Genomic DNA, 70,695 nt, shown 5'->3' with positions numbered 1-70,695 from the left:
ATCTGAAAAGCAACTGCTTCCAGCTGCTGCATTTGCACACGCCTCTAATCCCAGCACCCTGAGAGGCTGAGGCAAGAGGATCCCAAGTTGGAGCCCAGCCTGGACAACTTAGCAACTTAGTAAGAGTGGGAGAGGGCTGGGCTGTGGCTCAGTGCAGAGGCCCCAAGTTCAACCCCCAGGACCTAAGAAGAAAAAAGATCCTAATGCCTGTGGCAGAATCAGTAACAGCATTTCTATTTCCACACAGCTTCTGAGAGCAATCATCATGCAAACTCATTACTCATTGCTGAGAAACATTAATCTAGTCTGCCTTTGACCCAATAATTCCACTTCCAAAAGATCTAAGCATAAAGAAATCTGAAATGTGACGCCCAGGCAGCATACATGGACTCAATGCCATCCTAACCAAAATACCAACAGTGCTCTTCACAGAAGCAGAGAAAATGATCCTGCAGTTTACATAGAACCAGAAAGACCAAGAATAGCAAAAGCAACCCAGGGTAACAAGAGCAGAGCAGGAAGTGTTGCTATCCTGGGCTTGAAACTGTAACACAAAGCTACAGTGATAAAAACTGCATGGTGCTGACCCAGAAACAGAGGTGTGGCTCATAGAACAGAAGAAGTAGAAAGGCCCCCAGGCACGATGAACTATTTGATCTTTGGCAAAGGGGCCAAAAGCATCCACCGAAGGAGAGATACTCTCTCCAATAAACAATGCCAGGAAGACTAGCTACGCACATGCAGAGGACTGAATCATACCCAGACCTCTCACAGATCCTGTGCTGAAACCAAAGCATATCAAAGAACTAAGTGTTAAGACAGAAACAACCCACTGGCAGATAAACTAGAGGAGACTCTTACAGTAATAGGTAAAGCAAGGACTGCTTTTCCCCATGGGACCCAATTGTATTGGAAATAGTACAGAAAATCAATAAATGCGATCTTATCAAATTTAAAAGATTTAATTTCTGCATGTTAAAAGAAACAAGGAACACAGTGAAAAGGAAACCCATAGAAATGGTAAAAAAAATTTTTTTTGCCAGCTATTTCTTAGACTGAGCATTTATATCTAGAATATATTTAAAAATTCCAAAAAAGCTAGTCCCCTCCAAAATAAAAGACCCTGTCAAACAGTGGGAAGAGAAATGAACAGACGCTTCACAGAAGAAGTACAGAATGCCAACAAACACAGGAAGAAATGCTCAGCACCACTGCCCAGGAGAGAGGTGCAAATTCAAACAACACTGAGCTTCTTTCTACCTTAACTAAAAAAGAATGACCTGACCTAGCCAGGGATTTAGCTCAGTGGCATAAGCACCTGCCTGACAAGCATGAGGCTGTGAGTTCAATCCTTGGTGCCAAAAAAAAATAAAATAAAGTAAAAGACTGACTGTCAAAAAATCAAATAATAAATGCTGGTGGGGTTGGGGGAAGAAGAAAGCCTTCCACAGTGTGGTGGGAATGAGTACACTGCTGTGGAAATCAGAATAGAGGTTCCTCAAAAAAAAATTAAAACTAGAAACTCTATTTGACCGCCTCAAGTACCTCCGTAAAGAACTGGACACCGTATACAGTGATCCAGGCGCACTCATGTTTATAACAGCTCAACTCATGATAGCTCAATCCTGGAAGTGACCTATGGAAGTGACCAACAGATGAATGGAGTTTAACACTGTGGCTGTTGACACTATCCCTGGAGCTCAGCCTACTTGGGATTCTTGCACCGTCTGGGTGCAGAGTGAGGGCTGGTCTGGTCTGGGGCACCTGCATCCACTGCCCCTTGTGTCTAGAGGACTGTGGATCTCTCAGCAAGCAGGCGAGCATCACGAGTTCCAGAGGCCCGCGGCCTGCGGTAAGTGCCCAGTGCACTCTGCCCCAAGCCCAGACTCTTCGGATCCCTTGAGCCTTCCCGGTGCAGTGAAGTGGCTAAGTGGACCCCAGGCACCTACATCCACCTCCCCATTCTGGCTGCTCTCGGAGAACTGTGGAGTTTCGAGCAAGCAGGCCGGCACACAGTGTCCTTGGAGCCCAGCTTATCTGGAACTACGGAGTTCTAAACAGGCAGAAGAGGGCCACTGGTTTCAGAGGCCCAGCGGCCTGGGGGAACTGGGTGCCAGAGTCCCAGGAGCTGTGAACATAGAAGTGGACTTCCAACAGACACTGAGGAAGCTTTCAAACAACACTTGAAATGCAGAAATACAGGAAAATGACAAAACAAAAGACCAAATTACAACCTCAAACCTCCAGCCCATCTCAAGAAACCCTAGGAGCGATGTATATAGAAGAAAATGTATGCCATCCACCTCATATATCGGACACAACAGCCACTGAAATTGACAAGCAACTCCAGGAAGCTTTACAGGAATTCAAACTCGAAATAATCTCCCAGGTAAAAGAAGAAATGATAAAAGAAATGAAAGAGATTCTCAATATATCTAAAGAAAACACAGTTTAAAAATTGGAGGAAATAAATATAAAGATAGAATGCCTGGATGAGCAATATAAAAAACAAACAGAATACATAATGCAGATGCACAGAGATATACAGGAAATAAAAAAACTCCACTGAAAGCTGTAAAAACCACCTCAATGAAAGTGAAGATAGAATTTCAGACCTTGAAGACAGGATTGCAGCTAGTGAACAGGAAAGGAAAGATCTTTTAAAAATAACAAGGAATCAGGAAACAACAATTCAACAACTGCAAGACAATGCAAAGAAGAATAACATAAGAATGATAGGGATTAATGAAAAGGAAGGAGACAACATAAAGCATGTCAACAGGATATTTAGAGAAGTAATAGCTGAAAATTTCCCAAACATGAGATCAGGAACCGACATCAGGTTCAGTGAAGCCTATAGAACTCCAAATAGTCATAACCAAAATAAAACTACACCCAGACATATAATAATCACCATCCCAGAAATCCAACACAAGAATAGATTATTAAAAGCTGTCAGAGAGAAAAGACAGATCACTTATAAAGGAAAACCTATCAGAATCACAGCAGACTTCTCAGCACAAACAATAAAGTCAAGAAGAGCATGGAGTGAAGTATTCCAGATCCTAAAGCAAAATGATTTCCAACCTAGACTGATGTACCCTGCAAAAGTATCATTCAAAATTGATGGTGAAATACGATACTTCCATGACAAAGAACAGCTGAAGAACTTCATGAATACCAAACCAACCCTGCAAAAAATATTGAGAGACAGTTTAGATACACAAAGGAAAAAACCACTAAGCAAAGCAAATAATTAAACAGAACAGAAAGATAAAGATGCAACAGCAGAGAGATAACATGTCAACAATAAACCAGCATTTAACAGTAATAACCATTAATGTAAATGGTCTCAATGCACCAATCAAAAGAAACAGACTAGCAGAATGGATCAAGAAACAAAATCCAACCATATGCTGTTTACAGGAAACCCATCTAACCCAGAAGAATACTCACAGACTGAAAGTCAAAGGATGGAAAACAATACTTCACGCAACAGGAATCCAAAAAAAAGCAGCAGTAGCCATTCTGTTTGCAGACAACATGAGCTTTAAACCAACAATGACCATAAAGGACAAAGAAAGTCACTACATACTCATTAGGGGAAAACTCCAAGAGGAAGAGGTAACAATCTTAAATATATATGCCCAAATTCCAGAGCACCCAGTTATATAAAACAACTATTAACAGAAATGAAAACTCAAATTATCAGTAAAACAATTGTAACAGGAGACCTTAAGACGCCTTTGACACCAAGGGACAGATCAACCAGATAGAAAATGAGCCAAGAAATAACAGAACTGAATCACACCTGTGAACAAATGGACTTGATAGACACATACAGAGTGTTCCATGCAACAACATCAGAATACACATTCTTCTCAGCAGTACATGGATCATCCTCTAAAATAGACCATATATTAGCTCACAGAACATATTTAAACAAATGCAAAGGAGTTGAAATCATCCCTTGCATGATATCAGATCATAGTGCTTTGAAATTAGAAATTAATGATAAAAGATACTGCAAAAATCCCACAAACACATGGAAACTGAATAACACACTCTTGAGTAATCAGTGGGTCACAGAGGAAATTAAAGAGGAAATTAAACAATACCTACAAGAAAATGAAAATACAGACACCGGAATCTCTGGGATGCAATGAAAGCCATCCTCAGAGGAAAATTTATTGCACTGAGTTCCCACATCAGGAAAACAGAACGAATACAAATAAATAAGCTGATGCTACACCTCAAACAGCTAGAAAAAGAAGAGCAAGTCAAGCCCAAAGCCAAAAGAAGAGAGGAAATTATAAAAATTAGAGCAGAAATCAATGCAATAGAGACTAAGGAAACAATCCAAAGAATCAACAAATCAAAGAGTTGGTTCTTTGAAAGAATAAATAAAATCGATAAGCCCCTAGCCAACCTTATTTTAAAAAGGGAAGAAAAGGCTCAAATTCATGCAATAAGAAATGAAAAAGGTGAAATCACTACAGAACTCTACAGAAATACAGAAGATCATCAACACCTATTTTGAAAACCTCTACTCTCAAAGGTTTGATAACACAAAAGAAATAGACAGATTCCTAGAAACATATGAAGTACCAAAGCTAGATTAAGAGGATGTAAAACTGCTGAATAACCCTATCTCTATTAATGAAATTGAAAATGTAATTAAGTCCTTACCCACCAAGAAGAGCCTAGGCCCAGATGGATTCACTGCAGAATTCTACAAGAAATACAAAGAAGACCTAATGCCGACACTCCTCAAACTATTCAATGAAATTGAAAGGGAAGCAATCCTTCCTAAGTCCTTCCTGGAAGCAAATATTACTCTAGTACCTACACCTGGGAAAGACCCAACTAAAAAAGAGAACTGATCTCCCTAATGAACTCCCTAATGACTGATCTCCCTATAGACTGATCTTCCTAATGAACACAGACACAAAAATCTCAATAAAATATTGGCAAACAGGATGCAGCAAATCATCAAGATTATACACCATGACCAAGTGGGATTCATCCCAGGAATGCAGGGATGGTTCAACATATGTAAATCAATAAATGTAATCCACCATATCAATAAAGCCAAAAGTAAGAATCACATGATCATTTCTATAGATGCAGAAAAAGCCTTTGATAAGGTCCAACATTCATTCATGATAAGAACTTTACAGAAAATTGGAATAGGTGGTCTTTACCTCAATATAATAAAGGCCATTTATGACAAACCAACAGTCAGCATCATACTAAATGGCCAAAAATTGAAAGCCTTTACTTTAAAATCAGGCACAAGACAAGGATGTCCTTTATCACCATTCCTATTTAATATAGTACTGGAAGTACTAGCCAGAGCAATTAGACAAGAGAGAGAAATAAAAGGGGTAAAGATAGGAAAAGAAGAAGTTAAATTATCGTTGTTTGCAGATGACATGATACTCTACATAGAAGACCCCCTAAACTCCATTGAAAGACTCTTAGATATAATAAATAAATTCAGTAATGTAGCTGGATACAAAATCAATACTCAGAAATCAATAGCATTCCTATACACTAACAACAAAATCGCAGATAGGGAAATAAGAGAAACCACACTCTTCACACTAGCAAGCAAAAAAATGAAATATTTAGGAATTACTCTTATGAAAGAAGTGAAAGACCTATACAAGGAAAATTATAATACATTGAAAAATGAAATTGAAGATGCTCTCAGAAAATGGAAAGCCATCCCTTGCTCATGGATAGGAAGAACAAACATTGTGAAAATGGCCATTCTCCCAAAACTGTTATACAGATTCAATGCAATCCCAATAAAAATACCATCAACATACCTTATAAATCTAGAGAAATCACTCCTAAAATTCATCTGGAACCAGAAGAGACCTAGAATAGCAAAGGCAGTTCTAAGCAGCAAAGACAAAGCAGGAGGCATCACAATCCCTGACTTGAAGTTATACTACAAAGCAACAGTAGTAAAATCAACATGGTATTGGAATCAAAACAGAGCTGAAGATCAATGGAATAGATTAGAAGATACAACCACAACTACAAACACACTCAACCACCTTATCTTTGATAAAGGAGCCAAGCAAGTTCACTGGAAGAATGATAGTCTCTTTAATAAATGGTGTTGGAAAAACTGGCTCTCCATTTGCCGAAAACTAAAGCTAGACCCATGCCTATCACCATGTGCTAAATTAAAATCTAAATGGGTCAAAGATCTGAATATTAAAACAGAAACACTAAATCTATTGGAAGACAAATTGGGTAGAAACCTTGAAGACATAGGGGTAGGTAGAGAATTCATGAACAGGAATCAAACCGCACGGGAAATACTTCCCAGAATCGATACCTGGGACCTCCTCTTATTAAAATGTCTCTGCATGTCAAAACAAATCTCCAGCATAGTGAAAAAAACCCACAAACTGGGAAAAGATCTTAGTGAACGCCGCCTCAGACAAGGGACTTTTGTCTAAAACATATAAAGAATTAAAAAAACTCAGACCCCCAAAATTCAAAAATCCAATCCAAAAATGGGCATCTGAAATGAATACGTACTTCTCAGATAAAGAAATACAAATGGCAAATAAATACATGAAAAAATGTTCATCATCATTGGTCATTAGAGAAATGCAAATTAAGACCACACTGAGATTCCATCTCACTCCTGAAAGAATGGCCAGGATCAAGAAAACCAACAACGAATGTTGGAGAGGCTGTGGGGAAAAAGGAACTCTCCTACACTGGTGGTGGGAGTGTAGACTGGTGCAACCTTTGTGGAGGTCAGTCTGGAGATTTCTCAAAAAGCTGAGATTGGGAGTCCCATTTGTTCCAGCTATTCCACTTCTAGGCATATTCCCAGAAGAACTGAAAGCATCATACCACAGTGATATATGTGCACCTATGTTTATAGCAGCACAATTTGTAATCGCCAGATCTTGGAAACAACCCAAGTGTCCATCAACTGAGGAATGGATAAAAAAGTTGTGGTATTTCTATACAATGGTGTATTACTCAGCTATAAAGAAGGATCACATTGAGATATCTATCAATAAATGGGTGCAGCTTGATACCATACTCATAAGTGAAATAAATCAATCTTGCATGTGTGAATACCGAATAGTTTCCCTAATGTAAGTAATGATTCAAATATATAAAAGTAGGTAGTAATCATGATTCCCCATTATGTGGCCTGGAAGCCTTATTAATAAGTTTTCACTTATTAATTGGAAAGGCTTTATTCTGGGCTGCTTGATATTATTGCCTGTGATGAAATGAACAGCTATTTTGAAGAAAATAAGTCATCATAATAGCTAGTGCTGATTTACTATCATCTTGTTTTGAAGCCCCACCAAACGATGGCTCTTCTGTCTCCATTGGTTTTATCATGATGTATCTTGCTAGATTTTATTATATGTGATAGTATAAACAAAAATTTTTATAGGCAAAGAGATAATATAGAAACCATTGTTCATTTTCTGTTAGTTGGTTCTAAAAACCCTAAAATGCTTTCATCCACTTGAATGGTTTTACACTGACTTGATATGTTTGAAGCTATAGTATATGAAGTTATATTCAAATATTTCAAGGGAAAAGACACTATGGTAACTACTATTAAACTGGGTTATTTGGTGGTGAAGCACTAGATTGCTGAAACTGACATGCTTTGACCTGTACTGTTATGATGTTATATCCTCTTTTATCTCAATCTCTTCCTTATTCATTAAAAAAATTATATAGTTATTTTTAATGATTTTTTAATTAAGGGGAAAAATCAAAAAAATTAGCAGGATATATTATAGTAACTTATTTGATTTCCTATTAACTTGAAGTCCTGTAATACTCCCACTATCTTGTTTTGACTGATTAGACTCTGTTCCGTTCTGTATGATAGTATCAATTTTGAAGGTATAGGCAACTACTTTGAAGGCAATAAGATTCACTAAGATGCCCATTCTGGTTTGACTGTTATCTTCTTTGGAAGTCCTGTAGTGTTTACAATGTTTCAGTTTTATTGGTCTTGTTCTCTACTGTTTTGTTCAACTTTATAATACCTAATGAGATAGACAATTCTTTTTAAGGAAGCAAGAGGCATTATGGTAACCATTGTTGATAACCTGGTACTCTGTTTTTACATCATGTACTATGTCTATCCTTGGTTTTGACTCACAGCTTTGTTTTGCCATATTTGACTTTATTCTCTTCCAAAAACAAAAGTAATAAGAACTAAGGAGTAATAAAACCCAAAATGTGTAAATTTTGTTGTAAAAAAGAGAGGAAGGGGCTGGGGATTTAGCTCAGCAGCATAAGCACCTGCCTTGCAAGCAGGCAGTCATGAGTTCGATCCCCGGTACCGATAAAAAGGAAAAAGACAAAAAAAAAAAAAAAAGAAAAGAAAAAAAAGTGCTCTAAAGTATACAACAGCAAGTGTGTTTAGGGGTGTTAAATAGCTGACCATATTAATGTTTTTGGTTGGATCATTGAACAAAACTGTTTACAGTCTCACTGTTTGAATGTCCACTTTGTATGCTTTGATACTGTGACTTGAGCAACTATCTCTAGGATGATAATCTATTAACTGGTGATTTCTTACTTTTTTTTTTGTAGTTCTGTATTAATTGTACCCTTACACTGCTTTGTTTTGTTTCGTTTTTTTCTCCTTTTCCTTTTAAATAAAATTTAAAAAAAAAAAGACTGTGGCTGTCGGTGCTGACACACACCTTTAATCCCAGCACTCAGGAGGCTGAGGCAGGAGGGTCATCCTGAGTTCAAGGCCGGCCTGAACTGCAAGGTGAGATCTTTTTTTTTTTTTTTAAGTGACATTTACGTAAGATGACGTAGTACTCGGACAGGGTCTCCTTTGTAGTTCAGGCTGGTCTTGAGTTCCCTAAGTAGCCCAGGCTGGCCTCGAACTCGTGGTGATCCACCTGCCTCAGCCTCCTCAATGCTGAAATTACAGGCGTGAGCCACCACACCCTGCAAGACCACAGTGTTAACTGGAATAAATCGGACACACACGCTTAAGTGTTGCATGGCTTCTCTCACCTGAGAAACCCAACCTATAAACCAAGAGCAAACTAAAAGAGGGAACCGGAAGCGCGAGGTGGATTCTTCCCAAGTGGGGCGGAGATGGAGGCGGAGGGGGGATGGGAACGCAGCGCAGATGCGCAGATGCAGCGCCGACCCCACGCAAGCACCCGCACAGCTGGGCTGCTGCACGTGCACCACTGAAAACACGCTAATTAATAAATCAAAACAGACGCTGGGCACAATAATGGTGTCAAAACATGTTTTTCCTTCGCCGAGGGAAAGATGTTACAATCTTCAAAAATTACAGCCACAAAGAATGTAGGCAACTGGGGAAAAGATGCCTCCTACACCGTGACGTAAACCAGAGCAGGGTGCGACTCGGATCACGAAGCGCAGTCTCAGGACACGAAATACCCTTTGCTGCGTGACAAGGGTCGTGCAGCATCGCCTCGGGCAGGCGTGGAACTGGGAGGCTGAGGCAGGGGCATCGCGGGAGTCGAGGCCTGGCTGGGTTGCACAGCGAGTTCAAGGCCAGCCTAAACCGCAAGGCGAGAGTCAGTCTCAAAACAAGCAAAAACCAAAAAAAAAAAACCTCTGGAAAACACCGCGCGCTTCCAATTTACAGCCTCGCGAGCAGAGCAGCTTACGCCGCCAGGGGGCGCTGCGGGACAGGAGCGGGAGGGGGGCGCGGGGGAGCCCGGGAGCCCCGAGCCCGGGCCGATGCTGCCCCCGCGCGGCCAGGCGCAGCGTTGCGGCCGAGAGCGCGGAGTCCTCGATTTTTTTTTTTTTTTTTAAGTAACGGGCCCGGGCAACGTGAAGGCCCTGGGTTCAAGCCCCGAGCCCCAAAATTCCACCGCAGTGAGCTGCGGAGCTCTTTCCAGGGCTCTCAATCCACATCTTCCTTTTTATGCTTATGCAAATATTAGCGGTGGGTTTTATTGTTGTTTTGGGTTTGGGGTTTTTTTGTTTTTTCTCTTTTGCTCATCAGCAGCCGATTGGTCTTGTTTTTATTTTCCTAAAAGTGGGAGGTCACTTTTCGGCGATACCAGGGGTTCAACCCAGCCCTTTACGCTGAGCTGGAAATTGACTGAGGGCGTGACCCCAACGTGATCCCACCAGAAAACCAAGAGCGCCCGGGTTAGCCACGGGAGAAGTGGCCACAGCCCAGGAAAACACCAGGCCCGGACAATCCAGGCCCGGGGGTTGCTAGGCAGAGGGGCTGAAACTGACCTCACCTTCCCGGGGTGTAAATAAACACGCCGCATGGCTGGCAGCTCCTTTCCTCCCCCCAGGAGGGTAAGGGCTCACCGGATCCAGCTTTGTCCCTTATTTTCTCATCCTCTTGGGGGGTCCTTCACCCCAAGAACCTCAGGAGCCCATGAGTCGCGGCACCCCAGCCCTTTTGCACTTTTCCTTCTTTGAGGCAGTCTTGCTAAATTACCCAGTCTGGGCTTGAATTTAAAGCCCTCCTGCCTCGGCCTCCCCAAGTGCTGGGATTGCAGGCGCCCCGGCGCTCAGCTAGAATGGACGTTTGCAATAAAGTCGAATTTACTGGGCTGCACGTTTTCCTGTTTCCTGCAGCGCCTGCAGTTCTCTGGGCCGGGCTCGCACCTGCGGCCTGGGCTGAGCAGAGACCCAGGGCCCGGGCGCCCGGTGGGAGGGGGTGTGGGCAGCGCCCCGAACCCCGGCCAGGCCATCCCAGACTCACAGAACCTCACACCCGAGGCAGGGACCACGACAGTGCGTCCTCGTTGTTCCACTGTGTTCCAGTCAGAAGCGAGATGAGTAAGAAAATAACAAATCCAGGCCAGGCCGGAAGCCGCACGCCTGCAACCCCCGCGACGCAGGAGGCTGAGGCAGGAGGAAGGCGTGTTTGAGCCCAGCCTGGGCAACCGAGTGATTTAGTAAGTGATTGTTAAAATAAAACATAAAAGGAACTGCATGCTCAGTGGGAAAGCCCTGAATTCAATCCCCAGGACCTCAAAAATGTGTACTTTTCTCCTTTGGAGGGAGGGGCTACAAGGGATTGAATGGAGCGCCCCAAGCATGCTTGGCAAGTAAGTGCTCTACCACTGAGCAACACCCGACCTCTTGTTTATTCTAAACACGATCCCACTGTTTCCCAGACTAGCAATGTTCCTGCCTCGGCCTCCTGATTATCTGGAATTACATTGCGGGTCGCCGTGCTGGGCCGTGTGAATCTTTATACAGGCAGCTGGTAAAAAGCATCTTCCTGACTCCCAGCGCCCCACGCAGATGTTAAAGACGGAAACCCGCAGCGCAGGGGAGGAGCGGGGACCCCGCTGTGATCCGATTCCCTGGGCCTCTGGGGGCGGGGCTCCGGTCGTCATGGCTACGGAGTCCTCGGCAGTAACTGCTCACCTGGTGACGGACGCCCCCGTGCGGCCACGACGGGAACACACCCGTCGCCACCTTGCCTTAGAACAAGGATGCTGGGAGAATTCCCAAGGTCAGTCCCTGCACTAGGGAGGCTGAGGCAGGAGGGTCGCTGCGCGTTCGAGGCCGGACTGGAGTACACAGTGAGTTCAAGGCCAGCCTGGACTATATAGCGAGAGCCTGGCTAAAAAAACAACCAAAAATTTTTCTTTCTAAGTTATGGGATTCGCTCACACCAGTGCAAATTTAGCACCCACAGAAGGAAACTTAGCTGTGCCTGAGCCCAGGCTTGGGCCTGTGTCCGGCACAGTGCTCCTGGGGCTTGAGTCATCCGCTGCAGTAGCTCCTGGACCATCGCAGGGGCGCTGCGCCCCCTTCCCCAGCGCAGGGAACAGCATCTGGACCAGCGGGAAACTATCCTGGGGGTCAGATCCACCTGGGACACTAAGCCACGCAATCCTCCTGCCTCAGCCTCCCAAGGATCTGGAGTTCTGCCTAAATTCCTCCAGCAAGGCGTGGCACTGCGGGGTCCCCACTCGCGTCCACCAAAACCGCTGCCACCCCTGGGGTCAAGGCCAGCACTGCCCAGGCCTCAGGTCCCGGGTCATGGGTGACATCAGCCACACAGGCCTCTCCGGGCGCTGGAGTCTGGGCTGCAGCAAACGCCGCCCGCTTTCCCTCCCGGGGGCGCAGCCTGAGGTCGGCGCTGCGCCACGCCTTGAGCAAAGGCCTCGATTGGACCTCTGCCCTGCACTGCTCTAAAGCAGCCCGCTAAGCCAGGTAATGTCAGTCACTCAGGAGGCTGAGGCAGAAAGAATCCAAGCTCAATGCCAGCCTGAGCAACCTAGCGGGACCGCAAAGAACAGTCTAATTCACAAGCGCACTTGTCAGGCAGGCGGTGTGCCCCTGAGCTATACCTCCACCCAGCCCAAAAACCTGTTCTTAAGGGGCGGTGGCCGGGATGGAGCTCAGGGTGAAGCCCTTGGTATTATTACTGTGTGTCTACCACTGCTTTTAAAAATCTGGCACTAGAGCCATTTACACACAGGGGCTACTTGTGACATTTAAGTTGTAGCAGACAAGGTTCAAGAAGTCTTGAGATCGCTGCCATCTTTTTTACTTTATTTTATTATTTTTTTAGGGGAAATCTGACTCTTGTCCAAGTTAGGCCTAAAATTTCAACCCTCCTGCCTCAGCCTCCCCCGTGGCTGCACCGTGTACCGGTGCCTCCCGCCCGTTCCCCTTTTTACCCATCAGCCATGTTCCTGAGCCAGGAGAGCCAGTGCACCCCCAGGAGCTGGTCCTGGGGTCACCTTCAGACGGGGGAAGGGAAAAGGGGAGACTCAGAAGCCAGAGGAGGAAGAGAAGGCCAAATCCACAGGGAGCCTGGACCTGGGCGGCCCCCTTCTGTGCGGCCCTGGGCTCTGCAGCCGCTGAGCTCTGCCCCCAAACCCAGCACCCTGCAGCATGAGAAGCCAAAGGCCACCAGAGTTCCATTTTCTTAATGAAAATGAGTTTCTTCAAAACAAAAATTTTAAAAAGCCAGGTGTGGTGATGCATGCCTGTAATCCCAGCACTTGGGAAGCTGAAGCAGGAGGATTGTTGCGAGTTCGAGACCAGCTTGGGCTACAAAGTGAGCTCAAGGCCAGTCTGAACTGCATAGAGAGACCCTGTTTCAAAAAGACAAAAAAAAAAAAAAAAAGTCTTGGACTCAAAAAATAAATAAAATAATAAAAATAATAATAAAGTTCCCGGTCCAACCAGAACTAAACACCCACACAGTGCCAGGGTCATTGTTCCCAGCGTCAGCAATCAGCAGAGTTTGGACAGGAAGTTTCCAGAAAGGCCGGAGCCATCCTGTGTTTCCTGCAGCTCTGAAAACTCGCCTGCCTCGCCAGATTGGCCTCACTACCGCCACCTAGTGGCGACTCTTCAGGGTCCTGGGGAGCCGGCCGCGGCCCGCGGGGTCGGTGAGCAGGACAAGCTGTCACCCGGGGCCAGGCGTCTGGACCTCTGGGGGCCTTCAACCCTCACTGCTGCTTCCGCCCACTTCACCAAAATGCCGGGCTTTGACCACAGCAAAAACTGCAGCGGGCAGTAAAGGTTAAGAGCGCAAGACCTAGCCAGGCTGGTCGGTGCACCCTGCAATCCCAGCACTCTGGGAGGCCGAGGCAGGAGGGTTGGAAGTTCAAACCCAGCCTGGGTAACTGAGCGACTTACACCTCATCTCCAAATTCAGTAAATAAGGGGTGGGGGTGCAACTCAGTGCAAAGGCCCTGGGCCCTGGGTTCGATCTCCAGTACCCCTCAAAAGTGGGGAAAAAAATCAACACAGAAGGCTGAGAATGTAACTCACTGGTGAGGCACCAAGGAACCCGAATTCTGCACCTCTGTGACCCTGGAAAAGTGCTGGACGCCGCGGGGAAGCATCACTCCCTCTCACAGTGCCCCGCACACGACCTTTGGGGGTCCCGGTTCCCAGCCAACCTTCCCTCCCCTCTGCACCTCAGGCTTTGGCTAGTGCTGGGGGGAGGGGGGCAGGCAGTGTGCTTCCCCCAGCGAAACGCCCAACCCCACCCACCACTGGATCCCTGCACCAGAAAAGGGCATAAACACGCCTGCCCGTACCCCACAGGCCCGGGAAGAATGGAGGGCAAATCACCAAGTAACTTCACAGGCTAGCTACTTCACAGCGGTCAGCAGGGCTCTCTGAGGACTCTTGCTAGCTTGCTGCTAGGTAAACACTTTAAGTAAAATTGTATCTAAAAGAGAAAAAGGGCCAGGGACATACCTCAGTGGCACAGTGCACCTGCCTGGCAAGTGTGAGGTCCTAAGTTCGATTCCCAGTACAAAGAAAAAAAAGAAATGAATTTGGGAGGCTGAGGCAGGAGGATCACTATGAGTCGCAGGCCAGCCTGAACTGCATAGCAAGACCCTGTCTCAAAGACAAAAAGAACAAAAAAGTGTTGTCAAAGATGAACAAATTTAACAGGAAGCCAAGCTGCTGGCACACTCCGTGAACTCCAGGGGCGTGTAGACCCGAGTTCTGGGGCCCCCCGGCCTCTGGGGCTCCTGATTCTGCAGTCTGGGACAGACGGGTAACTGTGTTTTTATAACTGTGCAGTGACCTGCCGGTTTGGAGCCGCAGTCTGGGACCCACTGCACCCGGGTCACCCTTGCGCCATCGGAAAGCTGTGCACAGGGGGTAAAGACCCGGATACGCATTTTAACGCTCAATCCCGGGGACATCTAGAGATTCGGACCCGTTCTTCGGCCTCTACCATTGCCGGGGCGATCGAAGCGGTGGCCTCGGCTTCCCAGGCGGGTACACAGTGGCCAGGTTACCAGTTCCTAGGGCACAATGGTTAGTGGGCAGCGTCGCTTCAAGAGGAGCTCGAGCGCTAGGGCCCGGCCAGAGAAGTCACCGACTCCGCACACCCAGCCCAGCGTGGGGCAGCCCTGCGGTCAGAACCAGAACCCGAAGGTGCTGCAGGACACTAGGCCTCAGCTCCCTTCGCTGCAGTGCGGACTTCCCAGGGCCACTGCGTGGTTGCCAGCATAGCCTTCTGCAGAGGACTTTTGCATGAATCCACTTTTGGGCTGGGGGTTGAGCCTGGCTGCACTGGGGGCTGCCTGGCAAAGGCGAGGTCATGGGTTCGATTCTGGTACCAGCTACACAAAGCAAACTTTTCCTCTACCTCAGTTCACTGTGATTCTGGCTTTGCTGGCCTGCTGGTGTGGCTGTTAATCTGTGTAAGTGACTGACACTTTAAAATGAAAACCTGGGCAAAGGGAAAGGGACCTTGCTGTGTGTTACCAATACGGCTAACTTCCTGCCCCAAGGCCAACCTGGTCATTAGGGACGGCCAACGGGCAGTAATAAAAAGTACTTTAAAAAATGCCAACGTGTGTGGTGAGAAGGGGCGAAAAACGGGAAAATCAATTTTCCGGGCATCCCTGACAAGGCACCGCTGGGCATGGGGGGGGAAGAGGGGACAGAGCCAGGACGGGGCCACACTCCCCTCCCGGCTGAATGCGGCTCAGACCAGGGCAACTCCGGGTCCAGAGCCGCTTAGCACAAGGCGCACACAGGCACGCCCCACAAGCGAGCCCAAGAACCCTGCGGGAGGACCGGGCCCAGCTCTGGTCAGTAAACAAAAGGTCCTGACGGTGGTGGGGCAGCAGCCAGGTGGAGAGGCCAGAACACCCACCTTCCCCGTGTGCGGAGCGTCCAAAGCCACAGGTCAAGCAAGTTCATGGAAGAATGTTTGTCTTTCTGACTGGCACAGGGTGTTGTTCTGCAGTCCAGGTGCAGAGTGCTGGGATTACAGGTGTGCACCACCACCTTTGGCCAAGAAGTCTTTATTTTTCCCCGACAGGTTCTCACTATGTAGTCTAGGTTGGCCTTGAACTCTGGAGATTCTCCTGCCTCAGCCTCCCAAGTATTGGGATTACGGGTGTGAGCCACCGCCCTTGGCTAAGAAATCATTCTTGACCTGGGCAATCAGGAAACACACAGCCTGGCAGGGGGCAGAGGGCTTGTCTCGTGAAGATGCTCAGGGAGCATCACTCTGTGTGAAACTGGTCCTGAGATGTGCTCTGAAACACTCAGGGGAAGGGGGCCCGAGGGTGGAGACCAGAACGGAGGTTTCGTATAACCCACCGCCGTGTACGTCTGCAGCCGCATTACGATGTGCGGTGAAATCAGGAACCAGAACCCAATGAAAACAAAAACGAAGATTGTAAAACACCAAATCTATATTTACATCCACATATAATAACATAACTTTAAGCTGAAATATATCATAAATAAAATAAGTAATGTCTACTGTTTTGACAAGTAACAATTAAAATAAATCAAACTGGAATGAAATAAATACATAAACAAAAATTCAATGAATTGTACCTCTATTAAATGTCCTGTTGTCTCAAAAGAAAAAAACATACAAAAGCAGTAGTATTCCAATAGTTAATACTGATGGACAAAAACATTTTGAAGGGCTGTTACAAAAATTGCTATTTTTATGCACTCAGAAATGTAGCTGGAAAAAAGATGCGAAAGCCCACAACATTTCAGCACAACACAAATTGATTTGTTTCCACATAGATTTGGTGATTTTTTTTTAAATACAGGTTTAAATTTCAGCCTGCTATTATCACATACCACTTTTAAGATTTACATTTGTATCACAGCAAGCTTTCTGTAACACTCACTGGATTAGGCAAAGACTGAATCAATCATTTTTGCAAATGTGTTAATCTTCAAAAATAGGCTATAAAAAGTGCAAAACTATGAAAACAAAAATCTAGATTATATACACATGGCTCAGCTTGTGAACAGGAAACAGGGAATCGTGTACACTTTCGTGATACAGAGCACTTCCCGCAGTGCCGGGCTGATCCGGGGTGAGGCCCCTGAACCCTGGAGTTAAGACTGCGCTCTAACCGAGGACACCTCATGCCGCATAGTAAGAAGGAAAAACAGGACTCTGCGCACTTCCCTCCTCAGGGGACATCAGGGCAAGAAACATGAGCAGTGCAAATTTAATTTTGAAACAGTTTTCTTCATAAAAATATATTCTGTGGTTGCTAAACTCATGAACTGCTGGATAAACTCAGCCATGGACAACATTAAAAAACACAAGTGTGCTGCGACACGGGGCCCTGGCATAAACCCGGACTGCACCACAGCCCAGAAGGGGAGGACGCAGCCTCCTCTCCCTGGGCCCGGGAGCCACCGTGTCCTCCGCGCTCAGCCACGGGGGCAGGCGCGCCGAGAGCCGCAGTCAGGGACCCCACACCCCGGCCTCCCGATTCCTTTACAGCGGCTTCCCAGGCTCATCTTCGCACGTGCAGGTCAGCACTTACAGGCTAACGCAGCCAAGCACAAGCACCCCCAGGAAGCTGAATTTCTCAACACAAGTGACGAGAGACGGACGCGGTGGCTCCTGGTGCTCTGCCGGGGACACACACCGGTGACAGCCCTGCAGCCGCAGACCCGGCACAGGGTGAGGAGGTGGTCCTCGGAGGTCAGCAAGGTGGGTGGCAGAGTTTCCCACGTAATACAGAGAATTTTTTTAAAAAACATACACTTTTAAATGAATGAGCACAAAGAGCAGGAACGGCGACAAGTGTTGAGCTCCAGAGAGAAGAGGAGGACACAGTATTTAAACAAGCAGGTTTACACTTAGATATGTACAGATTTTTACCTGAGGTGCAAGCAGTATACACTTTCCCCACCCACCCCCCGCCCGCCCCAGTGACGTCTGTTCAGCAGCGCTCAAGTATGCAAAACTCCGCTTTATTTGGTCAATCCTAAAAAAAAATAGCACTCAGGGACAACACGAAGCCATTGCCGGTCCCCATGTGTTCCTACACGTGTAGCCCAACGGTTCCAACTGGTTTTTTTTATTGCTATTTGGTACAAAAGTTAACAGAACAACTTTACCCAACTGTAGTGTTGCTCACACATCCCGTGTGTACAGTACAATCACAGCTTATTTCAGTAGCTTCCCCTCGCTTCTCAAAGGATGAGCTCAACTTTAATTCTGCGGGGAGTACGCGCTCACATCCGGCAGCGCCTGGGGGGAGAGAGGATGCAGAGTTCTCAAGCAGGAGAAAGGAATCCAGTGTACTCTCGCCGGGACCCGATGGGACCTCGGCCGCCCAGGCCTCGCCCTGCCGAGGCGTTCCGCGCACCGGAAGGATCAGCGGCTGGCCCACTGAGCTCTCAGCGCTGCTCCAGGAACCGTGTGAGGAAGGGCAGCCGCGCAGCTCAGCATCCCCGAGAGCGCACGGGGGAAGCCCTCCAGCTGCCAGCCCAGATTTCCCAGGAGTGACTCAGGCGGACACTGCTCTGACCCCTCGGTCACCGTGTGCGTGGCAAGTGAGCTGACACCGAGGGGTCTTCCGGGTTCTGTCTACGGAGCTGGGGAGGCGAGCGCTGCGCCACCTCCTCCGTCCTGTCTCTTCCTTCTGTTTGTTTTTTGCTTTGGGACAGGGTCTCTCACTCTGCAGCCCAGGCTGGCCTCACACAGGGGTCCCCCCGCCTCAGCCTCCCAACTATAGGCATGCGCCACCATGCCCGGCTTTTTATAAATGGGGTATGGTGTGTAGCCCAGGCTGCTCTCAACTTGCTGAGATCCTGCCTCCGACTGCTGAGTGCTGCGATTACAGGGATGCGTCACCACGCACAAGACTGGTTTAGTTTGGCTTTACTGTGACAGCTGGCCTGAAACTGCAAACTGTCCTGCTTCAGCCTCCCAAGGGCTGGGGTTCCGGGGCCGGCCGCACACCTGGCTGGCCTCCAAGCCTCACTCCTGCGATGCCCCTCTCACCCCATTACCTTCATGTTACCCAAAAGACCGTAAGGTGGATGCTGCCCGGGAAATGGCGTCTCCACGCCCCGCAGAGGTCCCGGAGGATTCCGCCTGGGCCAGGAGAGCTCGCCTCTGCACCCTGAACCCAGCGGACACCTGCCGGAGACTCCACAGGGCCCAGGAACGGCCGTACGCACAGTCCCAGCCTTGCCCTTCGAGTCCCGCTGTGATCCTACAGATGCCTGCACCACGCCCAAGCGCCACGTAAGCTACAGCTGCAGGACATGGGCACACGGGGTGGGAAGCGGCCGCCTGCCCGGCCCACGCTCCCGCCCCAGGAGGCCAGGCCTGCACATCGGAGATGAGAGCCAGCTTCCGCCGCACTCCCGCAGGTCCCCACTCTGGCAGGTCTCGGGGTCCTCACCTGTGAGGCGTGCGCAGCACCCCCCCCCCTTTCAGCTCCGGGGGCCCTACATTCCGTCACAGCTCCCCAGTTCTGCCGCGGATGGCAGGTAAACAAATAAGCCTGCCTGCCTTTTAGCCCATACTCGGGGGCTAAGGGTGACCCAAAACACCTGGAGGCGAGCAGCAGTGATGCTCAGAAGCGGGGCCGTGACAGCCAGACCCTGAGAACCACAGCTTTAGACACCTGCCCAAAGAGCGACGTTGTAGTACACTGGAGAAGTGGGTGGTTTATTTTCAACTAAGTAAAATAAATGCATTCCGGTTCAATAAACATACTGCTTACCTTTCCTCCCCCACAGGAAATCAAGTTTTTTTGTCATTTGGTCGATAATGTGCATTCCCAATAAAGTTCTCGTAGTTTCTCTTCTGGAGCACGCTGCTGGACAAGTGTTGGTAGGACGCAGGCCTTTTTGCTGATTGGAAAGAAAGCACAGACAGGATTCAGAGGCAGGCACAAGCCAAAATCCCACCACCACCAGCTCGATCCCTGCATGCTACAGCGCACGCCAGGAGGGCTATCTTCAGTTTCGTGACAGCGTTCAGCAGCACGGAATTTTTAAGTCATCAAAACTATCTAGCTTCCAGGCTGTCATTAATAAGAACTTTAGAAGCCAGAGAAGGACAGCATAATACATTTCGGCCAGGAGAGGTGGTATATGCCTGTCATTTCAGCACTCAGGAGGCTGAGGCAGGAGGATCACTGTGACTTCAAGACCAGTCTGGCCTACAAAGTGAGTCTAAGGCCAGCCTGAACTGCATGGCGAGACCCTGTGTGGGGCGGGCCTGTATCACAAACCCAAAGTTGAGGGGGACTCAGAAAACACTCCGGTCTGTAGGCGGAGACAGACAACACAATGCCCCTTCCCCGGAAGCAGTTTCTGGCTCCATTCCCCCTTAGGGATGGGGATGTTAACTAAAAAGTAGCAAAAAAAAATCAGTTTCGTCACAATTTTAATAAAATCCACCCGAGTGTGAAAGCGACTGTCAATTTGCCATCCTTCCCACACCATCAGCATCAGCATCAGGATGACTCTGACACTGCGTGGCCGGCCACCCCTCAGAACCCGGACCTGGGACTGGGAAGGGACAAGCTGGGGGCTTAGCCCACAGCTGTCTGGAGCGACACAGCCCAGGGTTCTGCCCTCCAACCGCGGCCGTGCAGGTCCCTTCTTGTGGCCCAGGGCGGTGGCTCTCGACACAGGGCTGCACAAAGACCTTTCCCCAGGGAACTCTACAGTGTGGGGAAGCGGGGTCCCTTTCTCAGAGCCTGCTCAGGGCAGGCTGGCAGTGGGCGGTGCAGGTTCCCCAGGGCCCCCCACAGTCCAGGGGCGGGGGTGTAGGCTGGGTGGAGAGCAGAGGCCCCAGGCTGCAAAAGACAAAGCCAGACTGCAAACAAGCAAGGTGCGGCCCCAGCCCCCCAACCCCCCGCCCGGCTGCCCCTCCTGCCTCTGCCTGCGTGACCTACCTTCCAGCGGCAGGCTGGCAGCAGTGGCAGGGTGCCCAGCGGGCGTGCAGGTATACAGCGCCCTGGGGCCGTAGGGCCTCTGCGCGGCCAGTGTGCTGCCGGTGTCCACCTCCCCAGAGCCGGGGCCGCAGGGCCGAGATGCTGAGGTGCTGGGCGGGCACGGGCAGGCGCACTCCTGCGGCAGCAGCGTCGTGATCCCCCTGACCACGCGGTACTTGGGCAGCTCACAGAGCCTCCTACAGGGTGGCCCCGGCTGCTCCACATCCAGGGCGACCACGCCAGGCTTCAGTCTTTTGGGGAGGGGCTCCCCAAACTCAGGCACAGCGGCACCGCTGGGGTGCCGGTGGCAGAGATAGTCCCTGCCCGGGGTGGCCCACGGGCCCTCGGCCCTCGGGGTGAGGTCACAGGAGGCACCGCTGCCGGCTGGGGGCTGAGCGAGGGCTGAGGCCAGGGGTTTGGGCTTCGCCTCGGCCCTTTTCATTTTGTCTGGGGCGGGGGAAACACTGGTTTTCGAGAACATCTCCGACAGCTGCTGCCTGGGCGCTCCGGGGCCCCCGACACTCTGCTGGGGCCTCTGTGACTTCAGATTGCTCGGGGCTAAAGTGCTGGCGTCTATCCCTGGAGCCGGGGGCGCCTTGCCCGGCACCCCCGAGGGCCCCTGGCGCCCCTTCTCGGGCGGCAGGGTCTTGGGCTGCGCCGGGAGGGCGGGCCGGGCCCTGGGCTTGTGCGGCCCGGGCAGGGGCGCCACGTCCTTGCCCTGTAGTGCGGGCGGGCAGCCGGTGCGCCGGGCCCGCAGCAGGGCCTTGGTCCTGCAGTTCCTGTGCGCGTCGGGGTTGTACTTGTGCTCCAGCCGCTGGTGCATCATCAGGACCTCGGGGTAGAAGGTCTTGAAGGTACAGAACGGGCAGGTGATGCTGGGGATCAAGGTTTTGCTCAGGACGATGGCTGAGCAGGGGTGCAGGGCCCCGAGGGACAGATTCAAGGGTTTCTCCTGGCAGTCGGCGCCGGGCCTGCACCTGGGCTCGGCCGCGGGCTCTGTCCTCCTGTCTCTGGGGGCCCCGTCCCCCGGGCGGGCGGCACTGCCCTCGGCCGCCTCCGGCTTGCTGGCGCGGAGCTCGGCCTGGGGCTCGGGGGCCGCCCTCCTGCGGGGTCCCTCCGGGGCCCGCTCGGCGCTGGCCGCGCTCCTGGGGAAATCCTGAGCTTCTGTGTGCGCCGGGCAGAGGGCAGCGCCGCCGGGGACCGCCTCCCTGGGCAGCTTGGCCGGGGGGCTGCCTCGCACGTCTTTGGCACCGTCGAAGAACCGCTTCAGGTTTTTGGTCTGCGTGCTGTCGGCAGGGAAGAGCGCGTCCTCGCCCTCCCGGCTCTTGCTGTCGCCCTTGGTGTCCGCCGCAGCGGCCACGGCGTCTGCCTGCTTGTCCTTGTGGTGTCGCTCCAGGTGATACCTCAGCGAGGTCTTCTGGGCCGCGGCGTAGTCACAGAATTCACATTTGTACGGCTTCTCACCTGCAGCAAGAGACGCCACACGGTCAGCAGGCTGGCAAAGACGCGGGCACAGCCCTCAAGGCTGAAGGCCAGCAGAGAAGGCTGTCCCCCTCACCTGTCTCCACCTCTCGTCCTCAGAGCTGGGGTCTCGCACCAGCTCTGCTCTGTACCCTTTCGAACCCCAAGAGGTGTGACTGCAGTACCCGGCAGACACGATGGTGGCCCACGCCTGCCACCCCGGTGCCTGGGAGGCTGAGGCATTCAAGGCCAGCCTGACTCAGGAGACCCCGGGGCTCGAAATCACAAGTGAATACCGTGTCTTAACAGAAGAAAGCAAGCAGTCCTGTTTTCGACTGCACTTTTCTGGCTTAGGAAACGGGGCCCACAAAAAGTTAAACAACTTTCCCCAACTTGGGCAGCTGCTGCTGGGATGAAATTCAAACCCACACGACCCCCCCAACCACTGTGTCTACAGCTGCTGCTGTAATCTAAAGGGTGGGAAGTATATTCCTCTTTCATTTAAAAATGTGCACATAGTTTAAAAACAAAATGTTAGGGGTTTGAACGGCACAGAGTCGGGAGACTCAGTCATAAACTCAATATAACTGCAAAACCAGGACAACACTCAAGGGTTAAGACCAACAGCTGCGATCCACACTAGGGTGCTAGCGAGTACCTGAACCAGAGAGACGGACAGACAGACAGACAGAGACAGAGAGGGAGGGGGAAAGGAGGGGGGAGGGGCAGAGGACTACATCCCAATTCTTTTAACCATAGCATGCTTTAAAAAACAAAGTCCTTTACCTGTATGCGTTCTGAGATGAATATTGAGGTAATAATTTGAACGGAAAAACTTCCCACAATAACTACATTCTCTCGAGGATGTGAGATGCTTTATTTTTCCTCCATCATCATTTTTATCTTAAAGCAGAAACAAAAATACTGATTAAGTCAGCTGAAGTGAACAAACTTGTTGGTGACTAAGACTCGGGGCACACGAAGCAGCTTCTCCCGTTAGCGCTGCCCAGGGCGAACAGCGAAGGCCGGAGACCCCGGTGCAACTGCCAGGCTGCCTGAGGCTCTGCACCCCCGACTGTCTCCTGCTCTCTGGCAGAGTGCACTGAGGACTGGTCTTTGTCTCAATCACAGGGAAGGCCTGGACAGGCAGCCAGCTTTCTGGGTTCCCCACACACCGTGCGCAGAGGGGGGCTGTCCCGGCTCCTCCAGGACCAGTACCCCAGAACTGGGCCAATGTAAATCATCAATGCTCCCCGCTGCCAGGAGAAAAACAAACGTTGCTATCTTAAGATTCAGCAAGTTACCACTAGAGGGCAGCAGGCACAACCTAATCTGCAGCAGCCAGGGCAATCTGACACCGGACACACACCCAGGAAGCTTGTCAACAGGCAGCAGTTGTAGGAAGCAGATTTTACCCTTCTGCAAGCACTCACTTGCACCAGAGAGAGATGCACCAATTACAATCATCTCCCACTGCCAAGGTGTTAAAACTCTGAACTCCAGCTGGCTGGGCCCTCAGGGCAGTGTGGCCCCGTGTTCCAGAGCCCACAGGGACCATGGGAGGGCAGATCCACACCCAGGTCTGCCAAACACAACCACCCAGTCACAATGCCCTCCCAGCTCGGATTTTTTATTTTTTAAACAAATACTTCCTGTGGCAGCTTGGAGCAGCTAGTGTGAACGGCCACAACAAACGTCTGGTCACCTCTTCCCCGACTACAGCGTGAGCTGGGACTGGACGTGTCTCTCGCAGCCCTGGGTCCCAGCCCCAGCACCAGGGTGACAAAGTCAGTGTCAGCACATGCCTGGCTGCTCAGGAAAAGCTATCACCTCAGGAAAGCTATCACTCCCACGGAGCCTGCCCCCCTCCTGTCCTCATTTATAAACTCACTTTTTTTTTCTTTTTTTGGTCTTTTTAGACAAAGTCTTGCTATGCAGTTCGGGATGGTCTTGAGCTTACTATGCAGCCCAGGCTGGTCTGGAACTTGCAAGGAGCCTCCTGCCTCAGCCTTCTGAGGGCTGGAATTACAGGTGTGAGCCACCACACCTGGCTTAAACTCACTACTTTTGAAAAACACTGAGGAATACTGAGGTGGTGGTGACTTTCCAGTGTTAATGCAGCCAGAGCTGTACACTCCTGTCACCCTGGACCTCCTCTAGGGACTCCAATCGAGCTACAAGACAGAGCCAACCCTTGACCTGAAAAGGTACCAGGAAGACTTTAAAAATTAATCATTGACTTTGCTTTTTGATCTTCTTAAAAGTAAACCCAAAGAAAACCAGGTTGATAGTTCAGTAAGATAAATCTGGGTGAGAAGCACATTAAAAACTTAAATTTAGGAAAATCAACTCATCAAATGCCGGTCACCTGACTTTCTTACACTGCACCCAGCCAGCTGTTTAAAGCTGGATCTGGCCCTGATGAGTTTCCTGTTCCTAACGCTGGGTCCGCCCGATGCTGCCTGATGCTACGCTGCTCCATAAAGTCGAGAAATGCCTGTCTTAAAACAAAGAGCTCAAGCCTCCCGCAGGTACCTGGCCCCCGCCTTCTGGCCCCACTTTTGATTTTACAGTGTTGTTTTTGAGAGCGCTAACTTTTTACAAACAGGTCACTGAAATTGTCCTTGGAAAGTGGAAATGGTCAGAGGAGCCAGTTTTGCAAATGGGAAAACTGGGACAAAGAAAAGTTGAGCAACACACAATCTAGCCCCGAAACAATGCAGTCAGCGGAAGAACCAGAACCACCCAGGGCGCCTGTGCCCCCAGCGGGATGGCCGCTGCCCTTGGTGGGCAGCCCAGGCTCTCCAGGCCACCTACTGACCACCAGCCGTTCCCCGGGCACCTGCAGTCCCGGCGCTCACTCTGAGGACTCACTCAGTCCGCTGGGGGCCCACGCTGAAGACCTTGGCATGATGCCCTATTTTCTCCCTAGCGCTAGCCATTGAACCCAGAACCTTGCAACACTAGGAAGCGCTCTGTCCCGGAGCTAGAGCCCCGGCCCTTGTGTGACATTGAAGGTGTCCAGATACGCTGAGGGACAGGCTCCAAGGGCACAGAGGCTCCACATGGGAAATATTTGACTTGACTATGGCACTCAAGGTGATGCCATGACGGGGAAGCACCAGGTCACCACCCTAAGCGCAGGAGCCACCGCCAGAGTTCTCACAGGACTCCAGGCGCAGCGCGTTACAGGATGAGGCGGCAGAGTCCTCTCCTCTCCATGATGCTCCTGAGCCCTCTCCGTGTCCTCCTCATCCATGTACGGCACCTGCCCCGCACACCAGGATTTTGTTATGGGGGCGGGAGCGTGTGTCTGGGTTTGTTGTTGTTTCTGATTTTTGCAGAGTCTCACCCTGCAGTCCAGGCTGGCCCTGGACTCGGTCATCCTGCTGCCTCGGCCTCCCCAGTGCTTATGGGAGTGTGCCACCAGGTCCTGTCCACACCAGGACTTCACACACTGTTCACAGGCAGCAGAATCTTTTATTCAAACCAATATTTAAATATGAAATGACGCACTCTGGTGCCTGCGAGGAGGGGCCGCAGGACTAGAACAGATGGAGGACTAATGTAGATAATTCCCTTCCCCGCTGAGAAACAAGATGCCAGCCTCTCACTGGGCTATTAGTGCTATCTTCGGGGTCTAGAAATGCCATTAACGCACTGCAAAGCTTCCTGAGCGAGTGAGTTGGTCTTTGGCATGCTCATATTCCCCGTATCTCACAAACAAACCACTTCGGAGGTCCTTGTTAATGACAAGGACACCTCCAGATAGGCACAGGATGGATGGGGCATCCCAACACACCAAACAAGCCCCTAGCAGGATTACCGGGCTCCTGTCGGCATCCTTCCCAGCAAGCCCAGTAGCACCTGGCTATAATTCCAGCACTCTAGGAGGCTGAGGCAAGAGGGTCACAAATTTGCACGTGAGCTGAAAAATTCAGCAAGAACCCAGCTCAAAGTCAAAATAATAATGATCATCATCATAATCAGCGCAAGGGGCTTGCTGAGGAGGCAGCTTACTGCAAAGGCCTTGGGTCTAATCCCCTATATGACAAATATTAAAAAAATAAACACCCACTTAGTGAATGTACGAGAAGTGGGCTGGAGCCAAGCAGTGGCTCATGCCTGTAAGGCAGAGGCCTAAAAGTCCAAGGACAACGTGGGTAGCTTTGTGAGACCATCTCAAAATAAAATAAGGGCCAGGGATACAGCTCAACGGTAGAGCACTGACCACCACATGTGAGGCCCTGGCTTCAATCTCCAGCAGCAGATAAAGAAGACAGCCTGGAGAGATGGCACTGGTTTTATAAACTGAATGAGATGTCAGGAAAAGACAGTGAAGGCCAGCATCTGTCTCTGCATCTTCACTGTTCTGGGCCACATGATTCCTGGAACCTGGGACTGCCCGTACCCCACGGGCCGGCTGGCAGCACCCTGTGGCCTGGCCTCCCCTCAGTGGGTGTCAATCAACACACACGCCACATTGACACAACCACTGCTGCGAAACCCAGTGGGCCTGAGACCGGATCTAGGTGGTGACAGTGGCAGTGCAGAGCGGCACTGTGCCGGCCGCCCCACCGGGACGCAGGAGGCCACTCACCTGCGTGGAGCCCCTCGGGGAGCCCGTCCTCAGAGCTGTCCTCCGAGCCACCGGCGTCGCGCTCTGCAGCTGCACCGTCGTCGGGCGTCGAGGCCAGCTCAGGGGAGCAGGTGCCCGGCTGCCGGCCGTCCACGGCGACGGTGGGCGACTCGGCCCCAGTGCGCCGCTCCTTCTTGTGCACGCGCGAGTGCAGCACGAGCTGGTGGTAGGTCCGGAAGGCCTTGCCACACTCGGCGCAGTGCGTGGGCTTCTCCTTGCTGCCGGGCGCCTTGGCGTCCGTGTCCCCCGAGGGCGCTTCACCGCTCGCGTGTCGGGGCTTCTCCTTGTCTTGCGAGAGGCCTGCGGAGCCGCTCTTACTGGGCCTGGACTTCCCCGAGCCTTCCGCTTTGCTCCAGATCTCTCCCAGCTCCTCCTTCTCGGAGCCCGAGTCGTCGTTGTCCGTGCTCCCTTCCTGGCCCGACTCCTTGACTTCCTCCTGGGCCACGGCCACTTTGCCCTTGGTGGCCAGCTGCCACGCCTGGTAGGTGGTGAAGGGGTCCAGCTGAGGGATGCACCCGCCGGCCTTCCTCCCGCTCTCCGCGCCGCGGGCCCGAGGTCGCAGGTTTAAGAACTGCAGCAGCTCCTCCGGGGGGGCCGGGCTTCCCTGGGGCCCGGGCTCACTCTGCAGCCCGCCGCCGCCGCCGTCGCCACCGGAAGCGGGCTCTTTGGTGTGCACCTTGCTGTGCTCCAGCAGACTCTCCTTGCTGGGAAACAGGAAGCCGCACACCATGCAGATCTTGTAAGGAGACGAGACGCTGCCGGGCGAGTGCGCCTGGACCACCTCGTTGATGGTGACGGGGCCCTCGAGGCCCTGGAGCAGTTTGTTCTTGGTGCCCGACTTGCCGCTGTGCGTCCGCATGTGATTCTTAAGGAACCAGGGCTCCTTGAACCTCCGCCCGCACAGGCTGCACCCGTAGGTGAAGGAGTCTTTGTGTTTCTTCATGTGCATCTCCACGTCGAAAGCCACCCTGAACGTCTGCCCGCACACCTCACAGCTCAGCTCCTCGCTGTCCTTGCAGCTCTTGTCCTTGGCAGGTTCTGTTAGCACCTGACTTTTATCCAGGGGGCTGAGATACTCCGCTTCCACCCGCAGCACCGCGGGCTCGCACAGGGTGGGCCGGTGCTGCATGAGGACGTGTTTGTTGAGGTCTTCCGCCAGGGTGAAGGTCTGGCTGCAAAACATGCAATCCAGGGGCATGCACCCTTCGAGGTGGACGATGCTCTTCTCCTGAGAAGCTCTGAAAGGGACGGCGCTGGCGCCTTTGAGGGACAGGGCGTCATCCACTTCTATCTGGGTGCCCAGGGACCCGCCCATCACCTCCGGCCCGTCCATGTACACGAGCAGGGACTGAGTTGGCATCTTTCCTTCCGCTCGGGGGCTGGACACACAGTAAGGCTACAAGATCTGCTGGCGAATCGCTGCTTGGGAATAAGGCCACTTGTAAGACGCGTCACCCACACCTCCAGCAGCCCTGGGCTTCCAAACACCAGGGCAAAATCTAACTATGAAGTTCAAAAGAAAGTGTGCACCCCCTGTAACTTCTTATCTTCGGAAGTTTCTAGGCAGCTCAGTGATGGGACATGGCACTGGGGCTTCCCACAGACAGGCGCACGGGCTGCCAGATGCCGAGGTTCCAGGAAGATCAGCACGAAGCCTCCACTCTCCCCATCCCCGTGGAGTGCGTGGCTCAGCTGCACAGGAAGCCAGTTCCAGCAGCGTGGAGACGAGGGACTCCCGAAACCTGAGGGGAGAGCACACACAGGGTGAGTGAGTGAGTTACATGCACTCGGGGCGCGCAGCCAGTGTGGGTGATTCGGGTGGTCTTTTCCACACAGTGACCCCTGTGCCTAACTCAGCTGCCTTTAATTCATAATGCGACCTGCTGAATGTGTGTTTTGTTAATGAATTCATTAGCATTCCCACTCTCCCACCCCACCCGTCAGGACACTTTATTAAATGAGTACAACTTGGAAGACCTCGTGGTGCTTTACGTACTTGAAAGGTCAGTTTTAAGACAAAAACTGCTAAATTCAGCTGAATCCATGTTTGTGTTCTCTGTGGTGTGCATGGGTGTATGTGTGTCTTTTTTAAACAGGATTTCACTATTCAGTTCAGGCTGGCCTTGAGCTCACTTGGTAGCTTAGACTGGTCTCAAACTCACAGTGATCCTCCTGCCTCAGCCTTCCACGTACAGGGATTACAGGCATGTGCCACCACGCCCAGCCTGAATCTGTTTTAAACACCTCTAAAATGCATGCAAATATGTACACATCCACACAGCTTCCACAGAGACCAAGAGCTGTGAGAAATTAGGAATGATAAAAATTAAGCCACTTCAGGTGAAACCTTCACAGTACTTAAAATTGTTTCTAGTAACAAACCTACCTAACAAAGAAACCAAGGTACCAAAGGACACTGGAAGATGAAACCCACAGAAGTCAAAACCAAGCACACAACCTAGGATTCGTCCCTAAAATCTGCCTCCAAGAAACGCAAACACCTCGGAATGGTCCTCTCTTTGGCCAAGGACACTGACAGATTTTGGTCTGCTGTTCATAAAGCGACAACTTTCCATCCATTAAACACTGGGTAGGACTTTCTAGTCCGAACAACAAATAAGGAAATGCATACACAAAGCTACTTACTCTGTGAATGTACACATTCATCATAAAATTTTCAACACACCTATTTCAACATGGCTAAGTATTTCATCAGAAAAAGGTTCTGTGAGCGTTTTTTAAATCCACCTTTCACGTGATGCCTCAGCAAGGTGGGAAGGGGATGATTTTTTTATTTAGCTCTGCAGGTCTGACATGGAGGCCTATTTTCACTCTGAGAAAAAGAATGAGCCTCCAAAGCAAACAGCTTCCGTTCTAACTGCAGGCAGTAGACAGCTTTTCACAATGTCTCCACCATGTTAAAACTGGAGTCGGCCAGACATGACGGTGCATGCCTGTCGTCCCAGCACTCAGGAGGCAGAGGCAGGAGGATCGCAGTCAGCTCAGGACCGGCCTGGGCTACACAGTGAGCCCTTGTCTCACCAAAAAAAAAAAAAAGAAAGAAAAAAACAACCACCTCCCTGGAGTCAGTTAATTCCAGCCAAGAAAACAAGCACACGCGCCGCGCGCGCGCGCACAAACACACACACACACACACACACACACACACACTCACGCACACACACACACCACTCCCAGCACATGGATGTAAAGCCGCAGCACACCCGCCTGCCTTCCCCACTTCCTTGGCCCAGCCCGGCCTGTCTGCTCGGTCCCGCCCCTTCCTTATGCCCAGAGGCAAATATCACCTCCCTTATTATCTTTAGTTTTCAATAAGCAGCAGTTGTAACATTAAGTTTTCTACCTAAAGACTGCAGATTAAAGATTAGGGTGGAGGAGTGCTGCAGAGCTTCCCCTCCACTTCTGCCTCCTCTGTGAGGCTGCACAGGGGCGGGCGGGCGGGCAGCCCGTGTGAGGTCACAGAACACTCCAGAGACCTGGGTTCCAGTCTGCCCTGTCACAGCCTGAAGGCTGCCCCGCCTGCCTCCCAGCTCATCTTTCTGGCTCCAGTCCTTGATTGAAACTGGAAGGCGGCTCTTTTTTTTTTTTTTTTTTTTTTTTTGTCTTTTTCCTTTTTATTGGTACCAGGGATCGAACTCACGACTGCCTGCTTGCAAGGCAGGCACTTATGCCGCTGAGCTAAATCCCCAGCCTCCTGGAAGGCGGCTCTTAAAGAGTCCCCAAACTCTGGCTCTGGGGCCTGACCTACACTCTCCAGAGAGTGTTCAAGGCTCTGTGGACCAAAACATTAAATCTGTGTACGAGGGACCAGTGATTTAGGTCTCGATACAGCCCTTTACTCACTCAACAAGTATTTATTCAGTGTCAACCTCCTGGCCATATTTCAACCTAAGAATCATAGCACATATTCTAGAGAAGTTACTGCCCCCCGGCAGTACTGTGCTTCCTGGCCAGCATCGAGGTGAGGATCAGAGGCAGTCAGCGAGCTCCAGGCACCCACAAGGACTCGTGTTCACGGTGATCCCTATGGGAGGTCCTTTCCACCGAAAACAGCGGCACACTGCCCACGGCACACAGATGCTTTGGCATCCTTATTTGGCAAAAATCAAAGTCATCCCATATCGAGTCTCAACTTTTAAAAAAAATTTTTAAAGAAACTTAGCTGGGGCTGAGGTGCAACCAAGAGAGCTCTTGCCCAGCATGTGCAAGGCCCTGGGTTCAATCCCCAGCACCGCAAGAAAAAATCCAGGGTTGGGAACTGAGCTTAGCATCACAAGTACCTGCCTGGCAAACGCAAGCTCCTGAGTTTGTTTCCTTTCTCAGTACCAAAAACAAAACAACAACTACAAAAAATTGTAAAACTTTCCAGAAACCTTGCTTTTCCATGGACAGAAATCCTTTCCCAAAAATGACACCCACTACACTCAAGCATCTGAATTATTTTTTGTTCCTTTTCAAATCCACTTTTATTTCAAAGAGAAAAAAAAAATTAGAAATACAATGTGGGGGTGTCCCTATTTTTCTCCACTCCAGATCACAACAGAACTTAAATCACAGAAAAACTGTCTGATCTTAGAAAGAGGGTTTGGTTCCAACTTCTACCTCTGCAAATTTTCCAGTGAGCTAAAAGAAAGAGCTCACCACCATTCTCACACACGACCTTCGAGACCGTATCTCTGGAGGTCTGAAGGAAGGACCACAGCTGCCCAGGGAGCCACAAACCTCAGGAGAAAGCAGCTTCCGGGTGCAAAGTGTGTGTGTGTGGGGGGGGTGCTACACACCCCCATGGTCTCGAGATGCGAGACCGACGGACAGAGGGACAGACTCCCCACACACTGAGCCCCTCCCCCTCCGCCGGAGCTTCCAGGACAAGCGCTGGTGGTCAGAAACTGTCCCAGTACTGGACAATCCTTTCCCCCTTTTTGGTTTTTTCAAGACAGATGCTCACTACGAACCCCAAGCTGCCCTCCAACTTAAGATCCTCCTGCCTCAGTCTCCAGAGGGTAGCTAACCCTAAGAGCAATGCGCCACCACAGGGTGGCCTTGAGCCAGAGCAAAGTTTAGGACTCACTCCAAAGCTTGTTCCCTGACCTTGGCCCAGCACCACCTCTGTCCTGTCCCTTTTTACCACAGCTCAGGGTCAACTTACTTCCTCTACAAACTTTCCTGGGTATCTACAATCATCCTGTTAGCGCGTGCCTGTACTCCCAAGCAGGGAGGCTGAGGCAGGAGGGTCACAAGAGTTCCAGGCCAGCCTGGGCTACAGAATGAGCTTAAGGCCACTGGACTTGGGTGTTAAAACAACTTACTGGATATCATCACCACTAACTCATTTTTTTTTTAAAAGCACAAAGGGCCTCAAATCATTAATACCCCTAACAGAGTGAGATCTTGTCGCCAAAAAGAAAAGAAAAACACCCCAAAACAACCAACAAATAAATAATCCTGGAAAAACACCTGATAAATAAAAACTGGCACAGGGAGAAAGGTGGGTAAACATCTTTGGCCACAGTAACCAATCATATCTGATCTGATACTAAAACAGGAATGCTCATGGAAACTTCTAGATGGCTGTGGCTGCATCTCACCGCACACTGCAACCTCACCACTGTAACAGGCATCACAGTGACAAGTTAGTTCACCAGCATGAACAAAACCTGCGTCCTTGCGGGGCTGGGGCGCCCCCTGCTGTCCGGGTGACAGCCTGGACTCTACCCTGAGCACCAAGAAATCCAAAGGGCTTCAGGGGGCCACGCCCTCCCTCTGTGACCACCCCCCACCAAAAGGAGCAAGGGGGTGCACTGCAGACCACCCCCAAAAGACCTGAACAGCCCAAGTCTTCCTTGGGCTCCCAAAGACAGGACTGGCTCAACTAGGGCTACAGCACTTGGAACCCCCGTTTACCTTCCTTTAAACAGAACCCTTTAGAGTGGCTGCCCTCATAAAGACTGAATTCCTCCCAGAACTCACCCCCACAGAAATTCTAAATTCCTATCTGACAACCAGAGGAGGGGGCAGCGCTGGCCTCCATGGCCCTGCTGAGAGAGAACTGTCCTCCTCCACAGAGAGCAGGGGGAGGACGCGATCACCCAACTTGGGGAGCCAACAAAGAGTCCGCAGAAAGGTGAGACCTGACCTGACTGCTCAGGGGTGACTGGAAACAGATGCTCTGCAGAAATCCTTGTTGATGCTTACAAACATTTTCAGATCTCTGCTCAGGTGACTGGCAGGGCCCTTCATCTCCATCCACCTCAGCACTCAAGGTGTCTAAAACACCCACCACCGCCTCATGGCTGCAAGCCTGGGGGGCTTCCCTGTGTGCTGGTGTTACTTAAGCAGTCACCCGTTTAAAACAACACCACATCACCCCAGAGATCAATCAGTAAGGGCCAAATTGCTGTAATTGCCTGAAATGTCAGATATTCTTTTAAACCACTAATTAGATTTATGACTAAACTGAAGGCTACCACTACCTATAGATCTTAAAATTAGCAAATATTACACATTATGCATTGCTTAATAAAAAGCACAATTTGCACTACATAAAACAAATGAAGGGTAACTGACACTTGGAAAAAACACTATTTTCAGAAGCAGCACCCTAGGCACCCCCTCCGTTTCACCTCCACAGGTCCCCTCACCTCTCTCCTGGGAGCACTTCTCTACCACTGTGGGGACGGGCGTACCAAGTTCCCAGAAAACTTGTCAAAAAAAAAAGCAGAAATTCTAATATAAAAGTAATTTGACCTATTCCCACAAACTTACTTTTTCCCCAACTGAAGTGTCCAATTAAGTAGTTATTGAAATAGTCACCATAAACTGCTACTCCCTGGTCAATTCATTTATTTCCTTAAAACTATCAAAGTATCTCCAAGTTCTGGTTAGGGAACTTGGAAGTATTTTTCTTTTTCCTCTGTAGGTTACACACACTACTTATTCTTAACCCTACAAATGGAGAAAACTCTACACCCGTAGTCCATGGTAGCAATCACTTCTTTCAAAAATGATTTCAAGGCAATCACCAAGTCACAACCAAAAGCTAAACCATCAACCCAATTTTCCTAAGATAGCTGTGGAAGACTAGAGCAGTCATTTAAAATTCATCATTACCACCCAAACCATCCCTCTGTTTAAAGGCAAAACTTGGGATAGATCCCACAGGAAATAATCCCATTTTCTCAAAATTACAGATCAATGTTCAGTTCTAAACAGGATGAGAGCGCATAGTGATATAAACCATTGGAGCACAATTAGAAACTGCAAAAAAAAAAAAAAAAAAAAAGAACAGGAAGAAAGAAACTGCCTCATTCATCCTAAAGCAGTTAAAGGTCTTTGAAGGATCTCAATGGAAACTTCAAGTATCAGATACTAGTTTTAGTTTCAATATTATCAATACTAACAGATACTATCCACAAAGTGGCCTTCAAAAACACCATCTTGATCTGAAAAATGAGAGCTGTAAATTCTTAAGATTAGGCATCACGACCAGTAAGCTTCTATTAATTCTTCTTTATTAATAGAAGTTTAAAGGATTTTTAAAGGACGACAGGACTGGTTAATCTCCCAAGGAGAGGAGGGGAAAAAAAAGATTTCAGCAAATTAAAAATAAGCTAGCCTATCTTCACCTGTATTCTTTCATTCTAAAAAAAAAAAAAAAAAAAAAAAAAAACCTGAGCATGTGTTTTACCTGTGCCAGCCACACCAGCCACACCGCGTGGACCCGCTGATCACCACACACTACACATTACACCATCTCCCCAGAAGACCAAAAGCTGAGTGTCCAATCAGACCCACTTCAACTCGCTTCACAGTAAACACAAGCTTACGCCCTGCTTTGAGGCCCGAGACCTTTCTTTAACCTTTAAATGCTCCTCTCTCTACATCTCCTGTTGGGTACTAAAATTATCATGTCTGGCTCTTTCAAGTCCTGCTTACTTTCTAAATTAAGGGAAAAAAAACCTACTTTCACCTAATAGTTCCATCACTATTCAAGACAGGAATGTGTTACACTTAAGAAGTCTGGTATGACTCAATTTTTTTTAGCTTATCCTGATTTGATACAGTTTGTAGGAAAGATGAAACAAGAAAAAGGTTTTCTTCTAATACTGATTCAAGAATAAAATCTATCTGGAGCCTACTACATTTCCAGTCCATTTAAGTCCGTCTTAAATGTGAAAAGCTCTGGGACTAGAAATGAACTCCAGAACAAGCATTCTATGCAAACCCCTATCTTAAAACTAGCCTGGACTTCAGCAGAGTGTGGCTCAAATCCTGGAAAAGTTTAAGAACAAAGGCTAAGGGCATCTTGTCCCACACAACTTACTCAGCTGTCTTTTCAGGTTTAGTAATTTTATTTCTCAATTTTATCATAAAATTACCAAACCAGCCCCAAATTTCCAGTAACTCTGTTATGTTGATACCCTGAGCAGGAAGTAATGGGGCCGTTTCAAACAGTCGGTCAACAAATGTAAAGTCCTTTAAAAGAGTGTCCACCGTTAAATATAAAGGCTGATCTGGTGGCAGCTGGCTCCCAGGGGCTTCCCCCTAATTTATTTGGAAGACAGATGTGTACAAGAATTGAGCTTGCTCATCATGAGAAGCAGATTTCAGGAAAGAATGGTCCTCCTCCTTCCACTTCCTTAAAGACAGATTTCTATCTGCCCTCGTGGTCGACACTCAAAGCCCTTTGGCCCACATACCACACTGCCAATTTGTCCCACTCCATTACCAGCTGGGGGACACTCACCCCAAGATCAGCAGAGGAGATGTCAGCAGAACTTCAGCAAAGGTTTTGTCCCCCCCAAATGAGGCCACCTTCAGTCATCAGGCTCCCCTCACCCAAATTTAAGACACTTCCTGCCGTCTTTGTGTAATGACACTCTCTGCCACATGCACTTGGGCTAGTTAACACCTCTCTGGCCAAAATCTGGCCATGAATGGTGCAGACAAAGTCTGGTTAGTCTCACCACTCTGACTGACCACCTGCTGGAACGCAGGCCTTTGCGGCTCAGAGAATTCCGTGGCAGTCTTTCTATTCAGTTTTAGTATTTGTTCTGTGGTACTTTCCAGGGCTTTTTGATTTTTAATACTTAGTAATTTTCCAATTTTAATAGATTTTAAACCCTTATAATGTTTATTTTAACGTACCGGAATACTCACCAATTTATACAACTACCTCCTTTTTTTAGGGTCACTTACACCTCTAAAACTTGAAAACCCACAGCCACTGCTAAGTACTTCACCTTTCCAAATCATTCATTTAGACACACTGCTACAGGATTAAACTGATACAGGAAACCCGAAATGAGCCTCTTTCCCCTCAAAATCCACACTCACTAGGTTTCACCAGCACACCTGAGAAGGAACATCAAAACTGATTTTTTTTTGAGCAAATGGAAACACAGCTTCACAGAAAACATTTAAGAACTTGTATGATTTATAAGTAGAGTCAGACAAAAGCTCCTGTTTAAAGTACTATGTTTTAACGCAGTCAAGGGTCATTAAAGACTACTCAAAGTTCTTATCAGCCCGGATCATGTTTGAGACAACTGTGAGCGAGGAACGTGATGTGTGATAAAGTGGAAAAACGGCGAGCACATCTTCGGGACCCCTGAAGCTCTAATCAGGCATCTCCAAATTAAGAGTGTTGGGAGGGGGTGAGCCCTGCTGTGGTAAAGCACACCGTTTCATAATAAAGGGTGGCAAAGGAGGAAAAAGCCATTAGCATTTATCTGCAGCAGAAGACAGACTGAGTCAGAGCCAGCCATTGTACTCCTGAGCCATCTCGTCGGCTTGTAAGGGCTGGATGATGAAGTCTTATTTTCAGATTTCCTCTAAAAGGAGCCCACTGGAAAGGGCTTAGGGGCTCCTACGCTGCCCTCAAGCCTCCCTGCCAAAAATGGAGGATTACAAAGAGCCAAGCTACCCCACCTTGCAGGCAGAAACCTCCAGTCCCTAACCACCTGGAAAACAGAAAGAAAGAAAGAAAATGAGCTACTATCAAAACAGCTTCTTCAGGGTAAAGGGGGAAATTATTCTAATTTTTCTAAGTGGTATCTTAGTTCCTTTTTTAAAGTACGAAGTGAAAGGGAATAATATGAACCCCAGACAACTGCTCCACTTCCATCTCCCAAGTAATTAAAAGACAACAAAGTTCAAACTGCGAAGTGGTAGAAGGTGTTGCGGAGATTAAAGGCGTGTAAAAGAGGCCGGACACCAAAGAAGTCTTTGTCCTTCCCCACCAAGTTATACTCTTCCCTTCTCACTTCCTCCTCCCGTATGCAAATAAATGTACAATTCTCAAGGACTAGTCTTCCTCCTTACACACCAAAACCAGTACAATTCCTACCCACCCGATTATTAACACTATCCCAGCTATCCAAATACATTAGAAACCTGTCTTGTAACTATTGACAACTGAATTTTTAATCCAAGTCACTGCCTCTCAAAGGTAATACTTACATAACAGATTAACACTGGCAGCTTTGGGGGGGGGGGGAGACTTCCTCTAAAACATCAGGATTAGAAAACCACCACCACCTCCCCCAAAACACCCCCGGTCTCCAGAACACTGAACAAAACAGTATCTAGAATAAACACGGTGACTTCTCAGAAGGAAAGGAGCCATCTCCCATGAAGGACACACCTTCGCAGTCCTTAGCACACATTAACTGAACAAGCACCAACTAGTGGCTTGACTGTTAGATTTTTCAGACAAAAAGCGATGGGTTCTTCCTCTGCAATTGTCACTCCACGAAAGGCTTTTTTAGAAACTCTAGACCGATTACTCATCCTTCAAAGTGGTATAAAATCTGGAATTTTCGGTCTCAGCTGCCTTCCATGAAGGCACTCAATCCACTTCGGGGGAGGGAGTGCGGGGAGGAGCACCGGGCCAGGACTTCCCGACACATACAAAGGGAAGGTGGCTGGGGGCCCCCGAAGACCCCCACCACCTAGTCCCAGGCCTGGACGGCAGCTGTTGTTACCCTGCCTCTTCTTTTGTGGGCCTTAATCTCGTGTCAAGTCATTCAACCAACTCAAAAGCGATGAAGACATAATTGAATCAACCTGAACCGAATCAGACCAAGCCCTTTTAAAACACACAGCTAATGGTTCCAACCCATCCCAGAGACCAGGAGCCGGCTCCAGGCCGGCAGCACACCACGCCAGGGGCCCGGGGACCACTGCGACCGCCACCTATCCAATACATGTTGAGGAATGCGCCGGGCCTCGGCCCGTAGGCTGATCAGAAGGATAAACCGAGGCTGCTCCGGGAATCTCAAGGTGGAGCAACACACTTCATACCCGGAGCCTCGCAAGGACCTCAGCACTCTGGGGGGTGGGGGAGGGGACACCAAGTGGGGGAAAAGTTTCTGCTGCTCCACGGTGGATCGGCCACTAGGGTCCGGGAAGGGGCCACGGGGGGCTCGGTGGCTTGTGCTTTTTTATTCTCGGAGCCAAACCTTGCGGAAAACTCCTCGCCTGCTCTCCCCACCCCCACCCACCCCACCCGCCCAAGAATGTGGCTTCCGTCCTCGCCGGCCCAGCCCCAAATCCTAAACTGTGGGTGCCCGAGCCCCGGGGCCGGCTGCACCCCGAGGCAGATGGACCATGAAGGCAGCCCCCACACACACACATCCACCCGAGGGCTGGGACTGGGACAGATCCGGGAAGAGCGCCCCGAAACAGCGGTCTCGGCGCCCGGCGCCTCCCGGCAAACTTCCCTTTAAAAGAAGAAAGAAAGCAGCACTTTGGGCTCCCAGCCCCATCCTGCCGCCCGCTCGGGTTCCCAGTGCCGCCTACCGCCGCCCCAGGGTCCCCAGTGGTGCACACGTTCTCTACCAGTTGACTGGGCAATAGCAGGGATTCTTTTAGGAGGGGAAAAAACTTTAGAAAAAAAAAATGTAGAAGCCAAACCACCTTCTCGCCCGCATCCAGGACACGCAGCCCGTGCGCCTCGGGCTCACCAGCGGCCAGGCGACCCGAGGCTCCCGGGACGATTTCGGGGTGCGGGGGGAGCCGGGTGCGGGGCGGGGAGGCCTCGCCCGCCCACGCCCCCGCCACGCGCCCCCCGCCCGGCCGTGGGGACGGCCCGGCCATTGTCTGTGGGGGACGCCTGTTAGGACGCATTGTTTGGGCTGTTTCCAACTTGCTGGGCTCCCCGGACTACCGCGGGGACCCCGCGCCCGTCCCCGGCCCCCTGTGGCTGGGATGGCCGAGCGGGAGACCAACCCGCGGGCTGGGAACTTTTCTGGGGCGCCCCCTGCGCCCAGCCCCCCGCCGGGCCCCGCGCCCCGCAGGGACCCGGGACCGCGGCCGGCCGCGACGCGGAGCGGGGCTGCGGGCCGCCCCGCGCTGGGGAGGGGGCGCCCGCGAGAGCGGAAGCGGCCGGCGGGCGGCGCGGGCGGAAGGGCGGGCGGGCGCCCCTTTACCTGGGCCGGCTCCTCGGCCATCCCTCGCGCGGCGGCGCCCGGCGGCACTGACACCTCAAGCTGAGCCGGCGAGGTTTGAATGGGGAGGCGCGGGAGGGGCGGGGGGCGGAGCGGCGCCGACGCGAGTTTCGCCCGGCCTTTTGTGCGGGCACCTCCGGGAGCCCGCGCCGCACCCAGCCCCCCGGAGCCGCGGGGCGCCCCGGGCTGAGGGGCGCTGCCATCCTGGGGCGCCCCGGGGCCCAGCACCGGGAAGACCCTCCCCGGCAAGAGGCGCTCCCCACCCCCACCGCCCCCGCCCCGCGCAGGATTGGGGGGCCGGGCTCACCTCGGGCGCGGGGCTAAGGTGAGTGGGGCGGGGTGCGCACGGGGCAAAGGCGCGGGCGCCCCCTACTCGTCCGCGCGGGGACAGTGCAGGCGCGGGGGTCCCTAGAGCCGCCCGACGCGGCGCGTCCGGCGCTGGGGGACTGTTGGGTCAGAAAGTGCTCGGAGCAGCTGTTGCGCCCTCCCCCGGCCCCGCCGCCCGAGACGCCCCGCCTCCCGCCTCCCCCCGGCCGCGCGGCCCCGCCCCAGCCCCGCCTCCTCACCCACGTGATCTGCGCAGGCGCGCCTCTGTCACGCCCACCGCCTCGGACCCCGCCCCTGTGACGGGCGCGCGCACGCTGGCGCGCGCACCCCCTACTCTAACCCAGAGTGCCGCGCACGCGCGCGCCTTGCCACCGCCCCCCTGCCTCCCGCCATCCGTCCAAACGTGGCGGGCCCGCGCCCCGGCAGTTCAGTGACAGGTAGTAGGGGAGTGGGCCGCAGGGTAGTGCGCAGGCGCAGACCCAGCCCTCTTCCTCGCCACCTCCCCCCTCCCTCGCAAGGTGCGCCCAGGCGAGGGGAGGGGCTGGCAGCCGAACTCCTGGGTCATCTAGAATTACAAACAAAAAACGTTTCTACTGGTTTGAGCTTAAGTCAAAAGGTAGCTGTGTACAAAAAACACTTGCTCAGATAGGCTTTAAGTATGAGGAAGACCGATGAGATAGGATGACTACAATTCTGTATCTTCATACAGCTAAATTTTTTTTGGTCAGAAGGCGTTGGGTTTGTTTCACTATTATAAGTCCAGTTTTCTAAATTTGGATTCCAGGTTCCAGGAGTCTACTTTGTTTTGATAGAAATCTAAGCGGATGAAACTAGGCTTACAGTGGGGTTAGAAAACAAAACAAAAAAGCAAGCCTTTCCCCCTCCTTTCTACGCCCAACTGATACAAAGTGTTTCCCAACTGTTTTCTTCCTTGTTCACCAGCAGAAAGGTTGAAAGAAAAGCAGGAAAAGGTTCCTATCCCAAAGACCTCTTACTCCCGTTCCAGTACTTTAAGTAAACCCCAAGGAGGAACCACGGATGAAAACAATCACATCCACCAATTTTTCTGCTCCCAAATGCAAATGAATGCAAATGTGAAATGGATCCATGGAAGTAGCCACAAACAAAATAGCCAAGTTGTTTTGTTCCCTAAACTAGCCTTAGTGGCCCCAAAATGGGAAAGCTTAGAGGTATGTCAAGAAAAGTATTTAAAATATATTCCTCAGTCAAAAGAAAAGCAAAAAATAGCCCTATTTTAAAAAAAAAAAAAAGATCCAGAACTGGTGAGCAATGCAATCCTTATATTTAATAGGAAAAGGAATTTGAGAAGACGGCTTAGCAAAGGGGAAGAATTTGCCTGGCGTGACGTTACGCTGTCATTTTATATATAACTACTAACTCCACATATGGTCTGGTTAGCCTTTTTTAAAAAGGAAGTGAATCAATTACTCACAATTAATTAGCAGTGCCAGAAGTAGATCCCTAGGCCAGCACTATTTTTTTTTTTTTTCACTCAAGTACATGGATATTGATCACTTTTAGTCCTGGGATTCCTTTTCTAACAAAAGGCATCTTCTTTTAAAATAGCTGATAATGACTTACAGTCACACTCCAAAACAGTTCCAAAAACGCACTCTTCTAGAGCAAGAAACTTCATTTAACTTTATCAAAACAAACGCCTCTCAAGCCTTACTACAAAACAAAGAAATCATGAGCCAGTGGGACCAGATCGCTCCTTACCGTAAGTGTGGCCTCCCTCTACATGTTAATAGATAACCTTTGAACTCTGAAACCTCCAATGCTGTAAACACAATAAGGCTGATAGTTTTAAAAAAGAATCTAGTGTCAAAATGGAGCAAAAAAGGAAAGTCCAAACTTTTCAGTTAGGGGTAAGGAAACAAATATTCTGACAAATAATTATCTCACTAAGAACAATGAGGCTCCTGGCTCCTACTCTGTTGCTACTAAATTATTGGGGGGGGGGCAGGATATTGAAAAGCTTGTACTTTTTTTTTTTTACCGCGCTCTGAAAGGCACCACTTTGTTAAGCATCACATCATATGGTTGTTATCGCTTCTCCTCTCCCTGCCCCCTCCAAAAAAAACTTATCATGTTGTGGATGGGTTGTTTGTTTAAATGTTGTAGGTTTTAAAATTGAAAAGAGAATTTCGTTAGCCGATCTCTCTGCGGAGTTTTGTGTGACGTTTGAGCGAGTATTTACAAAGAACCTTAACTCCTGGAGACGTGCCAGCAGGCTGGGAAATCGCTGCAGAATTCTGCCCGTGACTGACTGCTTGGTTGCAAATACATTTTGTGTTTTCAAAAGGACGAGGAGGGATCTGAATTCGCCGCGAGGGCTTCTGCGAGAGGCATTCTTCCCCTCGAATGTGCAGCCTCCTGCCTCGGATTGATTTGGAAAGCATGGGGAGAGGGGGCGATTAAAAATGGAAATTCCAAAAGTAACAGGAGAACACCGAGGAACATTTGGTTTCGAAAGAAGAGCTAAGAAGAACTCGCATTCTTGCACCCAGTGAAAACTGAAAAATCGAACGTTAGTCCAGCCCTGGCTCCGCCCACACGTACGCCTGGCTCCGCGGGCTCCCTGGCCCGAGATGTCTAAAGGAATCAGGTGCTCCAGACGCCAGCCTCAAAAACAAAGGGAGGACAGCCGCAGCAGCGTCCCTCCAGGGTGAGCCCGGGCTCTGCACCGCACCGGGAGGCAGCTCCACCCACCTCCTCCCGCGCCATCAACAGCAGCTCCACCTCACTTTTCACAACTGCCGAAAAGGCCTTCCTTAATAAGTATTTCCCAGTGCACACCTATGAAAATCACACTATCTCTGCTTAGCACTATACCAGACCTCTTCAGCTAACATCCGATTTCCTACCCAGGGCCTGCCCATCCCACCATTCTCAGATCAAATAGCAAAAAAAAAGAAAGAAAACAACCTCTTTGGATTCGCTGTATTTAAATATGTATTGGAATCATCTTTGGAGACTTAGCCTTAATTAGAAGAACAGAATGTGGTATGATCTCCTTTCCCAAGTATTTACTTATTTCACTGTGGAACTATTATATAAAAACAATTTGGAAACTAAATCGCCTGAGCTGAAACACAGCCAGTAGAGATACTTGAGGTAAAAGAATTCAGTGCTTAAGAGCAGGAAAACGGCAGAGAGGCGTCAGCAGGAAAAGAAAATGAGAAAGTCAGGCAGACCTGCCAGTCTGCAAACTACAAAAAGACATCTGAGAAGGAGGAGGGCGGCCCTTCCACACACTGAGTGCACTAAATGAAGCAGGCAGAGCAAACAACCCCAAGGAACAGGCTTCTTCCTTCCGGCTGAGCTCTGCATCCCCAGCCATCGCAGCGTTCCGCTCCTGGGAGATACTATGCTAATACACGGTAAAAACAGCACGACTTACCTTTCAGCGGGGAAGGCCGCGCCTGGGACCCGGAAACCCTACCGCCCGCTGGCCCACCTGGCTGGGAACAGTGGCGGAGGAGATTTGATTGCTGGGTTTTACAAGCAAACCAAAAAAGGGAGGGGCCAATCATAAAGCTCAATTTAAACAGGTTTAGATCTAATCCGGACTTTATTGAATAAACCAACCTTGATAAACTAAGAAAAAGAAAGACACTTGTTTGATTTTAACTCTATTTGTCCCTTTGGCAAGTCTGCTTACTCCTGGGCGCACAACTTGGGTCTCCCTCTATTGCCCCAGGATAGCTTAACAAAGTTGACTTACTTCAGAATCTTCCTTAAAGGTAACCTCGGGCAGGGTGGGGAAGCAGGTGTCTGGAGCACCCAGGCTCGGGGTTCAAATCCTGGCTGCACATGCCCGGTGCACAGGACTCCCACACTCCTCGGGTCTTCCACGGGGAGCACTGGGATAAGTCGTGGGAAGCAGGGAAGAGGAAACCAAGGACCTTCCTGAAATCCCACTGCCACCATCACCCCAAGAAATGGTGCTATCTTCTGTCCCATTTCATACTCATACCAAAGCCTTGAGGGCAAACGCTGGCATTTGATGCCCCGGCTCGTGGTACCAAACCCTACGACCCCTCTCCCTGGCTTTCCCACCAGGCTTGTCTGGGACACACCGCCAGTTCTCCCCAGACAAGTAGCAGTGTTCGGTCTCCCCTTGATCCCCACTCCAGGTCAGCGCCAGGAGGACCTTCTCCCCCATGGCGCACCTCGGACTCAGGTCAACGCTTCCTTCCACCTTGGTGAGAAAAGCCCGCTCCACGACTTGCTCACCCCTCCCAGGGCCTGTGGCTCCAGCCCCCACAGCTCTGTCTTGCTAAGCCCTCGGTGGCACCCTGTGCTTCAGCTCCCCCAGGCCCCAGCTAGAGCCTGCAAACCCTACTGGCTCTCCCTGGCACCCTTCCTTCTGTCCGGGAAATCAGCCTCCGTCCCTGCTGTCTCCCTCACTCTCCGGCATGGTGGCCTGGCTAAGAATACCTTCTCTCTGGTTCCACCTCTTGAGAAAGTAATGACCCTAGAATATTATTTAATCCCTCAGGTTTTCATTTCCTTATCTATCAAAAAAGGGAGTTATGGCCAGGCATGGCAGGGCATGCCCGTAATCCCAGCATTCAAGCTGAGGCAGGAGGGTCACTTTGAGTTCCAGAACAGTAGGGGACACACACACAATTTTTTTTAAATAAAAAAGGGTTTGGGACTGGGGATTTAGCTCAGTGGCATAAGCGCCTGCCTAGCGGGTACAAGGTCATGAGTTCGATCCCCAGTACCAAAACAAAAAAAAAAAATAAGAAACGGGTTATGAATGTGGCAAAGGTATAATACAATTATATAAATATTCCTATTTCTACAAGACTTATATAAATATTCCTATTTCTACAAGACTCTAACTAGAGAATTGACTGGAGCTGGGCGTGGTAGTACACACCCATGATCCAGGCACTTGGAAGGCAGAGGCAGGAGGATCACTGAATTCAAAGGCCAGTCTACATACCATGGTGAGACTCTCTCAAAAGACCAAAAAAAAAAAAGAGGATTAACACTGTAAAGCTTATAAAGCTGAGGTTTTTTAAGGGCTCGCACTGGTGTAGGCATGGGAGATTGAGCAATAAGCCAAACAAATGAGGCCTTTTCCCTCTGGCACTGATCTTCTAGGACACAGGAAACACACACATGCACCCAGGGGCCCAAGGGACTGGAGAGAGGAAGATGCTCCTCTTTTACAAGGGGGCCCCTGCAGAGAGAGCAGACAGTGGAGCAGACCAAGGCGAGGAGGAGCAGCCCGTTCTGCTGAGGAGAGAGCAGAAGAGACCTGGAGAGGACCAGAGCCAGCAGCGCAGAAGCAGGGCAGGCCTCGGTCAGGGTCATGCCAGGGATGGGAATTTGACCTTAGCTGTGGAAGGGCATCGGATGGCCAACCCTCCCACCAACACCTAGGGCACTCAGACGGGGCCGCCTTGGAGGTGGTTATGGTGCCCTCCGACGCCCTCAGTCCCCGACTGGACCCCCGCAACTAGTTCATTCCATTTCAATACTGCTGCCATTTCTTAACAGGAAGCTCCTTACTTGTATAGTATTTCCCACACTCCAAATGTACCTCTAACCGCTGGCTCCAACTTCAAGGTCGCGGTGCCAAAGAGATACCTTCCAGAAGAATGCACACCACTGCAGCTCTGAGCAGCCGCACGGATCTTTCCGGATCTTTCTGAATTCAGAGATATCCCAGATATCCCAGCCCTCCTTAAAATCTGATCCAGGTGTAATGGTACACGCCTATAATCCTAGCACTAGGGAGGTTGAGACAGGAGGATCATTGGGAGTTTGAGACCAGCCTGGGCTACAAGACCAGCCTGCACTGCATAGTTTTGAGGCATAGTTGCCTCAAAAAGACAAAAAAAAAAAAAAAAAATAGGACAGAGATGCAGCTCAAAGGCTCCGGGTTCCTTTTGATTTGACTGACTGTTCTGTTATGTCACATTTGGTTCTACTCTCTTCCAAAAAAGTAATAAGAACTGTGGGAGCAACAAAACCCAAAATGTGTAATTGTCATTGTACAAAAGAGAGGAAAAGAAAGTGCTCTAAACGATATAGCTGCATGTATATTTAAGTGTATAAGATAGATAATGATATTACTGAGTTTTGTTGGATCACTGAACAGAACTGTTTGCAGTCTCACTGTTGCAATGTCCACTTTATAAGCTTTAATTTTGTAACTTGAACAATTATTTCTAAGATGACAAAATGTAATCCATTAACTAGTGATTTCCTAGTGTTTATTTTTTTCTGTAAATAAACTAGTGTTTATTTTTTTCTGTAAATCTGTATAACTTGTACCCTTTCTCTCCTTTGTTTTCTTTTTCTCCTTAAATAAAATTTAAAAAAAAAAAAGGCTCCGGGTTCAATCCCTAGCACGGCAAAGGACATATATCCATGCAGACAGCCTGACAGCGTGGCTGGCAGGCCCTGTGGCCGGCCAAGGCTCCGGGCTATATCCTAAGTGCGCCGGGAGGCCCAGGAAGGAAATGGGAGGAAAACTGAAAGAACCACTGAACGTCAAGTGTTTCTTCCTCAAGAGGTTCGACTTGGCCTGACAAACGTCACAAGTCTCTGCACTGCAAGCTGACACTGTTGTCCCCACCAGTGCCAAGGGGCCGGCGATGGAGTCCCAGGAGCCGCCCACAGGCCCGCCCAGCTCCCTCAATCTTTATCCCTTTAGTCATTACCTTTTTCTTTAAAAAGAGGAAACTGAGGCTCGCTTGGTTACGTAATCTGCCTAAGGTTACACACCTGATACCTTCTCTCCTACCTTCAGACGGTGCTGAAGCCAGGGAGCCATGGGAACCCCAGCTGCATGGCCAACCTAATGCCCTCAGTCCTAACCATTACCCTGACGGCGACTTCTGGCCACCCTGCTTCCCAGACAGCGCAGCACAGCAGCTCTAGGCTGTTTAAAACCTCCCTCCCCCCTCCTCCCCTCCCCTCCCCTCCCCTCTCCTTCCCTCCCCTCCCTTCCTCTCCTCCCCCTCTTCTTCTCCTCCCCCCTCCCTCCTCCCCTCCCCACCCTGTGCCAGCTCAGCCCTCCTTGCCCTGGGGCGGATCCCCTCCCACCTGTCAGCCACTCCTTGGAGCTCTAGGTGTCCCTTCCACCTCCCTCTTCCCCAACAGACTGTAAACCTCCTCTGGAAGTAGTAGAAAGGTCACCCCAATGTATGTCTCAACAGCAAGGAGCAGAGTGCTCTGTGCATGTTGCTAACAGGCAATAAATGCTTCTAAAATTAAAATACCGCCCAGCAGACACACTGCCCTCCAGCGCCTTCCCTCCCCGTAAGCCGCTGTAGAGACCCTGCCACTCCTGTGCATCTCAAACACGCCTGTTCCTTCCGGCCCCATCCCGAGCTCCTTGTCTGACCTCTGTAACAACCTCAGATCTTTGTCCAGCGCCAGGCTTCTTGGTGGCTCAGAAAACTTTTCCCCAAGATTCAACTAACAACCATCTTGCTGCTGCCCTGGGTGAAGGAAAATCTCTTATTTTACCAAAAGGAGTCACAGTTCACTTTCAGAATGCCAGGATATAAAACAAAGCCTGACCCCAGCCCACCCAAGCCCTGATTCATTCACTAAATATGTATTGACCACTCCTTTCTCCCAAGCAGCTTGGCTAAGTAATAAAGAGTGAGGCACAAAACAAATCGGATTCCTGCCCTCCTGGAGCTTATATTTTAACATGAGGAACAGACATTAGCAAAATTACATCACAAACAAACAGATCAGGATATAATCCTGTATCTACCCTAGAAAATTATCACCTGGGTACACAGAGAAATGTACACAAAGATGTTCACTGCAGCATTGTTTATAATGGAAACCAGAAACAACTGCACACTCATGGTCAGGAAAATGGCCACAGAAACTGTGGAGCAGACAAGTTTCCGAACAGCAGCCAGAAAAAAAAAACAGCTGATAGAAGCAATTCTCCTGTGGACAGATTACTAATGGGAAAATATTCTGCTTTTGTTTATAAGTATACACAGTGTTTTCTGAAGGAACTGTATAAGCGTGTATACTATTTAGATATATGTATACTGTCCACAGAAACAAAATCATGTAAGATATATTTATACAAATGCATCAATAAGATTGAGAACATCCACACCAAAGCTGTTTTCTGTGTTTTGTTTTTGTTGTTGTAGCATTTGAGATTAAACTGAACACCTTCACACTGTCCTAATCCCCAACTCTTAAAAAAAAAAAAAAAAAAAAGAAAGAATGAATGAATTTTCAGACGTAGTCCAGCTAAAAGCAGTAATTCTTTAACATGCCAAGGAGCCAGAACAGCTTGGGGATGACTAAGCCTTGTGGTCATTTTATACGTACAACATACAGTTTTTACCTTTGTAATCAAAAATCAGTTGCCTGTGGATCATGATAGCACAGGCCTGCACACCAGCACTCCAGGAAACTGAGGCAGGCTGGAGAATCACACCTTCAAGTCCAGCCTAGACAATCTTAGGGAGACATTTAAAAGCAAAAATTTCCCTGGCCAGACATAGTGGCACATTCCTGTAATTCCAGCACTATGGGGCTGAGGCAGGAAGATCACAAGGCCAGCCCGGGCTACCAGGGAGACCCTATCTCAAAAAAAATTTTTTTTAAAGGCTGGGGATATAGCTCAGTGCAAAGGCCTTGAATTCAACCCCTCAGTACCAGAAAAAAAAAAGTTCCTGTAAACATATAATTACACGAAACAAGCCAAGCACAAAAAGACAAATGCTATATGATCTCACTAATGCGTGCAATCTAACACAATCAGAGCAGTCTGGAGAAGTCGGGCGTGGCGGGGGGGTGTACTCACCTATAGTCCCATCACCCTGAAAGGCTTGAGGTAGAGCCCAAAAGGCAGGCTCAGCCTGGGCAACTCAGTGCCTTAGTGAGATCCCAAGAGGGGGTGCATGCTAATTAGCGTGATTTAATTATTCCACACGTATAACCCGGATTGTACCATCACACTGCACCCCTGCACCCCTAAGTACACGCACTATCTGCCAATTAAAAACTCATGAAGAATTTTTAAAGGTAACTACGGACATGTAAAATTTCCTGGGAAACTGAAAATTGGAAGTAAGATTTGTGCTCCACCTTTGATAAACCCTAACCCTGGCTGCCTGCCTGTCTGCCCCACCCTGTCTTTCTGGCTTCCCAAACACACCAGGTATTCACAGCTATGCAAAAATCAATCTGCAGGTGGGCATGGGGGTGCAAATCTAGAACCTCAGCACTTGAGAGGCTGAGGCAGGAGCATCACCACGGGCTCAAGGTCAGCCTGGGCACACAGTGAGTTCAAAGCCAGCCTGCACTACACAGAGAACCCTCGTCTCACAAAAAAATATATCGGTGTCGGCAGCCAGGCCTGCAGTCCCATCCAATTCTCCCCAAATGCCGCCTCCTTCAGACATCCCAGGGCTCAGCCCCGGGCCTTAGAATCTTGACGGTTTCCTCAGAGCCCTGGAAGGCTGTTTGTCTCATTCCCTTGCACAGATGACGGGAAGGGCCAGTTCCTCCAGGTCATGATGCCCGGCACACAGGAGAGAAGTGTTCCAAAGTTGAGCTGTTCAATTCAAGTACGTAAGTGTGCTCCCTGGAGTCTCCCTTTCCTCGTCCATTCATTGCTCACCCAACTGTATGTATTCAGGGTGTTTTGTTTTCAATGGCTGAGTATCAAATCCAGGGACTGGCCCATGGTAAGCAAACACTACCACTGAGTTATGCCTACCACCTTCCTGTATTTTTGTTTGTTTGCTTGCTTGCTGAGGCAAAGTTTCGCTATATGGTTCAGGCTGGCCTTGAACTCACTTTGCAGCCTAGGCGGGCCTCGAATTCCCAGTGATTCTCCTGCCTCAGTCTGTATTTAATTTTTGAGAGATGATGTTACTAAACTGCTCAAGATGGCTTTTAACTATCAATCCTTTTTAATTGTTTTATTTTTATGTATTTATTTGGAGAGGGAATCTTACTATGTAGTCCAGGTTGGCCTAGAATCTCAGTGACCCTCCTGCCTCAGCCTCGTGAATCCTGGGATTACAGGTTTATGACACCACACCCAAGGACGAATATGCAATCCTATCTCAGCTTTCCCAGTAACTGGGATTACTACAAGCATCTGCACCGTTCACACCCAGGCCATGATTTGTGTTATTAACTAATTTATGATCCATATAGCCAGAGCACCCCTAAAATAGCAACATGAATCATCTTTGCTGAAATCACTCATAGTTAAACACATCCAATTTTTTAGTTACTTCTACAATAATAGTAGTAACAAGATAAGTGATGAGGGGAAAAAAAAATAGAGCTCTTTATCAAGCCCATGCTATGGGCCGGAGTCACAGAGTCTCAATTCCACATCTGGTTTATATCATGGGTTAATTAGTTCTCAGAATAACTCATATATTTAAATCATTTACAAGATGGGCGTGGTGGTGCATGCCTGTAATCCCAGCACAAGGAGGCTAAGCCAGGATTGCAAATTCTAGGCCAACCTGGGCTACACAGCAACATCCTGTCTCAACAGCCCCCCGCCCAAAAAAACCCAGCCGAGTGTGGTAATACATGCCTATAATCCCAGGACTCTGGGGGACTGAAGTGGGAGGATCACAAATTTACAAAGTTGAGCCCCGCCTAGGCAATTTAGCAAGACCCTATCTCCAAGAAAAAGAAAAATTAAAGGAAATGAAATAGCATGGCCTGTAATCTGAGCCCTCAGGAGGCTGAGACAAGAGAATCCCTGCAAATTTGAAGCCAGCATGGGCTACATAGCAAGTCCGAGGCCAGCTAGTGCTGTACAGGGAGACCCTGTTTAAAAAAAAATAAAAGAAATGACTCAATGTGAATACTTGGGGTCAAGTCTCAGTACTACAGAACAATAATAATAATAGTAATAAAATGATAACCACTAATAAATCCATTCTCACATGGGGAAAAGAGGGCCACTGTAGGTTAACTTGCTCACTAACCTGCACTTTTCCGCAGCTAGGACGCGGTGGCTGGTCCTCGGGAGTCTGACACCCTTCTTCTTCCAAGTGGTTAACCTCTTGGAAGGAGGTCGAAGGAGACTAGAGCAGGAAGGGAGATCCCAGGTTGGCCTCTTCCTTCGGGTTGAGCTCCTGATGCTCCTCTACTTGGGGGTGTCTAGAAGCCCGCCCCTGCAGTGGCGTAAGGGCTGAGCTCCTGGAAGGGGCCCTCCGTTCACACCAGGGCTTCTCCACCCAGCTAGGCCACCCTGCCAGCTCTCTGCCCTGTGTCCCGCTCTCGAGGTGGAGGTGTTAGTGCCCAGGGGCCTTGGGACCAAGAACTGCGATGGGGCCCTCGAAAGCATGGTTACAGCACCAACGAAGGCGCACACGGTGCTAAAGACCACGGCTTACCAGCACCCCAGGCAGGTGCCACCCCGCCAACGTGCTCAGTGCCAGGCGCCGCCAGGCTGTGTCCACAGCGCAGTGGGGCCCGGAGCTGGGCCCGGATTGTCCCCGGCAGCCTGCAGAGACGCTGAACCGTCCACCACCGGAAGGCCGGGCAGGCGAAGACCGTACCTCGGGGTCGCCAGCCGAGGAGGAGCCGCAGGGGGCGGCGAATTTATGCGCTGCGCCAGGTGTGCGCTCGCCTACGCCCACCGGGCCAGACGGACGGACCGACGGACGAACGGCGCCACACAGACGTGGCCTGCGATTGGCCCTGCCGGCCTCTTGCCCACGACCACCTCGCGCCCACGCCCAACGGTTTTTGCACGAACCGGAAATGAGCGGAGCTGGCTGCGGACCCCGCGCACCGCCCCACCTGTGCCAGGGGTGCAGCCTGGCGCCGGCGGGGGCGAAGCGGCCCGAGCCCCTGGCCTGGCACAGCCGTGAGCCCTCGCTCCTCTGCGCGCCCCAAAACTTCGCCTTCCCTCATCCCTCCGCCTCCGGGACTGTGTTATTTTTTTTTTTTTTAAGAATGTGGTTAGCACATTGTGTTGACATAATTTTTACAAACCCCAAGCCAGCATGTCCTCTTGAAAATATTTTAAGAGATTGTTTTGTTCCCACTTGCTTTGAGGAATAACCTTTTACATCATGAAGCGGGAGGGAAACACTCAAAGGCAAATAATGGGACGGATCATCCTGCCCCAACTTTTTCCAAAAGAGAGAAAAAAGTTAGAAATTCTCATGCTGGGCTTTTGAAGAACCAGGAGTCCCTCTGCCAAGTGTGTCCTTATCTGTCCCTTCCCCCACTCACACATAAACAACGCTAGAGAGTTTATCTTTCTCCCTGACTTTAAAAAAGAGGGGAGGGGGGAGATCTGATGCATCAACTTCTCCAAGCCACACTGGATGCATGCATTTTCTACCAATATTTTAACCCATGAGATAGAATCCCTGAAAGAAAACCATGATGCTATGGCCAGAGATGAGCAGTTGCTCAAGCAGCTTTATTTGGAGTCTACAAATGAAAACAGTGCGTCCCCAAGGAAACGAGGGGGAAGCCCGCAGGAGAATGGCCAGGTCCTGATCCTTGGTTGCCCCGTGCCCGGGGCATCGTTTATAGGAATCCCTGGGTTTGCTGATCGCTTTCAGCCGTGTTTTGTGCGGCACCCACTCAGCCATGTGTGAATCAATTAAAGACTCGGCTTTTAAAAAGGAGAAGGAGGAGGAGGAGGAAAAAAAGAAAAGGGAAAAAAGGAAGAGAAATGCGACCTTTCCTCCAACTTCTTCACAAAAGGCCGAGGCAGGAGAAGCCCCTGCCTCTCCCCCAGCCCCCCAGGCCCGCAGTAGAAACTATTACCACGTTTTCAACATTTTGTCTGCCGGTTTGCTCATTTAATCAGAGCCACTTTGTGGCTGTTTGGGAGTGTGCGCCGGCCGTGTTTGTATGGCTATAGAAGATATGTATTTATTTCTTTTGAGAAGATGATTATGACCACGTGAAAAGCAGGCGTGATGTAGGGAAGCCCTGACAAGCCTGCCTCAGCCTCCCTCCTGCTTCGGAGGTGGAGGGCAAAGCGGTGTAAAGGACGGGGAGACCAGTCCAGGGCCTCCCCAGTGCTGGGAAGCTGGGCTGCGCAGGAATCCTCCAGGAATCACTCAGGAAACAGCCCCCATCGAGGAAAGGGTGTGAGGAGCGAATGTGATTTACTCCAGGGAGGAGAAAATAGACACAAATGCTCCCACCACACGTACAAAGGAACGGTTAATCATCCAAGACGTCCCACACTACTGCAAACACCCACGTAACACCAGAATTCTTTAGTTTTTTGAGACAGAGTTTTGGTACGTAGTCCAGATTGGCTTCGAGTTCCCAGTGATCCTCCTGTCTCGGCCTCCTGAATATTGGGATTACAGGCATGCATCACCACGCCCGGCTGAGACTGGGTCTGGCTGTGAGCCCAGGGTGACCTTGAACTCATGATCTGCCTCCTTCAGCCTCTCAAATACTGGAATTACAGGTGTATGCTACTGTACCTGGCAGACTTTTTTTTTTTTTTTTTTTTTTTTTTTTTGGTACCAGGGATCGAACTAACAGCCTTGCGCTTGCCAGGCAGGCGCTTATGTTGCTGAGCTCAATCCCCAGCCCCTAGAATTTTATTTTTAAAGTTTGAAAACCAAACCACTGGAAAAGTTATAATAGCCAATGGAAGCCGAGCATCGATCCCAGCACCCGGGAGGCTGAGGTGGGAGGATCCTTGCAAGTTTGAGACCAGCCTGGGCTACAAAGTGAGCACAAGGCCAGCCTGAACTGCATAGGAGACCCCATCTCAAAAAAAAATAATAATGGCCAACAGAAAAGCCAAGATGCAAAATCATGTTTTAATATGCTGCAAATATTTTTATTAGTAAGCAAACAGGTTGGATGTAGGTATGATAAAAATATTAAAAATTTTTTATCAGGAAAATTTTAGAATGGGCTGGCTGAATATTTGGTGGTGTCAGGTAATGTATTTCTTTTTTTTTTTTCTTTGTCTTTTTTTTTTTTTTTTTTTTTCTTGTACCAGGAATGAATCTCAGGGCCTTCTGCTCCCCAGGCAGGCACCGGCTGCTGAGCTAAATCCCTGGCCCCTGTATTACTTTAATTAACTCTAATAGCCGTTTATACTATTGCAGAATAATTTAGAAAGATACTTAAGGTATATACTAAAGCTTATAGGAGAATCATGTGATATATTAGAATATTCAAATTTATAACACCAAAGAAAAAAAACCCAGGAGAATGGAAGCAGATGTGGTTAAACATCTGGAGATTACCGAAGTGGGCTCGGGTATGAAGGGGTTCATTGTACTATTTTTAGTAGTCTACTGTTTGCATCCATTTCAAAATTTTATAAATATTTTCAAATGGTTGTTTTCCAGTAATGGGGATGCCTGACCTTTCCTCTCCTTCCTGTTTTTCTCTTTTCCATACTATGCCTGTCCCGCCCTAGAAATGAAACAAATTAACGTACTTGACCTACAAGAAATTGAAAATAAGACCTCCAAGTCCCAGAGCTGTTTTTATTCCTGTGTAATCCCAGCCAGTCCTGAAAAGGCTGGGGTGAGCCAGGGCACCCCAAAATACGGGCTCTACATGGTCAAGCCGTCTGGGGGATGCCCTAGTGCCATCGGAGTAACGGCTACAAATATGATCAGCTGATGAAAAGACGTCAGAAAAAAAAAAAAGGTCAGCTGCAGCCAACCTTTAAACATTAGCAGCATTTGAAAATGCACAGAGACACACGAGCCATCTCCTGCCTCTGGCAAGTGGCAAGGGCCCGGCTTCATTACCTATCTATGTTTTTGGGACCTGGGATTGAGCTCGTGACCTTGCACGTACCAGGCAGGTGCTGTGCCACTGAGCTAAACCCCAGGCCCCTACCTCTGACTTTATTTCGAAAGCGTCCAGCGCTGATCTTGGGCGCCGCAAGGACAGGTCCAAGGTACCCAGGCAGCAACCACCGAGGCCCCACGTGGGGCAGCGACAAGGTGACCCCACGTGGCCCATAGGTCCCAGCGGACCACGTCCATGTAGGCCGGAAACCAGACAGCGCTTCGTGTCATTGGCTGTCACTCCGAGTTGCCTAGGAGACGGTATTGGCCCAGCATCCTGACTGTCCAGGATGGAGGTGCCATGGTGCTTCTGGTGGGCTCTGCCATCCCAGGTGAGGCGGAGTGGACCTGTGCGCCCCGGCCCGGAGACACAGCTCCCTTGGTCAGGATGCCCGGGCAGAGCATTCCAAGGGCTGAGCCCAGAGTGTCTGCTCCTGGTGCCCGTTACTGAAGTTAAGGTTAGAACTTGTGCTCCCTGGCAGAACTGGCACCAGGCGTACCAGTGTTAGGTTTCCAGTTCTCGGGAAACATGTTTTCTCCTCGTAAATATTGGCGTTAACCATGGTAACAGATATTTACTCTGAATTGCAGCAGCTTCAAAGAAATGAAGAAAAACCCTCAATGGAAGATTGACAACTTTGACAGACTATTTTTGGGTAAACTATTTGGAAGAAATAGTTTACATGTTGAGTGTCTCCAAATCGGTTTTCCTATGGATTATCCCTTTTTGCCTCTTTTAACTCTCTCCTGCCTGGGCTGCCCAAAGTGCTGGGATTGTGGGTGTGTGCCCCATGTCTGGCTAGCTAAGTATGTATTTATTTAACTATTATTTATTATTATTAACAATTATTTATTTTGCAGTGCTGGAGACCGAGTCAGGGCTTTGAACATGTCACACCCTAGGCTCTGCCTCTAGGCTTCTTGTTTTATTTCGCTTGTGTTATTTTATTTTTCGGAAGCACTGGAGGTTGAACCCAGGGGCTTCCCACTAGAGCTACACCCGCAGACCATTTTTTAATTTTTATTTTGAGATGGGACCGCTGAGTTGCTGAGTTGCCTAGGCTGGCCTTGAACTTGCAATCCTTCTGTCCCAGCTTCTCAGTGTGCTGGGATTATAGGAGTACAGGATTATTTAGCTTTTAATTAAGTACCTGCACTGTAAACAAGAGTATAGCCAGGCATGGTGGAACATGCCTGTTATCCCCAGACTAAGGAGGCTGAGGCAGGAGTATTGCCTTGAATTCAAGGCCAGCCTGTATTCAAAAAAGGAAACACTAAAAAAAACAGAGAGAGAGATAGAGACAGACAGAGGGAGAGAATGAGAATAAATATGTAAAAGTCCATAGACAAAGAAGAAAGAGTAGGAGTAGAAGATTAAAACTCCAAGACTTAGCCAGGTATGGCAGGGCACGCTGGTGGCACATGGCTGAAATCCCATCACTTGGACAGGAGGATAGCAGTTCTGAGCCCAGCCCTAGCAATTTAACAATTTAGTGAGACCCTGAATCAAAATAAAAAAATTACAGAAGGGCTGAGATACAACTCCATGTAAAACTCCTGTGTTCAACGCCATCATCAAACAAAATCCTTGAACTGGGTATGGTGGCTCATCCCTGTAATTCCAGCACTCGGGAGGCTGAGGCAGGAGGATCATTGAGAGTTCAAGACTAGCCTGGGCCACAAAGTGAGCTCAAGACCACCCTGAACTGCATAGTGAGACCCTGTCTCAAAAAGACAAAGATAAAAGTCAATCAATCAAAAAAAATCTATGGCCTTAAATCTCCAAGAGAAAGCAGAGCTTCTCAGTAGCAAGCCTGCCATAATGGTCTAAGAGGAAGCAGAGAGGAGAAGATGCACTAAGGAATTTATCTCTGCCATTTGAAAACTGTCAGGGGCTTTTTAGTGGGGCTGAGTAACCTTTGATACCGAGAATAAGAAGCCACTCTTTTGACCTTAGAAAATTAGGAATTAGGGGCTGGGGATTTAGCTCAGCGGCGTAAGCACCTGCCTTGCAAGCAGGCGGTCGTGAGTTCGATCTCTGGTACTGATAAAAATGAAAAAGACAAAAAAAAAAAAAGAAAGAAAGAAAGAAAGAAAATTAGGAATTATTTGTAACAATACATGATAGTAATAATTTTAAAAACTATAGTTGAAGCTGGGCATAGTATCAGCTGTCATTCTGGCACTTGGGAGGCTGAGACAGGGGGATCTCTAGCCTGGGATACATAGTGATTTTAACATCAGCCTGAATTAAAGAGATCCTGTCTCAAAAGAAAAGATAAAAGTACGTTTGTGTGCACACCTGGAAACCTGGGTACTCAGGAGAATAAGGAGAAAAATGAGTTCAAGGTCAGCCTGGGCAAGCACATGAAAGGCTGAGGTAGGTGGATTGCTGCATGTTCAAGGCCAGCCCGGGCTACATAGTGAGACCCTATTTTAAAAAAGAAAAAATATGTGCGTGTGTGTGTGTGTGTGTGTGTGTGTGTGTAAACATGGGGGTTTTTTATATTCTTAGGTCACGCAGAAATAATAGTTTGTCTCCACCTCTGTCTCTGTATCCTTGCACCTGCCTTATAATCTGGGCATGGTGGTGCATGCCTGTAATCTCATCACATGGGAGGCTGAGGCAGGAGGATCACTGCAATTTGGAGGCCAGCCCAAATTACATAGTGAGCTCAAGGCCAGCCTGAACTATGTAGCAAGATCCTTCTCAAAAAAAAAAAAAAAAAGAAAAGAAAGAAAGAAAGAAAGAAAAAGAAAAAGGAAAGAAAGGAAAGAAAAACTACACACACACAATCCAGTATGATAATTCATGAAAGATGTCTCATTAACACGTCCCCACCCCGGTGTGGGGGAACATGTCTGTAATATCAGCAAAAGGATCCCCACAAATTCAAGGCAACCTAGGCTATGTAGTAAATCTCTGTCTCAAAAAGTTAAGGCTTTTAAATGTTTTATTTTGGTGGTAGTGAGGATAGACTCGGGGCACAGTACGCTGCGTCTCTCCCTTCTTATTCTGCGTTGAGACAGCGTCTCAGCACGCTGCCCAGGCTGGCTAGAACTTGCCCTTCTCCTCCTGCGTAGCTGAGATTACTGGTGAGTGTCTCCATGCTGGCAAACTAAAACGTTATCTTTAGAGAGACTGTGGTGTTTCACGGAGTTGTTTTTCCTTAAAATAATCTCTTCAAGAGCTGAAGCATTGCTGCGTGGTTGAATAATTGCCTAGCATACCTACTGTAGGCCTTGGATTGAAACCCAACATCAAAAATAATTTTTTAAAAAAGAAAAAACAGCCAGACATTCGGCCCAGTGGCATAAGTACCTGCCTGGCAAGCAGGAGGTAGTGAGTTCGACCCCTGGTAACTAATAAGATAAAAAAGAAATAAATAAAAGTCACTGTTCTTTAAGTATGCCTGCTTGCTCTGTGACCTGCTTCCCCATTAAAAAAAAAAAAAGAAAAAGAAAAACCAACAATAAAAAATAAAAATTTAAAAATTCATAAAAATAATAGCAGTGTAAAATATAATCCTTAACAGGAGATAAATTCTCTTTTTTTCTCTCATTTTTATCGGTACCAGGGATCGAACTCACGACTGCCTGCTTGCAAGGCCGACGCTTATGCCGCTGAGCTAAATCCCCAGCCCCGATAAATTTTCTTTTAACTTCAAAGAAATCAAGATTGGAATAAAGCTGGTTTTACTAATAGGCGACATTACTCGTGTATGAATGAGCGTTTTGTTGCGTTTTTTGAGACAGGGCTTACTCTGCAATCAAGGCTGGCCTTGAATTCACTTCGTAGCCAGAGAGGCCTCAAACTCAAAGTGATCCTCCTGCCTCGGCCTCCCGAGTGCTGGGATTACAGGAGGGGACACCATGCCCAGCCACAGACAGTATTTAGATCATGAACAAGTCGATATCCAGATTCACTCCCAAGTTTCATTTCCTTCCATTTCTGCACATTGGAAAACAATTTGTCCTCTTAATTTTCTCAAATTATCAAAATTCTTATGCCTAGCTTCATTTTTGAGGTCTGCAAGAAGATGCTCGGAATGCACGCGGGGAACTACAAATTTAACCTGCGATCCTCAGCACTGTACCCACAAAGAGTAACAACGCTTCTGTGGTGTAGGACTCATACAGGGCAGCGCCGCCCCAGGACTGCGATTCGGGCGTGTTGCGTTTACACCAAATCCAGGTCGGGGTTAGTGGCTCATGGGCCTGAAATCACCTTGGCAAACTTGTCCTGGTTTGGGTTCAAGGCTGCCCCCTCGCCACGAGCCTGGCTGCGGCTGCCGGGGCTTCGAGATAGCGGGCTGCGAGCTCCTGGCGCGGCTGATACCCTGCGCCTATCTCTGCATCATCACAGCTGCAGGATTATTTCCTTAGTCATAGGCCGGCCGTTTACAGGGCTGTCCTCAGTATAGCTATGTTTGGTGATAACGGTGGTTCTTTAAGCAGGAATGCAAAATAAATATGCATGCTCCTTTTTGGGAAGGGAGCAGAAATGGTTTTCTGATTCTTCACCTTGTAGCTGTTTTTAAAAGCTGAGGACTGGTTTGTTTGTTTGTTTTTAAAATCTGTCTAGTGGCCCTTGAATTCTTAAGTATTTGAAAACATTTTACATTTTCTGTCCCATGCACTTAGTTCCATAGTTCCTAAGATTAAGAGAATAAGAAAATGCTAGAGAGATTGACAAATAGGTAATAATCTGACAAATAAAAAAAATTTTTTTCAGTACTGGTGCTTGAATGATTTTGATAGTTAAACCTAAATGTGCTGAACGAATGTAAATTGAATGTGGTAGAGAGTGCAATAGATAAATCAGAATTATTAGGAGTCACTCAAGGGTACGCTAGAAGAGCCTCTTGGTTACTCCGTGTGTCTACCCTCTTCCAGATATGAAAATGCTCCAATTTTACAGTTAGCTCGAAAAGATCAGAGGATACATACTCCAATAAGTGAGCTATACTTTTTTTGTTGTTGTTTTTGCCAGGGGAGAGGGTTGTTTTGTTTTTTTGAGACAGGGTCTCGCTATGCAGTTCAGGCTGGCCTTGAGCTCCCTTTGCAGCCCAGGCTGGTCTCAGACTCCTGCCTCAGCCTCCCCAGTACTGGAATCACAGGCATGAGCTGCCACGCCTCGTTTGTGATGTACAGTTCTTAAAAACAACTTTTTTGCTCTGATAATTAGAGAGCCTAGCCATGGCAGAAAATTAGAAGCTGCAGAGAACACCCATGAATGCAGCACAAAACACACAGTAAATACTGTTTCTATTTTGTTTATAGATTTTAATTATTTTTTTCAGGTATTAAAAATGACACCAATAGGAGCCAGGGACCCGGAAGGTGGTAGAGCACTTGTTTTGGTAGAACGTGAGAGAATTCATGTTCAGTCCCCAGCCCCAGTCAGCTATGGTGGCGCATGCTTGTAATCTAGCACTCCGGAGGCTGAGGCAGGAGGATCACTGCATGCTGGAGACCAGTCTGGGCTACAAAGCAAGATCCTGTCTCAAAACAAACACACAAAAAAGATCCCCAGCACCACCAAATAAACAACAATAGCAATATAAGCTTCTTAGAAGCGTGCTTTATTTTCTTCTGTCTTACAAAATTTTATCAAATGTAAGTGCTGGCTCCCCAACTTTTCTTTCTTGGGCACAATAGTACAGATTTCTGGAAAGTTGGGAGGGGAGAAAATTTTTGTTGGTAGCTGAATTGAAGCCCTAACCAGTAAATGAAACTTTTTTCTTCCCCTTTATCTCAAAATGCCTCCGAGTCCATCATTCGGGAATAAGGACCACAAAGGAGCCATCACACTGAAATGCAAAACCAGGCTGCCCAGCTATTCGGCTGCTTTACACCGGTGCTAGGGGCTGAACCGGAGGCCTGGGCTACATCCCCAGCTTGGTTTTATTTGAGACAGGACCTTGCTAAATGGCCCAGGCTGGGCTTGAGCTTGCACCCTTCCGCCTCAGCCTCCTGGAGCACCACCTTGTGCAGCCAGCATCTTGTTCTAACTTCATAAAAACACAGTCTGTTTCAGGGACCATGATGCATCTGTCCTCAGGATGCTGCCTGGGACCAACTCCTGACCAAAGAGACGTAGCATCTCTCTTTCTTCTTCCGTCTGCATCATCTCACTTCCCACTTCAGAATCCACCTTTACAGGGTTTTGCTAAGTCAATAAATTGCTCAGACCGGGTTTTAATTGGAGATCCTCTTGCCTCAGCCTCCCAGAGTACTGGGATTGCAGGCGTACTCCACCATGACCTGCTTCTTTGTGGAGCATACTCCAAGCACTTTGCACTCCTCTGCAAGTGGCAGACCTGGAGGATGGTGAGTCAGCTCCTGGGAGGGGGAGCTGAAGGTCTGACTGCTGGAATTCCAACCATGACACACGGTGGAAGACACTCAGCCATAGAGAATGATACATCTGAATCATTCATAGGAAAGCAGATGCCTGAGACCATAAGGCTGAGCGAAATAAATCACACATAGAAGGTTAAGTATTAACGGTTTCTCTCCTGTGAGAAAACCAAAGTATAAATAATTTAAAGAAAAAAATAAAAGATACATACTAGAGCAGGGCATGGTGGCCCACGTCCGTAATCTCAGCACTCGGGAGGCTGAGGCAGGAGGATTTGAGTTTGAGGCCAGCCTGGACTACACAGTGAAACTCTATCTCAGAAAGACAAAAAAGGAGAAGAAGAAGAGGAGGAGGAGGAGGAAGCAGCAGCAGCAGCACACCTGCAGTCCCACCACTGGGGAGGCTGCGGCAGAAGATGATGACACTAGAAACGGAGGTAAAGCAGGCCTTTTACAGGTGGGAAGGATCCAGGGGTAGAGAGGGCAGGTAGGGGACCGGAAGGGGCACCAATTCCTCACACTGAATGTGCTCATTATGCATCACAAACACATACTAGTAAAAAATAATTGTTTTGGTCTTTTTGAGACAGGGTGTCACTATGCAGATCAGGTTGGTCTTGAACTCAAAATGATCCTCCTGCCTCAGCTTCCCAAATGCTGTTATTACAGGCGTGTACCACCATAGCTGGTTTTTAAAAAAAAAATTAAAGAGCAGGAGGATACCGCCAGCGTCTCCCAGGATAGCCCGGGGTGGAAGTGGGGTCCCTGGAAAGGGTCTGAGAGCCATTTCACATGGTCCTCGCCTTTACCACACTCGTGATTGACTTGGGTGTTTTCGGAATGAATGCATCTAAACCCATTCTCTCCCAGGGTCAGCATGGAGTGCGCGCGCCGGGTTCGTCATGACCCATCTCTACCCTGTGTGGATGTGCAGCTGCGCCAGATACGTGTCCTTCCGGGACCCAACACAAATACAGTATAGTCAAAGATCGAAAACGGGGGGGGGGGGGGGCGGCGGCCGGGACATACACACATTTGACTCTTCAAAAATCATGACCAGGAACTCTGGTTTTAATTCCTAGGATGCAACGCTGCCCAAGTGCAGATATGCTCCCCAGGGACAGTGCGGATTATTCGCGCTCCGCCCTTCCGGGCTCGCCAGCTGTTGCGCCTCCCCTGGAGACTGCTCTTGGGGGACTCCTTCTGAAAACGTGGAGGAACCAACACCACCATCACTTCTGTTTTAAAAACAAGATAAGCCTGTATGCAGATAGATTGTGCAGTAACATTCGCAAGTTCATTTATGAAATTAGAGTGGCCCTGCGTCCGTCCGAGTAAACTCTGTTTGTGGACCTTGCACCTTAGAGCCACTGGCCCCACTAAGGGGCCGGTGGAGACTCCTGCGCGTTGCTGCAGTCATGTGGAAAGGACGACGTCTTCGGTGTTAAAACCTCAGTGCGGTGTGCCGAGTTTGGCTGAAAACTTGAAATAAAATCAGGGCTGTGAAGCCAGGCGTGGTGGCGCATGCCTGTAATCACAGCATTTGGGGAGGCTGAGGCAGGAGGGTCATTGCGAGTTCGAGAGCAGCCTAGGCTACCAAGCGAGCTCAAGGCCAGCCTGAACTGCATAGTGAGATTCTGTCTCAAAAAGACCAAAAATAAATAAATAAACAAACAAACGAGGGTCGTGGGCTTGCCTGCTTTGCAGGAAAGCCCTGGGTTCTCGCCCCAGCACTGCATAGCAAAAATAAAACTGAAAGGAATGACAGAGATCTAAATAAAAGTCATGGATTTCGCACATCCCAGTAATGCACTGTGTAACGTGAGCCTTTCGTGAAGAAATAAATGACAGGGTCAGCGGAATGCGTTTTTTTTTTTTTTTAAAGAAGGGTAATAGCTTTGCAGGTTGAATAGTTTTAAATGGAAAAAAAAGAACAGAAAAAAAAAATCAATCAAGGAGAAAAAAAAAGAACAGAAAGAGAAAGCGGGTCTCTGCTCTTCTCAGAAAGCACAGGAAACGCGCGGAGGAGGCTGCGCAGCTCGCATGCAGCGCGCCCTGGAGCGCGCGTGGCCCGAGCCCCCGCGCGGGGAGCAACCGGGAGGCCGCCGCCTTCGGAGGGACGGCGCGGGAGCGCTCGGCACCCAGGCCTTTCCCAGCGCCCCGTCCTTCACGAAAGCCAATTATTGCGCTTTTCCAAAAGGAAACACTGAGTCATTCATGAAATGATCTAAGGTTTCGAAACTTGCTTACACCATTTTCTTTTTTTCCCTCCTCCTTTCCTACCTGTGCCAAAGGCAGCCTCGGAAAACCCAACCGGTTCTGGGGCCTGAATCCGGGGAGCCTGCACCCGGGGAGCTCAGCACCGCCGTGCTGGCACAGGCCGGGGGTCCTGGGGCGCCCCTGGGCCGCCCGGGTGGGGGCTCTGAGCGCCCAGGGATCCGTCGCCACCTCTGGGCTCCAGGGATGATCTCGCTCTGGCCCTGGCAGTTTTGGGCCGCAGCCCTGGCCCCCCTCCAGGTTTCCTGGGGAATTGCAGCAGGGTGTGGCCCCGAGGGGGAGCCGCTGCCTATTCACAGCCGAGCCTCCCAAAATTTGGCCAGAGATGGGGCCCGGGGGAGCGTGCATCCGGCTGGGAAGCAGCCAGTGCCCCTCCGTCCCTTTCTCGTTGATCACGGAGTGGGCCGTGGACCGGGGTCTGTGCCATCAGGAGATGGGGGCGAGGCGGTTTGATCCAGAATGGCTTCGCCCCCCCCAGAGCGGAAGTGGCCCTAGGTCCGTTCTTTCTTTTTTTCTTTTTGGTACCGGGGATCAAACTCACAACCTTGTGCCTGCCAGGCAGGCGCTCATGCCGCTGAGCTAAATCCCCGGCCCGTAGGTCCTTATTTTCAAAACAGCGTTTCCAGTGGATTCACTCACGGTAGTCCACCCGAGTTTCTGGAAAGCTGTTTATTTCACCTTTACAAACAACTGTAAGTCTGTCTAGATAAAGGATGCAGACAGGACGCGCTACCCTGAGGTGGGCAATCCTGGAAACCTGGGAATGTGCCCCTCTCCATGCTACAGGGACATCTGCACCACAGCTCACAAGGATTTTACAGATACCTTACTCTAAAGTGACTCAGCGTGGTGGTGGGGGGCGGTCAGAAGAGAGTGTGACCTTTCCAAAGTCACCAGGTTAATCCATGACAGAGCCCCCGCCCCTCCCTTCCAGTCCCTGTTGCAGACCTTGTGAAGCCCTCTGTGACTGCCCGAACCCAGGGGCAGCCTAGCTCTGAGCTAGTTCTTCATTTTTATTTCTTTTTTATTTTTGAGACAGGGCCTCAGACTGCCAATCCTGAGAGCCGTGGTAGCTGGGATTACAGACCTGTGCTGTGGTGCCAAGCCTTGAAGTCTTTTGCATCAAGCCTGTGCTTTTGGTTTTGATTATTCATTAAGTGTATTGGTATGTTTTAGGTACACGAAATGATCACAGGCCTGATAGGGAATGTGTGTCTGTACATGACGTAAGGATGTGTTTTTCCCCATCCTCCTCCCCCATAACCTCTCCTCCTCCTTATTTACAAAAGCTTTGTCTCCATTTTGCCTTTTCTTTCTCCTTTCTCCCTTTCCTTTTCCCCTCCCCCTCCCTAGTTCCCCTTCCCACCTGAATATTTTCTTCCTATTTCACAATATCTGGTATGCATTTTGGTCCTTATTTACACTTTTGGTTTCTCACACCAGAGAAAGTGTGGTATTTACACACGTGTGTCAGATTTATTTCACTTGAGAGTGTGGTCTTTTGAGGAGCACCCATTTAGCTAGAAATGCCTCAAGCAGATCTTTATGTCAGAACAGTGCCCCACGGGGTAAAAACCCACATCTCCTTCAGCCATTGGGCAGCTGCTGGGCATCGGGCTGTTTCCAGGATTCAGCTTTTCCAAAAAAAAAAAAAAAAAAAACCAGTGCTTTTCAGCTCCTAGATTCCCCAAGCTCGCGTTTCCTGGCCTGCCCGGAGAGGAAGTACAGGGCTGGCGTGAAACAGCTCCCTCTCTGGCTCCTTGAAATATTTCTGCTATCACCAAAATGTCTCTCAGCAAAGTTCAGATAGAAACTTTCTGGTTCACTAAAATGTCCCTAATGATCACCAGCGATTTTTAATTTCCTTTGTGAATATTTTTCACATTTTTAACAATGATGTAAGAAGAGCTGGGGATTCTTTGTCATTTGGGGAAAAACATTTTTCAAAATCCGTCTTCATGTTTTTCTGTAATTCACGCGGTGTAATTCACCCGGTGGGCGGTTATCACCGAGCTAGGAGTACCCAGGGCTGCCTGATAAACTTGCTTTATCTTACAAGTTCAACCTGGTATTTATTCTGCAGTGCAGCGCTGGGTTTACTGTTACAGCGAGGCTGTCAACGCGACTGAAATGTGGCGACCGGCCCGTCTGAGTGCTTCGGGACGGTCCGCCGGCCACGACTTTAAACCACACTCGTACTGGACAGCCGCGGCCCGGCGGACTTTAACCCACGCGGACGAGGGTATAAACCCAGGCGACGTTTAGGACTCACTGACCTGGAATCCACCGGAAACCTTGGTTAAAGTTGGGGATCCCGGGTGTGGGGGGGGGGCTCCTCAGGAAATCTGGGGGGCCACGGCCGGCGCCCCATAGTCCCGGCCGCCCTCCGGCGCGGGGCAGGAGACTCAGCGTTTTTTTCTGCCTTCCTGGCACTTTTTTGAAAAACTGAGCAGAAATGGTTCCTGGGCCGAGTCTGGTTTTCAAGACACCGCAAAGACAGCCGGGCTCCTGCCCGTCCGCCCCGCGCCGCAGGGAGGGGGCGCGCAGCCGGGCGAGGCGCGCGTTTCGGGGCCGCCCCGCGGGGGAGGTGCTGCAGGACTCTCCTCCGCGCAGGGGGAAACTGAGGCACGGGCCTCGCAGCTCCGCCCACTGCCCCGTGCCCGTGCCGGCCCCTCCCGGCTGGGGTCGGGAGAGGCGGAGTCAGGAAGCTGGTGATCGCGATCACGGATGCGGGAGGTGCGTGGCGCCCACCTGTGCCCGCACTGCACTCCCACCAGGAAGGCTGCCCCGGGTCCCGCGAGCAGCTCTGTGGCTTTGTGGCACACGCATGCGCACACGCACACTAGCCAGGTCGGTAGGCTGAAAATGTGACATTTATTTAAAAGTAAGTCCTGGATACTGTTGAAAAAAATCTACGTCTCCAAAGATTTTCACTGCCTCTAAAACAATCAAAAAGTGTTAAAAGTGAAAGGATTTTATTCCCCGGCTGAAAGATTCTTAGTTTCTGTCTTAAGAACCCCGATGAACCTGGGTGTGCTCCTGTGAGTCTGTAATTTTGGCTACGGGGGAGACCGAGACAGGAGGATCCTATATTTGGGGTCAGCCTGGGCGAGTTATTGAGAACTGTGTCTCAAAATAAAATAACGGGACTGAAGCTCTGGCCGGTGGAAGGCCCGGGTTCAAGCCCCAATACTGCAACAAAAACCAAACCAAAACCAGCAGTGAACAAGCAAAACAAACAAGCAAGAACAAGCACAAGGAAGTACACTAACGACTTAGATCCAGCTGGGGAATATACACATTGCTTAATTATATTTTCCAGTTAGTTACACATGAAGGTTTTGTTCAATCTTTTATATGTTTTAAATGGGTTAAAGTACTTATTCACAAAATACTATTATTCACAAACATATTTCTCTTTAGTTTTAATACACAAGATTTTTTGCTTTGTTTTAGTTTGCTTTTTGGCTATTTGAGTCAGGATCTCGCCTTGCAGTTCAGGCTGGCCTTGGGCTCACTTCGTAGCCCAGGCTGTCTGGAACTGGCGAAGATTCCCTTGCCTCAGCCTCCTGACTGCTGGGATTATAGGCATGAGCCACGGGGCGCATGCCCGACTCAATCCTTAAATAAATAATGTAACATGCTCAACACGCCATTTCTTATAAAACAGTGTTGGATATCAACAAACTGAATCCCAAGCAGGGAAAAAAAATCACTTTTCACGGGGAACTCACACTTCCTCAGTACTTGCATTTTTAATTTAAAGAATCTTTTGTGATGAGATAAAAAGCATAATTCAGTCAAGGGTCACCCAATTCCCTGGAAGCTTCCTTTTTTAGGCAGATCCTACATACCAGCTCTGTTCTTGTGATTTATCTCTTCCTTCTTCTAAAGAGGAAGTGAAACACGAAGGGCACAGTCTATCCATCCACACACACGCTGTTTTTGAGGTAACAGCACCCCCTTGGTGGAGGGCTACAGAGCAGTTCCGGCAAGAAGGGAAGGAGGGGCTGGGGCCACGGTGGGGCCTTCGGTCGCTACAATTGGTCTTTTATTTATTTATTGCAGGGTCTCGCTGTGCAGTTCAGGCTGGCCTTGAGCTCACTTTGTAGCCCAGGCTGGTCTCAAACTCACAAGGATCCTCCTGCCTCGGCCTCCCAGGGCTGTGATTACAGGTGTGAGCCACCATGCCTGGCTGGGATTTGTCTGTATTGCACACTTGCCGAGGGTGGGCGGGCCAGTGCTCGTGAGGAGCACCGCAGGCCAGGCGACTGCAGACCACACAGGCTGTGCCCCTGTGGGGAAGGCGTGCGCAGGTGATCTCACCTTTTCCCTCACAGATTGACCGGAATAGATGATCGCTGTTCCCGCCTTCTTTGCAAGGCTAAGCCCCAGACTGGGCGGGCCTGGAACTGGCCTAGTTTCCTCCTATGTAGACATAAGTTTTAATTTATAAACCTGGCACAGAGTAATAATAATAACTATAATATAATACAACTATTATAACAATGCATTATAAAACGGTCAGGAACGCTGCTCTTTTCTTTGATGCCAATAAGTAAAATAATTATTTGCAACTTCCAGGTATAGTGGTGGACGCCTGGAATCCCAGCAGTCGGGAGGCTGAGGCAGGAGGATTAAAACTCAAGCCCAGCCTGGGCAACTTTAGGTAAATTATGTGAAGTCTTGGGGTTTCTTATATCTTTGGTATTATAAATCTTGGTTTCAAATAAATATGGAGAGATTTATGAAGTATTAATGTATAATTGAAACATTATGTCAGTGTGAGCACATGAAACTCTTATACCCCTGACCAAGCATTTAACAGCATCCACTGTAGACCAATCTGCTGGGCAATGTTTTAGGAAGTAGGTGTATGCGGATATTTAAGACTCATGAGGTCTTTGAGAATATGTTCTCCTATAGTGACAAAATGACAGCCTTCCAAAGCCAGTGGCCAGTGACACTTTTCTTTCTTTCCTCATTGAAAATGTACTGAGCACCCACTGTGTGAAAGCACTTGTGTTAATGCAGAAATAGATTTGAAAAAACAAACAAACCTTGGGCATAGTGGAACATGTCTGTAACCCCCGCATAGGGGGAGGCTGAGGCAGGAGAACCGTCCACTCAAGCCTAGTGCGGGCAATTTAAGGATTTGGTGAGACCCTGTCTCAAAATAAAAAATAAAAGTAAAAGAACTGATGATACCATTTAATTGAAAAGCCCAGGGGTCAATCCCCACTACCCAGATAAATAAATTAATTATTCCAGTGGTTCTGAAGGCACCTGTAAGTATTAGAATGATCTAATGCTTGATTTCAAAAAAGTAGCATAGATTTATATCTTTTTTGTTTTTATGGCAATGTAGTCATAAAATAGAATTGTTAATTTCCTTTTATGGAGAAAGGGGCCCACGCAAGCAAAAATGTCTTGGGGCCTAAGAGTCATGCTGCGCCCCCAGGCGCTCGGGGCATTTGTGGAAGGGCCCTGGAGCTGCTGGGCTTGGGCTGAGCCTTATAGGGCAAACTGAGCTGAGACCTGAAGGGACGACAGATACCAAAGCGTGCTAAAGGCCGGGAGAGGGGAACGAAGAGGGAGAAGCTAGGGAAAAAAAGAGCTTTCGAAGTGGAGGGAACAAGATATGCAAAGGCCCTGAGGTAGGAAGGAAACATGACAATTAGACAAACTGAAGGAGGACAAGAAGGCCAGAGAGACTTCCACCAGGGCAGGAATGGCATGAGAAGCAGCAGAAGCCAGCCAGTGCCAGCCTGCTTACGGGGGGAAACGGGGGCTGCTATTTTTGTTTTGTTTTGTCATCTTTTTCTCGTGACTCTTGGTGTGTTTCCAATAGGAGAGAAACTTTCAGGTGTACTGACTTTGTCTTACTGATTTACATGAGTACCTACTTTTAGGATTTGTTTATCTAGTACTGAGGATCAAACTCAGGTCACTACACCCTCAGCCTGCCTCCTCCTTTTAAATTTCAAGCCAGGGTCTTACCAAGTTGCCCAGGTGAGACTTGAACTCCTGCCTCAGCCTCCCAAAGTGCTGCGGTTCAGTTTTTGATTTTTTGGTACGGGAAACCGCATCCAAGGTGTTCACACTGAGAGACTGCCCAGATTTTTTTCTATGTTAGTGTGAGACAGAGTTTCACTGTGTCGCTAAGTTGTCCAGGTCAGGCTCAAACTTGTGACTCTCCTGTCTGAGCCTCCGGGGCCCTGGGATCACAGGTGTGCACCACAGCTGTGCTGGCTGAGTTATCATTTTAATGCTGTGAACGTTTCATTTTTTCTTTACTTGGTAGGCTTTGGGGACACCCTCGGCCAGAAGAAAGAAGATGCTAACACATTCTGTATATTGACTGAAGCAAGTTCTTTATTCTCTACAGGTTTTCCTGTTTTTAAAAATTTTTTTTTAATACTAAGGTTTGATAGCTTGGTAAGATAATAATCATCTTCGCATCACTAGATCTGTAATTTGGGAGATTCTTAAGAGACTCACATGTAAACTGGGCACCCTGTGTAATCCCAGCACTAAGGAAGCTGAGGCACGAGGATTGTTGAGTTCAAGGCCAGCCTGAACTATATAATGAAACCCTACCTCAAAAAAGACCATAATGGCCGGGTGTGGTGGCTCCTGCCTGTAATCCCAGCACCCAGGAGGCTGAGGCAGGAGGATCGTTGCGAGTTTGAGACCAGCCTGGGCTACAAAGTGAGTTCAAGGCCAGCCTGAACTGCACAGAGACCCTGTCTCAAAAAGATAAAAAAATTAAAAAAAAAATAATAAAAAGGAGCTATGTCTCAATAAAATGATTTTAATGATGTAGTACTTGTTCATTATTTAGACAAAGATAAATAAAATTAAAAATGTAAGCACTGGGCTGAAGGTGGCAGCCAGTCATCTCGTAAGGCTGTTGAATGTGGATTTGTGGGTTTAATAATTTTTTAACAGAAACTAGAAATCTGGGTTTTTGTGTGAACTCTGGCATCTTTCTAATACCACAGAGCAATCCAAGTGTCTAGGCGGGGCCTGGGGGGTCTCCCACCCAGGGTCGCTGCTGTGGTTCTGTACAACTCTAGGAGGCTCCTCTCGCACTGTGGCTTGGTTGTGACACATGGTAGCTTAGCCTCTAAATTACAACTTCCTTTTTTTTTTGGTATCTAGTGCTGTGGATTAAAAAAGGGCTTCATGACTGTGCACCCATGTTTACAGCAACACAATTTTTGATAGCTAAATCCTGGGAATCACCAAAATGCCCATCCACTGCGGAATGGATAAAAAAGATGTGGTATTTTTATACAATGGAGTACTACCCAGCCATAAAGGAGGATAAACTGGACACTTTTAGAGGTAAATAGATGCAACTTGAGACCATACTTGTAAGAGAAATAAATCAGACACATGTGGAAACATTGTATTGTCTCACTAGTGTGAGAAGCTGAAAGCAACAACATATATGTGTATGTATGTGTTTATGTATATAAGATAGTTAAGATAATCGTACTACTAATTTCCCTGAGTTCACTGCATAGAAAGATTTGTGCTGGTATTGTTTGAACAACTGAGCGCAGATGTCTTGTGCTCTGGGTGAATGATTTGGTATATGTAGTGTTGCCCCCGCACTGATG

General features: G+C 49.1%; 1 protein-coding gene and 2 long non-coding RNA genes across 9 annotated transcripts; 1 reads left to right on the top strand and 2 right to left on the bottom strand.

Moving 5' to 3' along the window:
• Positions 1–16,169: 16,169 nt before the first annotated feature.
• Znf217 (zinc finger protein 217) lies at positions 16,170–51,166 on the bottom strand. Of its 6 annotated transcripts, XM_063248137.1 has the most exons (7): positions 51,020–51,166; positions 50,609–50,707; positions 26,779–28,559; positions 22,965–23,081; positions 20,679–22,181; positions 19,497–19,626; positions 16,170–18,010 (listed from the first exon to the last, which is right to left on the bottom strand). In XM_063248137.1, the coding sequence occupies exons 3-6, from the start codon at positions 28,175–28,177 to the stop codon at positions 19,517–19,519; spliced, it is 3,129 nt and encodes a 1,042-aa protein (XP_063104207.1). In that variant the 5' UTR covers positions 28,178–28,559; positions 50,609–50,707; positions 51,020–51,166; the 3' UTR covers positions 16,170–18,010; positions 19,497–19,516. The 6 variants fall into 6 exon arrangements, with proteins under 6 accessions (XP_063104207.1, XP_063104205.1, XP_063104203.1 ...); XM_063248135.1 differs by lacking the exons at positions 50,609–50,707; positions 51,020–51,166 and adding an exon at positions 43,039–43,212; XM_063248133.1 differs by lacking the exons at positions 50,609–50,707; positions 51,020–51,166 and adding an exon at positions 39,595–39,781.
• Positions 39,477–43,249, top strand: LOC134475958 (uncharacterized). 2 transcript variants are annotated; one of them, XR_010047304.1, is made up of 3 exons: positions 39,493–39,612; positions 41,202–41,355; positions 41,760–43,249. It is a non-coding gene; the product is annotated as an uncharacterized LOC134475958 (long non-coding RNA). The 2 variants fall into 2 exon arrangements; XR_010047305.1 differs by lacking the exon at positions 41,202–41,355 and having other exon boundaries at positions 39,477–39,612.
• Positions 51,167–59,692: 8,526 nt separating the features above from the next.
• LOC134475957 (uncharacterized) lies at positions 59,693–66,247 on the bottom strand. Its single transcript, XR_010047303.1, has 2 exons — positions 63,074–66,247; positions 59,693–59,928 (listed from the first exon to the last, which is right to left on the bottom strand). It is a non-coding gene; the product is annotated as an uncharacterized LOC134475957 (long non-coding RNA).
• Between the last annotated feature and the right edge of the window lie 4,448 nt (positions 66,248–70,695).

This window comes from Cavia porcellus, unplaced genomic scaffold, assembly GCF_034190915.1.
Source record: "Cavia porcellus strain 051 isolate PalLab524CR breed Dunkin Hartley unplaced genomic scaffold, mCavPor4.1 scaffold_5, whole genome shotgun sequence".
Classification (NCBI taxonomy): Eukaryota; Metazoa; Chordata; class Mammalia; order Rodentia; family Caviidae; genus Cavia; species Cavia porcellus.
This window is presented reverse-complemented; position numbering and strand designations above follow the sequence as displayed.

Bases quoted from the DNA above. Each gene is read 5' to 3' on its own strand.
- Znf217 (XM_063248137.1), bottom strand. From the start codon at position 28,177: ATGCCAACTCAGTCCCTGCTCGTGTACATGGACGGGCCGGAGGTGATG. The intron at 22,182-22,964 runs GTAAAGGACTTT...CTCTTGCTGCAG, and splicing joins TCATCTCAGAACGCATACAG to GTGAGAAGCCGTACAAATGT. The intron at 19,627-20,678 runs GTAGGTCACGCA...CTTTCCAATCAG, and splicing joins TGCCAGCCTGCCGCTGGAAG to CAAAAAGGCCTGCGTCCTAC.